At 42.9% G+C, this 72,089-nt stretch overlaps 1 protein-coding gene across 2 annotated transcripts; it reads left to right on the plus strand.

Moving 5' to 3' along the window:
• Positions 1-1,650: 1,650 nt before the first annotated feature.
• Positions 1,651-41,823, plus strand: si:ch211-137a8.2 (uncharacterized protein LOC777613 homolog). Of its 2 annotated transcripts, XM_056441780.1 has the most exons (13): positions 1,651-1,837; positions 15,503-15,745; positions 19,784-19,934; positions 20,507-20,689; positions 20,821-20,955; positions 21,076-21,270; positions 22,439-22,562; positions 22,672-22,830; positions 22,992-23,089; positions 31,228-31,467; positions 39,021-39,164; positions 39,480-39,535; positions 40,724-41,823. In XM_056441780.1, exons 2-13 carry the CDS (start codon positions 15,525-15,527, stop codon positions 40,893-40,895), a joined length of 1,878 nt encoding a protein of 625 aa, XP_056297755.1. In that variant the 5' UTR covers positions 1,651-1,837; positions 15,503-15,524; the 3' UTR covers positions 40,896-41,823. The 2 variants fall into 2 exon arrangements, with proteins under 2 accessions (XP_056297755.1, XP_056297756.1); XM_056441781.1 differs by lacking the exon at positions 1,651-1,837 and having other exon boundaries at positions 15,686-15,762.
• The last annotated feature ends 30,266 nt before the right edge of the window (positions 41,824-72,089 follow it).

Below are 72,089 nucleotides of genomic sequence, written 5' to 3' on the forward strand. Positions count from 1 at the left end.
GAATGTGACGGTGGGCAGACGGGACCATGACATCGGATACGTGATCCCTGAGTTGACGTGGATTGGAAGTACGTGTGATTTCACTGAATTCTAAAGTTCCCCCCGGTGGCTCTAACGGCTCACCGACGGAAACCATTGGTGACTTCCAAATGAAGGGATGAACTCGACAGCCGCCAACGTAAATCAACCCGCTCCTTGGCTGGTGCTCGCTGTAAAGTTCCCATTTGCACGGAGCCATAAATACAGCACAGTGTCTTTGTGCGATCGTCTCGGCACGGCGGCGAGTAACGTGGCCGTAAATAGCCTCGCAATCAGAACGTTCATCATCATTTTGCTGCTCAACCTCTTTTTAAAAATACGGCGCTTACGTCACTGGCTCACAACGCAGCAACTCATTTACATGAGCGCCAATCCGCAGCAAAGTGTGTGTGAACTCATGAACATCATCAAGTGTGTACACACACGCTTGCAACCGTGTGTGTGTGTGTGTGTGTGCATATGGAGTCAGTTATTAGAAATGTCGTGCTCATTTTGAAATCGATATTTAAAAAATGCTGCATGTAAAAAAATAATAATTTACAAATGGTTATTTCGGCTACCGTGTTTGGCCTCTCCTCCCTCTCGCCGACAGGTCCCACATGCCGTCTACTGCACCACGTTTCCTGCCACCGCCACGACGGTTTCGTTAGCCGACTCGACGGGGACCATGTAGCACCGTGGTGGTTTCACAATGTTTTAAGTTTTGATTCCGATGTTCAACCGTTTCCAGACAGAGTCCAGATGGAGCATCCAGGTCCTGCACCACGGCGAGTGTGTTTGAATTTTTTGAAGAACACGTCTGCTGACCAACAGAAGTCATCATCTGGCTTTCTGGTACGACAGAGAAGCACGGAACTAATCGTTCAAAGGTTGTGAGTTTGCGGCGACCACCACAGTCAACCTTTAAATGTTCTCAGAGAGATTGAGGCTGATGCCCCAGACGATGAGCATCTCTAAGTAGACCTGCGCTGAAGTTGGAAACACCGCATGTTCCATGAGCTGAGAGCTCTATCTACGACCTCTCTAGAGGTCACTCCTTTGACTCACTGCATTGTGACCTGATGCCAAATCCTGATGCATTTTCATCAAAAAACCATACTTGAGTAAAAGTAATAACACCTTACTGGAAGAATACTCCAGTAAAAGTTACCTATGAGAATACTACTTGAGTAAAATGATCTGATAATTACTGTACTTAAGTAAAAAAAGTAACTTTCTGATATTAAATGTACTGAAGTATTGAAAGTAAAAGTAAATGATGTTAATAAAAAAGCAAATAGTCAATGTTGTGTTGAAAATAAATACTTAAGTACAGTTTACAAAGTAAGTTACATCCTACAGGACAAACTCAGATCATTGAGTGACAGATAATGTATATATTAAATAATTAAATGACATTCAAGTAATTGTCGGATGTGAACGACCACTTTATCCTGCGTAAGGAGGGGAACTAGGACACGTCAGAGACAACAACACAAAACAAAACAGCTTCCCCAGAAGCGCCGAGCTACAGGCACGTCACGTGATGCAGCTGAGCAGCTGCAGGTGCGCGCGTGAGGACAGGTTCAGAGGGGGCGTGGCTTGTGAATGACCTGCAGCAGGTAGGTTCGGGTTACCTGGCCGTCTTTAGTGTTTTGTGTTTTCCTGCCGCAGTCTGCAGATGAGTTGAGTCACTCGGCTCCTCTCCGCCGACTACACGTAAACCTCACCTGGATCACCGGAAGTGGTTCTGAGCGGCTGTTCCCCCGCCGGGTTTCTACTCCTTCTTCCCTGAAACGAGCTCCTCCGCCAGCAGCTGGTGAGTTCACCGTCACAGGACGTTCATCAGATCACGTTCACACGTCACACACCGCGTCAACTGGCTGCGAGTTGTTCAAGTGTTTTATCTGCAGACCAACCGAAACTCCCGTCACCGGGTTTGAGATGTTGATCGCCTGCTGTTGGGAAGGTGATGGGAGGGTGGTCAATAAAAGTACTTTACTGTTCATACATGTAGGTGTGTGTGTGTGTATATATATATATATGTGTGTATATATATGTGTATATATATATATATGTGTATATATATGTGTGTATATATATGTGTGTATATGTGTATATATATATATGTGTGTATATATGTGTGTATATATATGTGTGTGTATATATATATGTGTGTATATATATATGTGTATATATACATACACACACACATATATATATATATATATACACGTGTGTGTGTGAGGGCTGTCAGGAGTGTATCGTGTCCTGTCAGCGTGCCCTCGGGGAAAGGCGTTTGCACAGTTGTGTGTTTGGTGTGCATGTGCCCCTCTGTTGCCATGGTTACACAGACGGGTATCTTGCATGCTGGAGTGGAGGAGGCCTCCTTTTTTATTTTTTTACGGTGTAAGTTCCTGAACAGGGACAATGTACAAAGAACGATGACCTTAAAACAAAGAGGGATTTAATGCACTGGGTTTTTATTTCTCAAAAATGCGATATTCACTTAGTTCCTGTTAGCTGAAACAATAGAATGTTAAGAATAATTTGATACCTACTATAAGGATACCATCTTACAGATAAAGAGTACCTAATAATACCATTACAGTTCTAAAGGACTTTGAAAATCACGTTTAAATTTCAAGTTAAATAAACGACATGATGCTGTTTGTGATGTTTATCTCCAATAATAAGTGGCTTCATGAAGTTGCAATACATGTTATGTACAGTAATAACTCTCAGGTCTTTAGCCAGCTTATCTATAGCCACCGCATATTCAAAACACACACGCCCTCCTCGGCCACACCTGAACTGAAGAAACCATTCGGCTTGCGTCAGAGTTCCTGGCGGACTCTGATCGAGGTGTCTCCAGCAAATCCTCTAACAAACCCGCTGATCCCTGCGAGCGTGTTCAGGGCTTTGTCTTCCCCGGCGCTGCAGATGTTCTCTTGTACTTCCCTTTATCCGAGCATGTGTGGGTTGCGTCTGAAATCCAGTCCTTTGACCTGAGAGCGCTCGGTTGACAGCAAATTATTTGACAACAATACAGATATATTAATGCTCCGCTTCTCTAATGCTCTGATTAGCATATATTATTTATTTGTGTCGCTCGGAAGACTTGTTTTGGGACAACATCACATTGCAAAACAAGAGTTGTGGGAAGACATCATGTCTGGTCAAAAAATAACCAACAAAACCAACATTAGGCAACAGGAACACGACACGTGTGGTTGAGTGTCCCGTGTTTGATCCTAATAGACTTTGTATTGGATTTGCATACAAAAATAAAAACCAGACACTTTCATGTCCGTGTACAGGAAACGGTTCCATTGTTTTCGTGGCTATTTAATAAGCTGCCATGATACCGGGCTGCATTGTAACAGTGATTTGGGGTTTCTGGCTGTTGGTGGGACAAAACCAGATGTTGTGATACATATTTCAATGTTCTCAGATTGTTATAGCCTCGTAGCCGTGCATGAAATCTTGTATAAATACCCTTATAATAATGTTTTCAGACGATGTTACGTTACATTGTGTGTGTGTGTGTGTGTGTGTGTGTGTGTGTGTGTGTGTGTGTGTGTGTGTGTGTGTGTGTGTGTGTGTGTGTGTGTGTGTGTGTGTGTGTGTGTGTGTGTGTGTGTGTGTGTGTGTGTGTGTGTGTGTGTGTGTGTGTGTGTGTGGCATATCCTATGACTGCCGTGGCTACAGTTTCACTTCAGGGACCTGTGCTGAATCTTTAGTCTCGAATGAGAGGCTGAGTGTTTGCCCTCATTCACCACCGAAACTACGATCGTGATCCTTAAAATGATTCTCACGTTTTACAGCCACAGTATTGGTGTGTGTGTGTAGTCGGCATGGAACTATTATGTTTTTTTAACTTATTGATGATTCTGCATGTTATTTTGTTTAATGAACTGATTCAATGTGTGATCGATAGTCGGATCCCAATCACACGTCCAGAAACCCAAAAGGCCTCGTATCCCTCTTGAAGTTAAAGATATTCAGTTTAATATCTTCTCCTATACATTTAACCCTTGTATTTTTAGTTAGTTTTTTTTTGAAATATTACACCTCCCCCGCTTTAGGATTAATTGACCCATTTCATGTTTTTTAATGTGTCGGTTCTTCTCTAGTCAACAAACAAACATAAGGTGCCTCACACTTAAACTTGGAAAACAATATTAATTCTAATAATTTTCTGGAGGTTTTAATTGCTGGCGTAAATTGAACCCAAAGGGTAAAATATGTTAAATAATATAAAGGTAACAGGAGGGGTTGAATCGGTCAAAAATGAAAAAAGGGGCGGGAGGGGGGAGGGATTGATTTTGAAATGACAAATGACCAGGTTAAGAAGCTGGAACCAGCAAATTTTTCCTTCAGCATAACAAATATTTTTTCACCTTTCCAACACTTCTGAATACCTGGAGCCGAGTGAAGTCAGTAATGTCACAACATTTGTCCTTTTAAACACACACACCAAATGGAATATTTGTTTGACTTGCAGAGGCCAAAATGAAAAGCAAAAAAAAAAAAGTCAACTTTTGGGGACCGAAAAAAGGGACTGTTGTCGAAAGCTAGTGCTGCATCTTACTTCTAGAAATGTAATTATCTTTCTCCTGAGGATGGTGCCGACTTCCTGTCGCCGTGAGAGGTTCTGCAGAAACAACATAAAAATAACAACAAGTGTTGGTCTCGCCTGTCAAACATTAACAACATTTTCCTCCTTATCAGAGTCTGAACTAACCGCCACTCGGTGTCTGTGATCCTCAAACACTTTCTCTTTCCAGTCCGTTTAATTCGCCGCACTGTGTGACGCCACTTCAAGCTTAGTTAGTTTAACATTCAAATCTGCAGAGAAACGTTGCTGTATTTGGGTCATGAGATTAGGATCTGTTGAGTGAAACGGCTCCCGACACCTTTTGAGAAGTTTCAAAGTCCCGTTCAGCTTGAAACTAAATTTGACATAATCACTGAGCTTTACTTTCTTACTGATTTACTTTTATAAGCCAGAACTTTATAATAACTTTATAATGCTTTTGGTGTTCGAAGAATACTTTAGTGTCTAACCATCTTAGAGAGGGAAGTAGAGAGCATGTTGTTGTATTTAAAACCTCCAGAGTGTCTTTACAATAATACAGTTTGGTTTGGAGTGACATAAATCCATCAAGTTAACAATTAAAAGGTGTGTACTTAGGACCTGTGAGGGGCAAGTATGCACCGAGTGTGTGTTCAGTCTACGTGTCAGTCTTGGTTTGGTTAAGGAAAAAGTATGTCTTTCTTAATGTAGTTGCAATGTACGTGATGTAGCATCAGCCCTGGTTATATACAGGTATATACCCCCCCCCCCCCCACCCCCACCAATAGTGATATTAGGCTATACAAATACATTTAATTGACTTGCGTACATCATTTAAGATAAATCTGTCATTTTAAATTAGTAGTTGATCAATGCTCGTACAATCTTTTACAAATTCTTACGCAATCTTTTATTTTCTGATCATTTAGTTTGCTAAAATGAAAAGGAAAGAGAGCGTGACAAACATACTGGCATGCAGTCTGCAACATTAAGCTGGATTCATATCCAGACCAAGTCAAAACTTGACGTGAAAAGGCAAGAACCATCTCTACGTATGTCCTTAAATGCTCTTTGTGCCTTCGGTGGATGAAACGGACTCTCGTTGTATTGTTTCTCACACAGTAGCAAGCGGTGCGTTGCTTTTTCTCCGCTTAATCTGGTCGAAATGTAACTCGACGTGAGAGGCGGACAGAGTGGTTGGTTTCGGTTTCGGTCACTTTGTGGGTTTTGTTGTCGACGACAAAAAAGGAGGAGGAAAAAACGAATATCAACAATGGGTATACAAAGTATTATGTCTCTCCCTGTGGCTCTATGACTCTATTTTCTTTCTGTCAGTTATTTTAAGGATGATTTGTAAACTTATACAGCCTCCAGATATTCTCACCGTCTCCTTTTCCCCAATTTCTCTGTGTAATTAGATAGTTGAAATCAGGTGTATTTCACAGCCCCCCCGGCCATTCCGCTCTCTCTGACTGCCAGTCTCTGAGGAGGACAGAAAGGCTGTTTGTTCTCTGCCTGCTTTGGAGGAGGATGATGAAGAAGAAGAAGAAGGAGTGAGGGAGGGAGGAGGAGATTTGGCATTTTTACTCTACACAAAGGTTGGGATGCGTACCGGAACTCTATATTAAACGGGCCCCAGTGCTAATTTCTGAAAGGCCGGAGTATTGATTATCCCGGATGTTTTTAATTAGTACTTCTAGTTTGGGTCTATAGTGTTGCAACGCTGCAGCACACATCTCCTCTGCTCTGAGCTCCTCCACACACACACAAGTCAGCGTTTAGCGATGAAGAAACTGACGGGGCGATGACTCGATGACTACTATACGCTCGTTACTGCATTTATAACAGTTGCGAGTAAAATGATGACGGCTTATCTATACGTCTGTTCAACAAACGCAGACATGGGATGGTACGATGCTAGACATTTAGTAAGTGATACAAATACCAGTGAAATTCAACAATTCTCGATACTGACTACAGCTTGGATGCATCACAATGTAAATACAACCTCCTGCTAATGTTAACCGTTAGCTCTGTTAGCTCCGTTAGCAGAACTGTGCTTCCCACCGGCTGCTCCAGCTAACGTTAACTAGCTCGCCTCCTACTGATTTCAACATGGATTTGTAATTCACAAGTTGTGAACATTTTCTTAAAGAATCTTTAAGCCCAGGTTTTTTTTTTGCGCCCCACAACTATTATACATGTTGCTCTTTATTATTTCATAATTGGTTTGCTTTAGTGCGAAGTCTTTGTCTTTTTTTGACCTGATGAATTTCATCTCCTTTAATATAATCTCACTTCATGTGCCCTGAATAGTCTCACGCTAGTTTCAGGTTTCCAACTGTCCACAGAGACACGTTTACTGACTACATTCCGCCTTCTGTATTGATCCCTTTGTGATTTTTAATCTACATGTTCCAAACTCAAAGTGGTTGAGGGGATGAAACAATTAGGATCATCAGTATAACCCAAATTGTGTTAAATGTGGTCGCACAGTAAGCTCAGGCTTGTGTTTGTTGATGAGCAGATGATCGACTTTGTCTCAGGACACAGGCGTTATTTTAATCCGCCTTGGTCCTAATAGTCTTAACTTCCTTCGACCTTCATCGCCTCCTCAGCTGAATATCATTTCCCCTCCCTGATGGGAACCATTCATCCCATTTCTCCACTGCTGAAAGTTCAGAGTGCTGCATTTCAGTGCTTCGTTCCTACATTTCCCAAACTGTACTTAAACTGCGGTGATTCTTTTTCTTTAACCACACGTGTCAGTTTGAGTGGAGTTATACAAACGTTAAGGTCACAACCAGATGAACGTGTTGCCCATTATAATACAGACATGGAGTACTTTATGATTCCTGGTGAGAAATGTAACTGTTAAAGCCGCCGTAAGCAAAAAAATTAGTGCTGTGAAAAATAACGCGTTAACTCAGTTCATTCAATTACAGGTTTAACTAGTTTTTTTTAAAAACTCATTTAACGCATGCGCAGAAGGAGCTTCCAATCCGTCTGTTGTTGGTCGTCGGGACGAAAAAAAAGTCACTTGCAAAATGAGCTTCCAATACACCACTTCAATCTGAACTCTGTCCGCTCTCATGCAGACGGTCTGTTCATCGGTAATGATCCTTCCGCAGGTTCACCTCCGGAAACCTTGTTACGACTTCTACTTCCTGTAGATCAGGGTCTCAACACGTCGATCGCGACCTGCCAGTCGATCGCGCGTAGTGTCGGTAGATCGCATGACATTAAAAGATTGGCCCGCCCCTGACATGTTCTCTATAGCACGTCTTTGTTCTTTTATTAAACTAAACGTCTGTTGTTGATCGTATCTCCACAGCAGCATGTCATTTCTGTCTCTTCGCGTTGCGTTAACACTTATCGATCTCCGTCTGGCGCGCCACAGAGCTCCGTGCGCGCGCATCGGGACCGAGCAAAAATAAAGTCACTTGTCAATCTGTCCACCTGTCCGGGCCGGTGAGGTTTCAGCTTTGCAGCGGTGTCCCCGCCGTCCCTTTCATCACGGCCCAGTTCATGAAGAAAACCCACACAGTCAGTTTGCCTCAGCAGCTGCTAGAGGAAGACTAGAGGCCTTTAGATTGTATCATGGTGGAGTTAATGGTTGACAAACAAGAGAAAAAAATTATGTTTAAACATTCTGTTTAGGATGAAGATGTATTAATGTTCCATATGGAAGAAAACTGCTAAATAACTGCTGAGTTGCAGCACCATTGTATAAATGTATATATCCGTCTTTTGTCATAAATCTCTATGTTCTCACAAAATATACCGAGAATATCGGTAATATGTGATTAATCATGATTAATCCACAAAAACCTGTGATTTACCCGATTAAAATTTTTAATCATTTCACAGCCCTAAAAAAATACAAAGATAATGAGCAAAACCAAAAATACAATTCTAATCAACATTTATTCTAATAAGCAGGATCATCTTTTTCTCTCCATATATGTGAAATGGATATAGTGCAACAAATAATACAAATACAAAAAATGTAAATTAGAAAAATGTTGACGGTAAAAACACAATGTGTTAAAGGCTAAAGCGCAGTTTTATCTTTAATGATACTAGGGGCAACTTTGAATTTTGACAGGAAACTAGTGCAAAGTTTGTCATGTTTTTGTTTTGTCTTGTTTTTTTCTCTCGTTTTCATCTTATGTTAAAAAAAACAACCATCATCCTTGTGTGGTGGTTTCGACAAGGTTATACATTTGTATATTTTCTTTTTGTAAAATAATATTTTCAGCATAACAAACTGTAAATGCTATTTCACTACAAATATTCTGTAATTTTTTTGTTTTGTTAATAAAAACAGAAAATCTTAAAAATAATAGGAAACTAGTGCAGCATGTAATCCAGTGTTACCGTTCGTAATCAGATCTGATTGATATCGGCCTCTCTGTGGTGGATGGGGGGGGGGGGGGGCGTCCTTCAAAACAAAGGATTGACGGTTTGATCTCTGTGTCTTTGGGCCTATACACTTGACCCTGAAATATAAATGATTAGTTATGGCACCTTGCATGGTAGCCCCTGCCGTCAGTGTATGAATGGCTGAATGATGTGTTAAAAAGCTTTGAGCTGACAGAAGACAAGAAAAGATGTAAATGTATAACCCTGCTGCTTCAGATGAGAGGCATTCAACTGGCAAACCACAGGGTGACTTTTATTGTGAAGCAGTGACAGGAAGTGCATTGTGTTTGTCCCTTTTGCTGTGCCCTGCTGTTGCCTGGGGAACTGCTGGCTGTGCCACAGGACATCAGATGGTGGCTGCTCACGGCATTTTGCAGAAAGGCGACAATGGGCGAATACCTTCTTTTATGAGGGTCGCATGAATATGTTGGGCTGCACTGTAAAGAGGCCGCCGCGGGTTGCTGTGGAGTTAAGCCACAATCCACCTGGATTGAAATCTCAAAGATCGGGACTTCAATTGGTTTTAAAAATGCCACCACCCTCGTCCGTCCCTCCAACCATGAGTATACTCCTCACATTCACTTTGAAGACGCTGAATGAACTTTGTCTCGGGACCCGGGGCACGGTGGGAAGACGGTCACGCTGTGAACATGCCTTCCTTTCACCTTCACAGCTGAACGCCATCCAGTTCATGCTGCAGGCCTCGCCACCTCATACCTCTTGTTACCTTCGCATTGAAAATGCGGAAGGTAATGTTTTGATCGCCGTGTATTTATTACCTTCGCATTGAAAATGCCGGAAGGTTATGTTTTGATCGCCGTGTATTTATTTATTTATTTATTTGTATGCGTGTTATTCGCAAAACTCAAAAAGTATTGAACCGAATCGCATGAAATTTGGTGGGATGATTGTTTATTATCCGGGGACCAGTTGATTAGATTTTGGGATCGATCGGGTCAAAGGTCAAGGTCAAAGGTCATGAACAGGTCAAAATCTTTCGCAGAACTCAAAAAGTATTGAACCGAATCGCATGAAATTTGGTGGGATGATTGTTTATTATCCGGGGACCAGTTGATTAGATTTTGGGATCGATTGGGTCAAAGGTCAAGGTCAAAGGTCATGAACAGGTCAAATCTTCATGAATCACATGGAATTTGGTGGGATGATTGGTTATTATCCGGGGACCATTTGATTAGATTTTGGGATCAATCGGGTCAAAGGTCAAGGTCATGGAAAGGTCAAAATCTTTTTTTTACCATAGCACGATACATTTTTGTCCAATTGGCATGCAACTAATGCCAAAATGTTCATAATTCAATGCCCAATCTTGTGATATGCGAATGTATGCGCTCTACCGAGTGCCCGTTCTAGTTTATTTATTTATTTGTATGCGTGTTATTCGCATAAGTAAAAAAGTATTGAATCGCATTAAATTTGGTGGGATGATTGGTTATTATCCGGGGACCATTTGATTAGATTTTGGGATCGATCGGGTCAAAGGTCATGGTCAAGGTCATGAAAAGGTCAACATCTTCTTTTTACCATAGCACGGTCAATTTATATCCAATTGGCATGCAACTAATGCCAAAATGTTCATAATTCAATGCCCAATCTTGTGATATGCGAAGGTATGCGCTCTACCGATTGCCCATTCTAGTTATTGAACTGCTACTTTCAGATGTTCTGTCTCGGCACTCAGACTTTATGTAAATGACGGTGAGCTATAAGTCTCCAGAGTCTTTGCCTCTCACCTCGATCTCCTCCTCGGCTCTTTATCCCCATCAGGTCTGACAAAAGCCAATCTGCTAATCTTAATAACATGAGTTCAATTCCTGTCCCGGTACAATGTGCAGAGGAGGTGGTATCCTCATCAGCTCAGCAGGGAGGAGTCTTTAATGGTGAAGATGAGCTGCTTCCTCAATTCCCCACATGCTGGTCGGATTGGCTCCTTCTGCTTTGCTGCAAGCAGAACAGCAATGTTCACTGCAAAAAGAAGAGACATATCTTCATGTAATCTCGAGAAATCTTTTGGTATCGAAGAGAAACATCTGGCAACAGGGTAACACTAAACGTACAGCGTTAAAATCAGCCCACTACCAAACACTATATGACCGTATAGGTAGTACTAAAAGGACTGATGTAAGCAGTGGAACTTCAGAAATTCCAGATTACGGTTCATCAAACAAGATTGTCTTTTTAATTCATTCACTTAAAGCGGAGGTAGAGAGGAGGCTGATGAACACGGTACCAGCCCTGCATGTGATCAATGTATTCACCTTGAAACAAGTTTAAGAATTGAATACAAATTGTACTTAACAGGAGTTTTTTTTAAATCTTCGATAAGAGAAATACAGAATTAGATGTCGGTTTTTAAGATTTGCACTTCCTGTTTAAAAAAAGATGTTGAGGCCGTGCCTGTAACATGAGCCCCTGTTCTACTGTATCAGACTAAAGGACACTAAACAACCAGATGGCAAGGAAAGGACAAAAGAGATTGTTAGGAAGGCGGCGATGATCATGAACGTGTTATTAAGAGTGAAGTTTTGTGTTACTCAAAATATCTGTTTAAAAAAAAAAAGTTTCCCAAGGGATAATTAGTTTTTAATCCCTGGCCTTGATAGACAAAGACTTAGTCCTGTGTGTACCGGAGGAGGAACCTTTGGCCTCGCATGTTCCCATGGATGGTGGTGTCCCTGCCACGCACTGCTACCATTGTTGTTATTAGTCGTATGCTTTTATTATTTATATCCATACATACTATTATATATATATATATAAATAAAATATTTTCCCATTATTCTTTCTGCTAGTGATACTACTGCTATTACTGCTCTCTATATGACTCATTTCTGGCCTATGCATTAAACGTTATAACTCTGTTGTGTTCATTCTTGTCACATGACAAGGTTTCCTTTTCCCCCTCGTTCAAGGGTTTTCTTTGGAGAGTTTTTCCTTTTCAAACGCAAAGGTCCATAGAGAGGAGGTTGCGTGTGTTCCAGATTGTAAAGCCCTCTGAGACAAAATAGTTTTGTGTTATTGGGCTATACAAATATCATTGCGTTACGGTTTGGTTAGCTTAAACACGACTTGGTCGGGGAAAGATCACTGTTTGAGCTCAAATACAGAACAATTGTGGTCATGCCTAAAAGAAACCAAAGTTGACTGTCAAGACCAGTGGTCCCCAAACTAAGGCCGGATACATTTGGCCCGGCCCCCTGAACAATACCAGAGACGCATTATGATTTATTTTTTTACAGTCTGGCCAAGCTAAACTAAGCTAAACATTTACCTGTTAATGTTCAATCAACTTTTTTTCTGTGAAGAACCCAGAGAGGGTTATTTGGTTATTATTTATTTCATAAATAGTGTTATTTATTTCCTAATTTTTTTTCTGTGAAGATCCCGGAAAAGGGTTATTAATATCTGGTTATGTGTCGCTTTCTGTAAAACAATAAATGTTTACTTTTAGGCACACCTGCGATCGAGAACGGTTATGTGGCCCTCACAGGAAAAAGTTTGGGGACCCCTGGTTAAGACAATTGAAACGAGTTAAAAGTATGAGGAACTACAGCGGAGTGCAATACCTTGTATGCAATGGTATTAGCCCCCAAAGATGGCAAATGCAACCTAAAAGACGTCCCTTTCCAGACCCCTGTACATTAGCAAGATAGCCAATATTTAGTGGCCAGATACAGACTTGTATTTGTTGGAGAAACCCAGCGAGTGACGTATGGCCAGCGAAAAAAGACTAATGTTTAATAGCTTGTAGCGTAATATCAATTCCGACATTTTGCTGCTTGTTTTAATTCAAAGTTTAAATCTTTTCCAACTCTGTGCCGAAACGCCATTTCTGTTGCCGATATGTGCACGCATATTTTAGCTGTCTGCTGTAGAAGGTTCGATGCACGCAAAGTCATAAATTAAGTTATATAATATTCCTGTAGTGGAAATTGGCTTTACAACCACCCTCTGCGGTCTCTACCCGACCCAATGTTCAGGTCATTGAACAGCGCCCTCTTCCTGTTTGTGCCTTGAAGCAGTCCTGCAGATCTCCCCTCACATATGGACCAAATCAATGTTCTGATCACACCCGGCGGTTCCAACGACGCACAGCAGCATTAATACAAGAACAATACACGAATATCGGAGAAGATGGAAATGTGTTTCAGATCCTTTTTTACCAGTCGGCTGCTTTGCTGTTGAGGAGAAACGAGATAAGAGGAGCAATTGATGCGACACTGAGACTCAGCCGGCTGTTGGTCCCACCACACACACACACACACACACACACACACACACCGAAAGGTGATGTCACAAGAATAATGTAATAATGTCATATATTTGGTGACAAAGGTTATCAGTGAAGTCTGATTTGGTGTGTGTGTGTGAAATGTAGTTGTAATAACGGTGTGCGATCTGTATTCAGAGTTAGTCTTTAATGGGAGGTTTTATTCATTGCATTCTTGGACATCTGTTAGGACGTGATAAGTTTCTCTGTTTTCAGATCATTAAATGAACAAATGTAACTTATGTTCCCCGTGTCAGGTCTGCACTGGTACACACTGCAGCCTGTGAACTCGGTCCGTCTGAACATCTCCCATACAAACCATAACAACCATCTGTTTGATGCTTCTGGCTGATAGATTAGTTAACGTCACAGACTCGCTCGCTAGACTTTGGGGATTCCTGCTGCATGTGGAGTTGGGAGAGATTGTAACTTCCAAAATACCCACATGTTGATGGATCGTTGTCTAATTGAAGTTTTCACCTTTTTTATGTGGTGAGTTTAATTTTTTGGGGAAGGCTAATGAGACATTAATTGTCTCCATTTGCACTTGGTTCACACACGGCTTGTTAGCGTGCCCTGAGGTCTTGTGACTTATGACGTTCAAACAGCAGAATGTTGTTTAGCTTGCAGCTGGTGACTCATCAAAAGATACAGATTCTCTTTCTCTGGTAAATCAACATAGAGCTCCATTCACACTTTCAGCAGTTTGAGGAAAAGGGAAGTGAGTGTTCACCTGTCCGGCCCCTAGAGATGCTGCTATAGGCTTATAGCTGCTGGGGGACGTTTAGGATACACTGAGCTCCTCTCTTCTCTCTCCTTATGGATGAATTTTCATCTCTCCATTGCACATTATTAACCTGATTCAGCCCCAACTATAAGACTATCAAAGAGGAGAGTCTTGAGTCTACTCTTAAAGGAGGTGACTGTCTGCCTCCCGGACTGAAGGTGGAAGCTGGTTCCATAAAAGAGGAGCTTGATAACTGAAGGCTCTGGCTCCCATCCTACTTTTTAAGACTCTAGGAACCACAAGTAGCAGCTCTCTAGTGGGGTGATATGGTTCTACATACGGACAATATGGACCTGGCTGGGTCTGATGCCATGGCCCTGCTGATTTCATCTCATCTCCTTCAAGTTTGCCTTGTGATGTTTGCATGGGTACAGATTAATGGAGCTAGTTTTTTCTTATTTTTCCCAATCGGGGTCTTAAGTTTTAAAATACTTTGTACACACAATTGGTGTTTCTTGTGTTATTTCTTGACATTTTAGACACAAAAACATTGTGAAACCACGCATCTGTTTTCTTATTGTTGTAAGCCCTGAAACACCCTCACATACAACAAGAAAATAGCGAAATATCTATTTTTCTCTGTCCATCTCTTTCCAAGCCGACCTGTCTCTCTCGGCGTGTGTCTGGTCATACTCTTTCTGGCCTCACGTCACGATGTAATGACCGATGAGTCGTCCAAACTGTAAAAGCATCAAATACATGCTGATGACACCAGCGTTACTTTAAAAATGAGCTTCTGCAGAGGGCGTTGGAGAAGACGGGGAGTTGTCTTCTCAACTCTAAAGCCGTTAAGGATTTTCTTTCTTCAGAAGTTATTCTGGATCTGCCGTTTTGGATTCACAGCTGTTGGCCGGACGGCCGAGGAGATGCGTTTCCAACCTGAGCCGGCTTCGGAGATGGATCCTGCGGGTCGTTAGTCCCAGTCAGTCGATTGCGTGATCAGCGGCCGCGCCTTTTTAAATCGGAAGATAATTACTCGACTAAATGAAAGGCGCTGCGCAAAGTCTTTGTTCTTTTGCAGGCCCCCAGGGTTATTGCTCGCTCTCTTTTGTCTTGTTATTCAGTTCTGGCGCCACCTCAACCAACTCTGCGTGTGTCAGTCGTACTCTTTGCTGCTCCAGGAATGTGGACTCAAACTCGTTAGGATTATTAAATGTCTACCAGAGCCGGTTTTCACAAACAAGAAATGTTCCTAGTGTTGTCAGAGAAAAGTAATACACCTTCTCTGTCACCCGTGTCTATAATATTTTATCAATACACTTATTATTATTGACTTGTACCACTGGATTATATGTCTGTATGGTTATAAGCACTAATAAACGCCCATAATGCTTTACAACAAAATAATCATTGCGCTTGTAATAATAAATCTCGACTTTAAAAAGTCTAATTCATCTCTCAACAGGTAGCGGTCACGTGATGTCAGGATGCCTGAATTCCCACCAGACCCGCCCCCTTCAGAGCGCCATGGTGATGCCATCCCCGCCACTGAGGGAAGTGGACAGGAAGTGAGGGATATGGAGCGTTCCCTGGATCTGTCGGAGTCTCCTTATGGTCCTGCCTCCTATCCAGTGGAGCTGAATGGGGAGGAAACCCAGCAAGCGGCGTGCAGCTGGAGGCGAGATGAAGAACCTCAGGGATGTGGACAGTGAGCGTCCTCCATTGGTACCAGCGGCCGTTGTCCTGACTCCAGTTTCACAGACGTCTCTTCTTGTGTTATGGAGCTTCTTGGGGGAACTGGCTCTGTGGTTTAATGCAACTATCCATGTGTGAAGTTGAATGAGTCGACGACTGCTCATCACTTTAAATTTGAATTTAAACCTTTTATGATTTTCACGGGAGTGAATCTGGGCTAACAAAAAGCTATAGCGCCAATGAAAATGTGTGCGACAGCGCACATATTTACATAATCATAGGTTGCATATTCATAATGTCCAGGCACGCTCTCTTCTGTCAACCTTCCAACCACGTAGCTTTAATCTCTGCCGCCTCCCAAAGTGCGCTCCTTTCTTTCTCGACATATGTGGACGAACCACACGCTGTCTAAACTGAATGTTTTAGGGCTTATGGGAAACGGTGTTTGTTCAAGGCCTTTAAAAACAGAACTATTGCAGATAGGACACTACATAATTTAGAGAAAAGGAAAAAAAACTACCATCCCCGTCTAGACGAATGTAATGAATGTGTGTCGTGACTGATTTCTGTCCTCGGACACTCTGCTGGGTGCGGGAGAAGATCCTGTTCCTTACTCACTTTAACGAAGAGATTACAGGCCGTTTGTATCGTTGGGTGAGGTTCCCGTTTAACTTTCCTCACTGACAATACAACATATATATATATATGTGTGTGTGTGTGTGTATATATATATGTATGTATATGTGTATATATACACTACCGTTCAAAAGTTTGGGATCACTTAGAAATGACTTTATTTTTCAAAGAAAAGCACTGTTTTTTCAATGAAGATAACATTAAATTAATCAGAAATACACTCTCTACATTGTTAATGTGGTAAATGACTATTCTAGGTGGAAACGTCTGGTTTCTAATGAAATATCTCCATAGGTGTATAGAGGCCCATTTCCATCAACTATCACTCCAGTGTTCTAATGGTACATTGTGTTTGCTAATCGCCTTAGAAGACTAATGTCTGATTAGAAAACCCGTGCAATTATGTTAGCACAGCTGAAAACAGTTATGCTGGTGATATAAGCTATACAACTGGCCTTCCTTTGAGCTTGAAGTTTGAAGAACAAAATTAATACTTCAAATATTAATCATTATTTCTAACCTTGTCAATGTCTTGACTATATTTTATATTCATTTGATAAATAAGTGTGATTTTTCATGGAAGACACAAAATTGTCTGGGTGATCCCAAACTTTTGAACGGTAGTGTATATATATATACCCTTCCTCCACCGTTATCCTTTCTTCCTCCTCACGTCTAACCTTCTCTGCCTTAATCCGTTTCCTCTTCGCCTCGACCAATCTCCCATAGTCTTCCATTCCCCTCATATTCCCACCTTTTGATGTCTCATCTCGTACGGATGTTGCCTTTTGAGACTGGGATCGTTTCCTGTGTAAATGTTTCTCGGAGCTCAAAGAATTGATTATCATCCAATCTTGACACCTCCAGTCCTGTCAGTATTTGGCATTCCACAACTTTTTCTTGGCCCATCGTGCGTAACATACTGTTGGTCTTTGTACCCTGTAGATTGAGCTTCTTCATGAAACGGTTGGTGCAGAAGGTTGCTGTACTCCCAGGGTCCAGGAAGGCATAGGTCGGCAGCACCTTGCCTCCTTTCTTAGATTTCAACTGCACTAGCCCAATGGAGAGCGTGCAGCCTTGGTCTCCCTGTACAACCCGAGAGATACTTCGACAGAAAGTTAACCATATCTGGGAACGGGGCCCTGTGGCCCTGCCAGCACCTGCTTAGAAACAGTGCAAATGCCTGCAGTGTGTGAACATTACCAGTCTTAACAGGCCATCCAGATGCTGTGTCCATATCGGCCGTTGCTATTTGGTGTTCATTGCCAAAGTGTTCTTTCAAAAGCCCTTTTTGTTTTTTGATCCCCTTGTTGCGGTGTCGTATGTGGGCAGCTTCATAGCAGCTCTCTAGGCTGTCCCCTGGTGTGTTGCTCAAGATAATACACACGCTCTCGATAACGGCTGGTTCTTTCTTCAATGCAGTGTTCTAATGAAGGAAATATACTTCAATGCATCACTGCTAAATATGATATAAATGTCTCTGGTAAAGAAGCAGACATTTGCTGATGCACCAGCCTTGTGGTCATTTCCTTCTGCCTTTGCATGACTTCATGAATGGCGTCCTGGTCGACTGCATTTGGCGCCGGTGAAGTGCTCTGTGCAGATTGTAGATTGTGTTCTTGTGTCGCTACCGTCCTCAGTGATGCAGCTGTGGAAGCTGAAAGAGTATCCAAAGAGTCTGGCAGAAGCTCTGTGTTTGTGGAAGAAGTCTCAACACCAGGGATGCATTTTAAGAGTATTTGTTGTAACTTTAACATTCCTGGTTGCTGCTACAGCCCAGCTGTTGGCCATCGTTCCGACGTCTCTTCGTACCTTCAGCCCACAGTCTTCCTCCAACAGTTTGTCGACCTCCGATACTCAGACAGCCAATCTAACGTCTCTCAAATTGTAGCCTGGGAGCGATGTTTTTAGTTTGAGGTTTCACGCCGTTGTACTCGGTCCTGTAAATCTCTTTGTGTGTTTACTTTTGTTCGCACAACACGTGGAGATGAAAAAGGTGGCGCTGTTGAGCCTTCATCTGAGGTCGGCGTGTTTATTGCCTTTGTGTCTAATTCAAGTCTTTGCTCTTTAAGTCCTTTGCTCACATAGGAACTCATTCCATCTGAATGGGCCTTCCCTCCAACGCCACTGCCTTCCAACACAAAGTTTTGCAGCATCGACGGCTATCCGCCTATCAAGCTCCAGTTGTTCCTTCATTTTCCTCAGCTTGTCTTTTTCCAGTTGCAGTTTCTCCTCTTCCGCCTCGAGGTCATGTCTTTTTTGCAGAGCAGCAATTTGCTCCATAAAGCTGCTTTCTCTGCCTTTCTATATGTGCAGATGAAATACTTGAAACGGATGATTTACATCGACTTCTTCTGCTTGACACATTAAACACACCGTCTCCAGGCCTCATGTCCTCTTGGCACATTTTCATAATCATCATCCATTTTAGACAAATCTTTCACTGAAAGGCTCTTTTTGTTGAGGACATGACACACGACACACTCGTGATCACATGACGGGTAGCGCAATAATCCTTTCCTTTGATGTGCGTTGTTACGTCCCCTTCTTGGTCTCGGGGATAAGTGTGGAGGAGGAGGAGGAGGAGGAGGAGGTTCAAATATTTATTATTACACAATAACAAAACTAGGCCTGGCTAACTACCTCAATGAAAAGAAACAAACAAAATGGCTTCCCCTGCTTCTCTAACACAGTTCTTGTCAAAACAATACAGAGGCAGCACCAACCAATAGTCTAATGTTTCGAGACACAAAGTACCTACACGAGTGCACAAATGTACAGGGCACCCCAAACTTACCTACTGTCCTCAACCTCTCACCTAGCAGTGTCAGTGTCAACATTACACAAGCCAAAAGCAGCCCTGAACTCGTCAAGCTTCCTCCTTTTCAAAACCGAGCCCACTCAGCCCATTGGCTAGCATGCTTTCTGGAACCCAGGTGCAGTCGGATTGGCCTGTATACAGGCGGTGATTGATGACACCTGAAGGGAAAACATCATAGAAAGTCCACACAACCGATATCGACTTCCTGGTCTCCCTCTGGTGTGTCTTGCTTGCGGTTAAAAACTGTCACCCATCCATCATTCCCTCCGTCAGTTACCCCTGTGCCCCATATATAAACTACCTGCCATCCGTGGTCAACCTGAGAGGCTGCAAATAATAAGCCGAAACAAACATGATATGACCATTAGTCAATGAAAGACGATACTTTTTCAATCAGATTCAGCTTTATAAATGAATAGTTTGGGGACACAGACTACCATTTAGAGTGTCCAAAGAGTATGTGATCTGTTAATAAATAACACCTATTTGGCAGTTTGCTGCAACGTTTAAAAAAAAAGTGTTTTTGTTATCGATCTCGCTGCCAGAATGGAGAAGGGTATCTTTCTCGTGGTTTGACTTCCTCTTTCCTTCCAGGTTGGAGAGGAGGTGGTTCCTCTGGCACCAGTTTATGAATGAACACGCCCAACTGGACACCTGGCTGCGATTGGCCGAGCAGGCTGTCGGTTCCCCTCACCCCGCCCACCTTACCTATGTCACTGCCAAGGAAGAAATGAGGAAGTTTGAGGTGAGAAGAAATTTAAACTAAAGTTAAAATGTAACCGGGCAGGATAGGCCAACGGAAGCTAACAGTGCTCCTGCAGGCTGTGCCTCCAGTCTATGAATGAGTGGGTGTGAATGATTAATCCTGATGGGCAATTGGAACCTTGAAGAAAGATCCTGCCGTCGTTGTGTGAAAGGGAACTTTTGGGGCGGCTTTAGCTCAGTGGGGTAAGAGGGCGCAAACTGCAGGGCGCAGGGTTGTGGGTTCGATCCCCATTAGTTAGTTGCTTCGGAGTCGAAAGCACTTTGCAACCCTCAACTGGGTCAAGGGAGCAAGTGGAGGAGTTTAGCCGCTGTGTCGCATCTTCAAGATAATTTTGTCTGACGGCTAAAAAATGATGTATTGATTGTTCCGACTTTGGTGTGACGATGTCAGGGCAGAGAAAGACCACACCCATTACTGTGTCACATTTTAAGCTTTTTTTCCTTCTAATATCTGGGACTTTTTCCTGGAAGAAGATGGCAAATTGAAGTCCTGTAAGGAAGTCTGAGTGAGCTCATGTCTTTGTTACCTCAACTTTGTGTGTGTGTGTGCAGAGGCTGCGGTGCGAGGCCGGGCCTCGGCTCGTCCAGCTGGACAGTCTGACCCAGAGGAACCGAGCACTGGCTCGGCTGTTTCAGGGTGTCATGCGGGCTCGGCTTCTGGCCTTGGCGAGGGACTGCGGACAACGATGGGACGACGCGAACGCCAAACTGGAATCCATCACCGAGCGGTTGAAGGTCCGAGTTCCTCCTAAAAAAATTACAACATTTTAATTGAAGAAATTGGAAAGAAATATTTAAGTGTCTCCAAACTGTCTGAACAAGAGTTATTTGAAGATGGAGAACCCCTCCTTTATTTGCTCCATCAGCTCTTTGTCTCAGAGTGGGAGGGGTTTGAGGCAGAGAGGGAGGAGCTTGCTCTCTGGTTGGCTGAGCTGGACGTCCGCTTGACCGAGGTGGATCACCTGGCGGGAAACACCTGCGAAAAGTTGAAGCGACTACAGGTGTGTGTCGTGTGTGTGATAACGACATACATGTTTCCTTTCTGCCGACCTCGTGTATATTGCAATATGTCTGTGTGTGTGTGTGTGTGTGTGTGTGTGTGTGTGTGTGTGTGTGTGTAGTCCTTCCAGCAGAGTGTGTGTGTGAACTCGGGCCGTGTGAACGTCCTGCTGCAGCGCGGCGAGGCCTTGATCCAGCGCAGCGAACCGGCTGATGCTCGGCGTGTGGAGAGTCGCCTGCTGGAGCTGCTGCGAAGCTGCAGCCTCGTCTACAGCAACATCGCACGGACGCACACGCGGCTGCTGAGCATGAGACTGGTACGCACACGCACACACACACACACACACACACACTGTGTCAAAACACACTGATGCAAATATACAGGCAGATGGGTGTACAGAGTTTTTTTTACAAATGTATAAATACACATTCACTCTGCAGCCGCGTTCATACACACATGAGGATGGAGGCTTTGAACCCAATAACCTTTAAAGATTCAAGGTCAGAGCATATCTCGAAGTTCGTCCGATAAGGGGCAACCTCCTAATTTAATAATGCACACATTTTAATGAACAACTATCCCGACTTTCAATCCCTGGATCATTCTTCACGTCATTCTACAATTCCCATGATGCAACTCAAAAGCATCTTTTCTGATACCGTCTCTGCATCTGAACCCCAAGCATCACATCTAACTCGCTGTGGCCTCGTTTGTCACTGAAATATATCAGTGAGAAATGTATTTTGCACATTATCCAAGTTAAAATAGCAAAATAAAAAAAACGTTTGTGAAATTATTTTACAAAAATGGGAAAACAATGGAATCTCTACATATACAACCTTTTCCCCTCAAGTATTACCAATTTTAGAAAGAAAGTCGAGGCTTCCCAATCTGAGCTTGCAGCCTCTCTGCTGTGTGGAAACGGCCTGCAGGTCAGTCTCAGTGTCCAATCAGGTGACTGTCTCTGAGTCTCATTCATGGCTTCCCAGTTTTACCCGATCTTGTTGGAACAAACCTTCTTTTTGTAGAATAAAGGGATTTTGATTAAAAATCTAACAAAGTCCTCTCTCCATTGGTGGCATGCTCTTTAAAAAAAAAAAATCTTCACTCGTAGTACTTATGAATATTTAATAAACTACAACTCGTTTGAAAAAGGAGCTTTGAGCTCGTCAGGGGATTCTATTTGTATTCATATTTAGTGTTGTGGAGGACGGAAGTAGCACCGTGGCCTCTTTCCTCACATTGATTTTACTCAAATCAATGTGTTTTTATTATTGAACGCCTTTTATTATTGTGCAAACAAATGAAAAAGAGGAGCTGAAAAGTGGTGCCTTAACTTTCCAAATGACCTTTTTACCAAAAGTACGTAAATTGTGTCAATAGTACGTCTGTACTTTTTATTTTAGTATATGTTTAAGTGTAGTAGATCATGCTATTACTATTCTTTAAATAAAGAAATTAAATACTTTCTCCTCCTCCTCCAGGTGTTTGAGGATGACTGGATTCTGCCTCAGGCTACAGACTCTGGTTGCCCTTCAGAGACTTTATTAGAAGAAGAGGTGGATTCAACCCACCAGGACATCCCTGTCATTCCAAAACATTCCAAAGGTAAGTCATACGTAATAAACGTTTAAATAAAGGTAGAAACTCAATCTTATATGTACATTATTTAGTTCTCACGGTTTCTCCATCTTTTCTCTCGATGCCATCCGATCAGCTTACCCCACCTTGGCCTGCTCCTCACCCGTTGACCTCCCTCCATCCTCAGTCTCCCCTGCCCATGAGCACCAGGGGCTGGAGTGGGACCCCTCCGTTGATATTGGACGCTCCGTCTCCCACGACGACGCTGACTCATTGTATTTCAGTGCCAGCACAGGTAGGAAGTGACAGAACATTTTCCAAAAAATTGATGTCTTTTTGTATTTTTGTGTTGGCCTCTTGACTTGTTGTTTCTCTATTGATTCTCAGTAGCTTCACATCTATCTAACTGTGTGTGTCCGTCTGTGTGTGTGTGTGTGTGTGTGTGTGTGTGTGTAGGTCTTTGTCACAGAGATGGTGTGAAGGGGCTGAGCTACTTCAGCTCACTCAGCTCTCAGACTGATAGCAATGACATCACCAATCAGGAAGCTGATCTGGTGAGTTCCAACAAACTGATTTTAGTTTTTCTGATTCAAGGTAAAGACAATAAATAAATCCATTAAATATGGTTTGGATGGAAAAAAAGAGATGGACATTAAAAATTACGAAATTAATCAAACAGCACACGTTTCTTGTTCTTTTAATGTCCTTTATGCACAACAGTTCATTGGCTCTCTCCAACAGTGATCATACAATATGTATGTAAGAATAAAAGGAAATCTTCAGGTAAAGATCTAATTATAGTGAATATGAGTTTTCAATGCATTCACTATTTACGTTTAATTCCAAACCCAGAAGAAGAAGCCGCATCTGACCGGAATATGAACCGAAAACCAAAGCACGTGGTGTTTTTCTTCTAATTTCTGTTGTTCTGCTCTGACCCAGATGCTACATGGCCCAGAGCCAGAGAGACAGACAGACAGACAGCACATGTTCTCCCTCGCTGTGTCGGCATTACAACACTACACCTCCTCTCCTGTTGATTTATTGATGACACCTGCAGTATTTTTAAGCTTTATTTATGTGTGTGTGTGTGTGTGTGAGAGGGAAACTGGAAAACAGACAAAAAGAAGAAGAAAAGACAGCATTCATTCACTCTGCTCGCCTGTAGCTCCCATCTCTCTCTCTGTCTCTGTCTGTCTCTCTCTGTCTCTCTCTCTGTCTCTGTCTGTCTCTCTCTATGTCTCTCTCTGTCTCTCTCTATATCTCTCTCTCTCTCTCTCTCTCTCTCTCTGTCTCTGTCTGTCTCTCTCTATATCTCTCTCTCTCTCTGTCTGTCTCTCTCTATGTCTCTCTCTCTGTCTCTGTCTGTCTCTCTCTATGTCTCTCTCTCTCTCTCTCTCTCTCTGTCTCTCTCGCTCTGTCTCTGTCTGTCTCTCTCTATGTCTGTCTCTTTCTGTCTCTCTCTATGTCTCTCTTTCTGTCTCTCTCTCTGTCTCTCTCTCTCTCTCTGTCTCTCAGTTCACGCTGAGCGTCAGAGCGACAGGGTGTGTGTTTGGGAGCTGCGGAGCGTTGTCTGTGTGTTTCTCTCTTTTCTGTTCTTTCATAGTTGTGTGTATTTAGTTTATGTGGTTTATTAGTTGGTTTCACAGTAGTTTAAATTGTTTGGTGATTAGTTGGGTTTTTCTCTGGGTGTCTTCCCGCTGCGGTGCCTCACCGGGCTCGGGGCGAGGCGGAAATGTTTGCCCCGATTCCCCCCCCGCTGCTCACGAGGAGACACGGTATGAAGATTGCCGGTGACTCCTCGTGCAGCGTGGAGGAATTGGCTCGGGCAGTCGGAAGAAAGTCGGGTTCAGCAGCGTGAAGTCCGCCGCCAAGATGAACGGCTCGGTCGTGATCTTCCTGGATCAGGTGGGGAAGGTAAGCCGCGTGGTAGAGGAGGGTCTCTCGGTGGGAGATTTGTTTGTACAGGTGTTTCCGCTGGACCAGCCGTCCACCAGAGTCCTCGTTTCAAACGTCCCTCCGCTCATCTCCGATGAGTTTCTCAGCAGAGAGCTCTCCCGCACGGAAAGCTGGTCTCCCGATGAGAGAGATCTCATCGGGTTCAAGGAGAGCTCGATGAAGCATATCATGAGTTACCGTAGATCGGTTTATATGATACTCAACGACCGGAGCGCGGAGTTAAACCTGCGCTTCAGCGTCAGAGTAGATGATGTTAATTATAACGTCTACGCGTCTTCATCGGCGATGAAGTGCTTTCATTGCGGGGAGGAGGGCACACCGCGAGGGCCTGCTCGGCGGGCGACCCTGCGCCAGCTGGTCCGGGCGGCTCGGGTCCGTCCGGCGCGTCACGACGCGCTACACCAGCGTGGGGAACAGCAGGTGAGGCGGCTGCCGCTGCGGGGCTCGCGGCGACGGCGCCGCCGATTCCAACGGAGAGCGCGGCGAGCGGCGTCACTGCTGCTGCACCCGACACACATGTGGTGGGTATGAATGAGGGAGTGAGTGATGGGGGTGATGCGGGCAAGGGTGGTGAGGGTGGGGATGAGGGTGGGGATGCTGGACAGGGCAGTGAAAGGCAGGCTGTGGGTGGAGTCGGGAGCGGTGAGAGGAAAGGAAAAGAAGGAAAAGCGGACCAAAAAATGGAGGGGATGTGGGATCTGCCAAGAGCAGTGGGGTAGAGGCTGTGGGTGAGGTGGGAAGTGGGGAGGAGGAAAGAAAACAAGAAAAAGAAGGGGGGGGGAAACAAAAAAAGATTAAAAAAACAAAAAATAATATTGGTGATGGTTGTGATGGCACGGGCTTAGAGGTGGAAGTGGGAAGTGGGGTGGAGAATAATGAGGAAAGTGAGAAAGAGGAGGAAAGGGAAAAAAAAGACGAGGACAGGGGGGCAGAGAAGCCCTTTGAGGGGGTAGGACGGGTGGGGGGAGGCGAAGAGGTGGAGGAGGACGGTGCAGGGAGGAGGGGCGGAGCAGGTGGAGATGGACGAGGTGGTTGCAGGTGCGCAGAAAGGAGCCTCACAGAGCATAAAGAGTGGCCAGAGCGCTGGCAGCGAGGCCAAGGCCAGCAGGGTGGAAGTGAGGAGGAGGAGTCAGGGGGCGGGGCCGGTGGAGGACAGTAGTGACGAGGAGGGGTCAGAGGACAGCGACTCTCCTCTGTTTTTAACAAATAGTCAGACGCAAAAGCTGTACACAGATGATGAGATCAGGCTGTTTCTGCACAAAAAAAAAGGAAAAAAAAAAGTAGAGGTCAAGGATCACTTCCTGACCTCGTGGCCTTTGTACACTCGTGCCATTTCCACATGAGGGGAAAAAATTAGACAAACAAGAGGTTTTAGGATCAAAAAGTTTTTGCCCAAAGTAAAGGAGTGCATCCAGCAGGGGGAGGTGGAGAGCTCCAATGTGTGTTTTATTTGATTTGTTGGTTTTAAGTTTTATTTGTTTTTTAAACTCTTTTCTTTTAATGAACACATTCAGAGTCGGAGTTTTAAACGTAAATGGAGCGAGGGACAGTAAGAAGAGAACATCAATTTATGAATTTAACAAGATGAAGGCCAACGATGTTCTCTTCTTACAAGAGACGCACAGCGACAGCACCAACGAGGCGGACTGGAGGAGGGAGTGGGGGGGGGAAGTCCTCCTGAGCCACAACACCAACCTCAGCGGAGGAGTGGGCTTCCTCTTCTCCAGGGCCTTCAGCCCTCGGTCACTGGAGGTCAAACACATCGTGGAGGGGAGGCTGTTCTTTGTGAAAGCACGGTTCGACCTTTTTAACGTGGTTTTTATAAATATCTATGCTCCAACAACTGGGACAGAGAGGCAGCTGTTTTTATCCAAAGTTAATGATGTTTTAAATGACTGTGCCTCGGAGGATTTTTATTCTTGGGGGGGGATTTTAACTGCACAGAGGATGATTTTAATGACAGAAACCACACAGAGCCACATCCAGCTTCACAGCAGGTGCTGAGGAGGCTGGTCCATTCTCATGGTCTGGTGGACGTGTGGAGAAGGATGCATCCGGACTGCCGACAGTACACATGGTCCCACGTTAGGGAGGGAAGGATCTCCTCAGCCAGGTTAGACCGTATTTATGTTTTAAGCACCATTTTAATATTTTTAAAATGTGCAGCATTGTTCGCTGGTTTTACTGATCACTCTTTGGTTTTATGTCATGTTTTATTAGGAATTTTTACCTAGGAGCGCATATTGGCATTTTAATACAGTTTTAACTTTCGATAGGAATTTTAGAGAGGTGTTGTTTTATTTTGGGGCATTTTTAGGCTGAGGAAGAGTGATTTTAATAATCTTAGGCAGTGGTGGGACCGTGGTAAGGTAGAAATTAAGCTCCTTTGTCAGCAGCACACTTTCAACGTCACTAGAGACGTCACCAGATCTATGAAGGACCTGGAGACTGAGATAGTGGACCTAGAAAGTTTAAGCGAGTCCACAGGAGATCGAGGACATATTGAAGTCCTCAAAGTAAAAGGCGGCTCTCGCCGACCTGTTCAAGTAAAAGTGCAAGGCGCACTGGTCAGGTCCCGATTCCAGACCATCGCGGAGATGGACACTCCCTCTAGCTTCTTCTTCGGCCTGGAGAAGAGGAGTGGGCAGGGCGAGTGATCCACTCACTGCTGACGGACGCAGGGCAGTCGGTTGTGGAGCCAAGCCAGATCCGGAAGCGGCGGTGGGGTTTACTCCTCCCTTTATGCCACTGAGTATAGGGAGGAGGGAGAGTCGACGGAGGGGCTCTGTGGGAGCTGCCTCAGGTCTCCGAGGAGACTAATGAGGAGCTCGACAGACCCATAACCCCCAAGAGCTGAAAGCTGCCCTGCAGGAATGCAGGAGGCGCGCCCGAATCGACGGCCTCCCGCTGAATTTTACAAAAATACTGGGATGTCCTCGGAGGGACATCCTAGACGTCTTCAATGAGAGTCTGGCCTCTGGTTCCATGCCGATGTCCTGCGGAGGGCAGTGCTGACGCTACTGCCAAAAAGGAAACCCGCAGGACATCGGTAACTGGCGCCCTGTGTCTCTGCTGTGTGTGGATTATAAGCTTCTGTCCAGGGTCCTGGCCTCCAGGCTGAGGGGAGCTATGGAGCAGGTCCTCCATCGGGACCAGACCTACTGTGTGCCCGGCAGGTCCATGGTGGACAACGTCCACCTCATTCGGGACGTTTTGGAGGTCTCCAGCTCGTTGGGTATGGATACTGGTCTGATTTCTCTCAGGAAAAGGCTTTTGACCGCGTTGAACACGGCTTCTTCTGGAAAGTTCTGGGGAAGTTTGGGTTCAGCGCTGGTTTCATAGCTAAGATCAAGGTGTTGTACAGTAATGTTGAGAGTGTGCTGAAGATAAACGGCAGGCTGTGTGCTCCTTTTAGAGTGAGTAGAGGGGTCCGGCAGGGCTGTGCTCTGTCCGGGATGCTCTACGACTCTCCTCGAGCCCTCCTCATTAAAATACGCTCTAGCCTACATGGTTTGGTTTTACCTGGTTTTAGTAAAGGAATGATTTTATCGGCATATGCCGACGACGTTGTTGTTTTTATCAAGAATCAAAATGATGTAAACCTTTTAAATCAAATAGTACATGATTTTAGCACGGCATCATCAGCGAGGGTGAACTGGAAGAAAAGCGAAGCCCTCGTTGTGGGGAGTGGCGTGGCGCCTCGGTTCTTCCACAAAAGCTCATATGGAAAAGGACGGTTTTAAATATTTAGGAATATACCTGGGAAACCGAGCATGGTCCAGAAGAACTGGGAGGGCGTCACAGAGAAGATAGAGGAAACTTTCCAAATGGAAGTGGCTGCTCCCCCAGATGTCTTTTAAGGGTAGAGTACTGGTTTTAAACAATCTTATTGCATCCCAACTGTGGCACAGGTTGACCGTGTTAGACCCTCCCTCTGGCTTCTTAGCTAACATACAAAAGAAGATGGTGGATTTCTTTTGGGAGGGTCTACACTGGGTGCCACAGGGGGTGCTGTTTTTAGCCAGAGAGGAGGGGACAGGGCCTCGTCCACCTGGCCAGCCGGACGGCCACTTTTAGATTACAGTTTGTTCAGAAGTTTTTAACGAGTCCGGGGTTTTTAGTGTGGCGAGACGTGGCCAGCTGCATCCTCAGACGTGCTGACAACCTAGGGCTGGATACTGCTCTGTTTTTAATAGACTCCAGCATTTTAAAACTAAGTGGGCTGCCTCCTTTTTATCAGGGTGTTTTAAGTCGTGGGCCCTTTTAAGCACGAATGGTGCCCACAGTCTGACTCTCTGTTCTGGTTGTTGAGAGAACCATTAATTTATAATGCACGACTGGACATTAGCAGCAGCGTCACCCCTGGACTAACGGGGGCGCTGCTGCGAACAAAGACCCTTTCTCTGCAGCAGTTGGTGGATGCAGTGGGGCCGACGCTGAGCGACCCCGGCCCTGGGCTCCTGCTGGGGATGCATTCCGACCGGGTGGCGAGGAGGCTCCTGGAGCTGTGGAGGCAGAGGCTGACCGGGTTGGAGAGGAGCCTCCTCAACGACTACAGCCAGCAGAGAGCAGAGCCGGACCCTGCAGACCCTTCCCAGACATCTCCCTCAGCCCGGGCTAGGGGACTTACTGCCCCTGCTAAGAACGAGCCACCCAGAAAACTGCACACTGAACAAAGCAGACAAGAAGACTTTGTATTTTAACCTCGTGAAGAGCATCAACAGGTCCAGACTGTGCAACAGACCGCCCACTGTGTGGTCAGAGAGACTTGGGCATGGAGGCCCTGGCCCGCAGTGGGGGGTCCTATACAAGCCTCCCCTAAAGAAAAGGACCGCTGACCTCCAGTGGCGGATTTTACACGGTGCTGTCGCGTCCAACGCTTTTATTTCGGTAATCAATCCCGCTGTCCTGAGCCAGTGCCCCTTCTGTGACCTCCGGGAGACTATTTACCATGTTTTTAACGAGTGTAAGAGACTTTTGAGTTTCTTCGCTCTTTTAACAGTGGTTTTTAGTCTTTTTAATGTGGTTTTTACAGAGAAGGTTTTTATCATGGGAGCTGCCTACAAAAAAACAGAAAAGAAAAGTGGCAGCTCATAAATTTTTATCCGTGAAGCCAAAATGGCAATTTATTTAACTAGGAAGTCCCGGGTGGAAAACAGAGAGGGGCAGGAGGCCAAGGCAGTGTGGCTCTGTAACATCAGAGCCAGACTCTGGCTGGAGTTCAGGTTTTACAAGCACATTGGAGACCTGGATGCTTTTAAACAACGCTGGTGTTTTAAAGATATTGTTTGTTCTGTGGTAGAGGAGGAGCTGGAGTTTGCACCACTTTTTATTCGGTAAAACATGTTTTCTTTTTTAATGTTTTTAATGTTTTGTTTGTTTGCTTTTATTTTAAATAACCTGATTTTTAAAACACTTTATTTGTAGAAAAACGTTGTGATGGAAAAAATGTAAATAAAGTGTTTTTCAAAAATCAAAAAAAAAATCTCTCTGTCTCTGTCTGTCTCTCTATATGTCTCTCTCTCTCTCTGCCTGTCTCTCACTCTGTCTCTCTCTATGTCTCTCTGTCTCTCTCTCTCTGTCTGTCTGTCTGTCTGTCTATGTCTCTCTCTCTCTCTGTCTGTCTCTCTCTATGTCTCTCTCGCTCTGTCTCTGTCTGTCTCTCTCTCTCTCTGTCTGTCTATGTCTCTCTCTCTGTCTGTCTGTCTGTCTGTCTCTCTCTCTCTCTGTCTCTGTCTGTCTCTCTCTATGTCTCTCTCGCTCTGTCTCTGTCTGTCTCTCTCTCTCTCTGTCTGTCTATGTCTCTCTCTCTCTCTGTCTGTCTGTCTGTCTGTCTCTCTCTCTCTCTGTCTCTGTCTGTCTCTCTCTATGTCTCTCTCTCTGTCTGTCTGTCTCTCTCTCTCTGTGTTTCCCACACACCGTTGCCCTGTCGATGACCCCGAAGCCCAACGGAAAGAGAGCAGAACGTACAGCTGAGCTGCAGCGTCCCAACAAAGACATTGTGTGCGCTCACTTGTGTCGTCTTTCTGCGTTCAGTTTTTTTCTTAACACCCAAATATCGATTGTGTGAAGGCTGCACGCATTCTGGATGCAACTAAAAGAATTACCGGGCGAGGACTAACTGGTTTTTGCTGTGCAGTCCTCACCTTGATGCAGGGCAACCGTGCAGGCTGATTGTATACATACTTCTTCTTCGTCTTACTTTTATATATTAAGGGAAAACAACATTTAATGCATCCAAACAATGATTATTGACAAAGTATGCACGGTGTTGGATGTTTATATTGTAAATGGTAAATAGACTTGTATGGCACTTTTCTCGACCACTCGAAACACTTTTTACACTCCATGTTATTCACCCACTCACATTGTATTGCTCTCATGGGAGGAGCTACCATGCAGGGTGGCCCCTGCCCATCAGCACTAATATCAGGTTAAGCGTCTTGCCCAAGGACACATCGACAGGGCCTAGCGGAGCCGGGCATCGAGCCTCCGATCTTCTAATTGATTGTGTAATAAAAAGAACCAAAGCTGGGGTAGCTCGGAAAACAAGAAGTCTGAGTTCTCACTCGAACGCTCGCTGTCTGATTCAGGAAGTTTGTTAATTTCCACATAAAAATGCCAACAAAATAAAAGAATACATGTTTATGGGCTGGATCATCAGGAGACGACCTCAGCAAAACGATATATTTTCAAAATTAATTAATAATGACATTTTCTGTTATCTGTCCAGCAATTGGAGGACTGGCTTGACCACGCCCAGCTCGATGTCCCCTCACCAGTAGCAACCCAGGGGGGCAGGACTCGGCCAAAAGGACAACGGTGGGCGACCTCGACTCCTGACCGACAGGACGACGAGCCGGTCTGCTTTGATGGCAGGCGCGTGAGGGCGTGGCTTGGTGTCCAAGGACCCGCCCCTCTGGAGAGGACGACTTCCTGTTCCAAGGCTGTGCAGACTGCCGGGCAGATCGAGGTGGGTCACAGTACCTGTATTCACACTTATGCAATACATTTCCCTTCTCAAATGTATTTTTTTAAATTTATGTTAACTTTTTATATCACAGTGCATATTGATGAGTAAAACATAACATTTAGCCATATTTGTGACCAACCAGCTAGTCTGATTAGGTCCTGATTATAACCGACCCGGTATGGTGTCCACCTGTCAGAGCATCTGATACCCGCAGGTCACATCAAAACTACATGTTTCTCACCTTTGCTCTCCCACCACAATTTTGCAAAATTAAAGATTACTAATCTTGAAATGGAATTAAAATATAAATGTAGTACTGCCAAATGAATTATAGTTCAAGGACAAATATAGTTATCTTCTACTTTTTTATGATTATGTGTGCATCAAAGCCCGAGAGTCTTCCACTGGACCACGTGAAAACACTTCAATGAGCCACCCTGTTGCCCTGGGCAACACCTTCCTTCATTGCCATGAACTCGCACACATTGACTTTTGTTTGATTAAAGCTACAGTAACCAGCTGATTCAGGAAATATCTGACTATAAATGTGTTTCTCTAAAGATTTTTGTCTACAGCTGATAGGAAGTCAGACATTGTTGAGTATCGGATGAACACATTGGTGGTTTGAGTTTATTTGTGAGATGTGTGGGAAATAACAAAAGTATAACGCATCTTGTGATGAGATCCCGCCACCGCCAAATCGAACCAGGGCTGTGAAGTTGGAGGGGGGGGGGGCAATGTTCTCATATCCACTGTGTACCTCCTGCTGCAGTACGTGTCCAGAGAACCACTTTTTGCTTGATGACACACAGACTCACAAGGTGAGGACGATACCAGCGTCTCTATCCTGGCTGGTAAACCTAGAATAACGCTAGCTTTATTTTTCTCGTCAATCTGTACTTGTTTTCCTTCAACATTAAAATTCAGTACATGGCATCACATGAACATAATCTGATTCTGCATGTGTGAAAACTCCTGACCTGACTCCTGAAACACACGCTCACGTCCTCCTCACACTCGTCACACCACAGAGTCAAAGGCTTGGCTCATGGGGACCGGTTCACACGCGGTACAGGCTGCAAGTCGGACTTGTTCAGGTTCAGATATGAGCGAGCAGAATCAGTTTTCAGTGTGCCATACCCATCGTAATAATTCATCTTGTCCAGCGTGTTCTTCGGTCTGCTCTCAAGTCGTTTGGAGTACTTGACATTGCAGGATGGGAACAATATGTTGATGCTATATGTGAAAGAAAATGTGAGGAATCCGTCTAGGAGTGGTCTGGAAACTAAACTATTTACTTAAAATTGATAACTCCGTGATGCCAATTGGAAAAACAAGTTAATTTGCCATCATATGAAATGTGTTGAAATGTCACAGATTACAGTAAAGTTACTGGAAACGGTTTAGAGCTCAATATCCGAACTAGTCCAAACAGATTGAGGCCATGAAATGTGGATTAAACATTCACGTTCCCTTTCCAATGACTCGTAATAACGTTTGTGATCTTCTAACTTTTGATCCCGAGCCGTCACCGTGCTGCCGTGTCCAACCCTTTGGTTTGGTGCCACATGCCTGCAGAACTAATGACATTCCCCAGCTGTACTTTGTGTTCACTGATGATGAGCTCATGTTTGCAGACGGTGAAACATGATACACATTATTCCTGCTAAACATCGGTGTGGCGGCATTGGCACCGGAACCATTTCAGTATGTTAAAGCCAAAGCACCATGTAGTGCATTTTCTACCTGTGAGGCGAGACTACTGACTACTTGGATCCTGCTAAGTATCTTCTTTAAACTAGTTTTATCTGCTAAAGTTACTGTTGTATTTGTTGTTTAAAGCTGCTAGATTGTTAGTCTGTCCTGTTTTAAGGAGTTGTTTTGGTAGAGAGGTGTGTCCTGTGTTCCGACACCTGAATCTTCACTGATTGGACGAGCGATCGTCACCTGGTTTCTATTGAGTGTCATTTGAATACCAAAAGCCAAGCTGGAGGTAATTGGCACTAACTTGGGCTCATAACCGGGTGGGTTTTTCGTCAGCTGTAACGTCAGCGTGACTCATCGGACGAAGACTGGAGGACAAAGACATAGGAGTCTTCCGTTGGAGTCTTCGGGGTGGCTGAGTATTTCCCATTTTTAAATATGTGTGTCTTTTCCATACCTGTATCTCTACTCAGGTTACTATAGGACTCGTTCATTCATGTACCGGAACCCTCCTCTGTTATCCTTCCTACCCGCTCTACTCACACCCAGCACCTGGTCACAGGAGGCCTCTGAACTGTCAGTCAGCCAACCGCAAGGCCGACTTCATCTCTGGCTTTGCTGTGGAGCAGTCGCTTGACTTCCTGGCTCTCACTGAGACCTGGATCACAGCAGACAACACGTCTACCCGGCTGCTCTCTCCTCTGCCTTCTCCTTTAGCCACACACCCAGACCCTCTGATCGTGGTGGAGGTACAGGTTTACTCATCTCACCCACATGGTGTTTCTGTCCCTACCCGCTTCCACTCTTTATCCCACTGACTTTTGAGTTTCATGCGGTGACCGTTACTCATCCGGTTCAACTACACATTGTTGTTCTCTACCGTCCCCCTGGTTCTTTGGGAGATTTCTTGGACGAGCTAGACGTCCTCCTATCGAACTTCGCGGAACACGGCCCCCCGCTCATCCTTCTGGGTGACTTTAACATCCAGACAGAGAAGTCATGTGATCTCTTACTCTTATTGTCTTCCTTTAACCTCTCACTCAGTCCCTCCCCTCCTACTCACAAAGCCGGCAACCACCTTGACTACATTTTCACAAGAAACTGCTCTACCTCTAACCTCACTGTGACTCCTCTCCATGTCTCTGACCACTTCTTCATCTCTTACTCTCTCTCTGGTACTGACAACCCACCCATATCTACAGACCCTGCACCTGTACGCCGCAACATTCGCACCCTCTGCCCCTCCTCTCTGGCCTCCTCTGTCCTATCTGCTCTCCCTCAACTGACTGCTTCTCACCATGCATCCTAACTCTGCCGCAGACACTCTCCTCTCTTCCCTGTCTTCATCTCTTGATTCTCTTTGTCCTCTCCGGCTCCGTGGTTGTCGGACTCGGTGCGCGCCGAGAGAGCCACCCTGCCTCTGACAGGAAAGAAAATGAATCAAGCGGAAGACTTGCTCTTCTATCAATCTCTCCTCTCCTCCTTCTCTTCCTCTATCTCTGCAGCCAAAAGCTCTTTCTACCTGACCAAAATTCAGTCTTCCTTCTCTAACCCCAAAAAACTCTTCTCTATCTTTTCCAACCTCCTTGATCCCTGTCCCTCCTCCTTCCACCCTTTTGCCGAGCCACTTTGTCGACTACTTTACAAACAAGATAGACGACATACACTCCTCCTTTACAAATCCATCTTCTATCACCTCACCAACACTAACTTCTTCATCCCCTCTCTTCCTCTTTCACCCCTTGTCTCCCAATCAAGTTCTTAGCTTGGTGACCTCCGCCCGACCGACCACCTGCGCCCCTGACCCCGTCCGTCTCCCATTCTCCAGGCTATTGCACCTGACCTTCTGACCTTCCCCACCCAACTGATTAACAGCTCCCTCTCAACTGGCTGTTTCCCAACTCTCTGAAGGAGGCGAGAGTCAACCCTCTCCTGAAGAAACCCACGACCCGTCTGAAGTCAGCAACTACAGACCGGTCTCTCTTCTTCCTTTTCTCTCCAAAACTCTGGAGCGAGCTATCTTGAGCCAAGTGTCCTCCTATCTCCACAGTAACAACCTTCTTGACCCTCACCAGTCTGGATTCAAGGCCGGCCACTCGACAGAGACGGCCCTCCTTGCTGTCTCTGAGCAGCTTCACACTGCTAGAGCAGCCTCTCTCCTCTGTCCTTATCCTTCTCGACCTTTCTGCAGCATTTGACACCGTGAACCACCAGATCCTGATCTCTTCTCTTCAGGACCTGGGGATCTCAGGCACTTTTCTCTTCCTACCTTAAAGACCGCACCTACGGGTAACTTGGAGAGGATCTGTGTCTGATCCTTGTCCTCTCACTACTGGGGTTCCTCAAGGCTCCGTCCTGGGTCCCTCCTCTTCTCTCTGTACACAAATTCTCTCGGCTCTGTCATTCGTTCGCATGGCTTCTCCTACCATAGCTATGCTGATGACACCCAACTGATCTTCTCGTTTCCACCGGCCAAACACGGTGGCGGCACGAATCTCTGCCTGTCTGACTGACATCTCTCAGTGGATGTCTGCTCACCACCTGAAGATCAACCCTGACAAGACTGAGCTACTATTCCTTCCAGGAAAGGCTCCCCACCCACGACCTGACTATCACCTTCAACAGCTCTGTGTTGGCCCCTACCGGACTGCCAGGAACCTCGGGTGACACTCGACAGTCAACTCTCCCTGACGGCCAACATCGCTGCGGAGTGGGTCCTGTAGGTACATGCTGCACAACATCAGGAGAATACGTCCTCTTCTTACTCAGAAGGCGGCAGGTTCTGATCCAGGCTCTGGTCATTTCACCGACTACTGCAACTCCCTCCTGGCTGGTCTACCTGCAAGGCCATCCGACCTCTGCAGCTCATCCAGAATGCAGCAGCTCGACTGGTCTTCAGCCTCCCGAAATTCACCCACACCACTCCGCTCCTCCGCTCTCTCCACTGGTTACCGGTGGCTGCTCGCATCCGCTTCAAAACACTGGTCCTGGCGTATCGTGGACGGATCGGGCCCGTCAACATCCGGGATATGGTCACACCGTACACCCAGGCACGTTCGCTCCGCTCTGCAACAGCCAATCGACTTGTGACTACTGCACCTCGAGCTAATCACTCTACATCCAGACTGTTTGCTGTCCTGGCTCCTCAGTGGTGGAACGCTCCCCACTGACATCAGGACAGCAGAAAGTCTCTACATCTTCCGTCGGAGACTGAAAACACACCTTTTCCGACTATATCTGGATTAAAACACAGATTAGCACTTCAGTGGCACTTAGATAGCACTTACTTATGGTACTTTTGTAGTTCGACTATGTTGAGGAAATGTTACTTCCTGTATTCTTGTTGTTCTTAGTTTGTACTCTAGGTTGAAATGCACTTATTGTAAGTCGCTTTGGATAAAAGCGTCTGCTAAATGACATGTAATGTAATGTAATGTAGATTGAAGGGGTTCAATCGACGTATTATTCTTTACACGGCGACGTAAAACACATGAAATACTCGGCTGAGAATATATTGCATCCAAATTATTCATAGCAGCAGCGATGCAGTGTGAATACATTCACGTGACGACCGGGAGCGGCATCTGGCAGCCTGTCCGAGGTGAATGGTTGGACAGCCTGAGCTCCTGAGTGAATTTGAGCACCCTCTGTGTAAATGTCGGGGACTTTTATTGTGAAAAGTAAAAACGGAAGGGGTGGATCTGCTGTCCACTGCCTTTTTCAAGGTTGAAAGGAGGAATTGAGTTTGCTGTCTCGGTTTGGACTCCGACGCCTTCATGTTGTTGGACAATATATGTCAACTTTTTGAATGTCTGGACCACAAATGATTGGTTGATGCTCATTAGGCTCATTTTAATTGACACATTTCTGAAAAACTTCGTTTTTTTTGGCGCCGTAATATTCAAGCTCTTTGTTAAAGCCGTCATGAAAAAACATTTACAAATAATCTGCGAATTAATTAGTCTCACGCACGCAAACACACACACACATACACACCCCTAGGACAGGAATCCTTAATACGGGTTTAATTAAAGACCTTAATACAATGTCCCTAATACATGTGGTTATCATATACATACACACAGACACACATATACACCCCATATCCCCCCTCCCCACACACCACACTGTCTTTCTCAGTTTAACTTTAGTTAGGGTTCCTTTTTTATCTTTCCATCTTTTGCAAAGACTGAATCCACAAGAATTGTCTTCTATCACCCCCCCTCCCCCCTCTGTGTTCTCTCTTTTCTGCCTCTCGTTCGTGTTTCTCTCTCCATCCGACTTCATTTTCTCACCCTCTTCTCATTACCGGTGAAAGCAGCGCCTATTTATTCTCCTCTTCCTCTTCATAGTCCATCGGTGTATGCATCGAGTCTGGCTGGACTTTGACCGTCGCCATGACTGGCGAGCAGATAACTGTCGGTGTTCAGGAAAGAGAGATAAACAGACGAAGAGAAAGGAAGAAAAGTTTGTTGAGTTTTCAGGATCAAATCTGATAACTCTGTGTGTTATTGTAATTAGAGCGATCTCGTGCACATTCATTTGCAACGTGCAGGTTTGATCGAATGTGTTGGTGCTTAATAGCATTGGAACTTTCTAATGGCGGTTCATTACGGCCAAAACTATCGAGCGAGCACAAAACAAATTGGGAGCAGAAATCCACCTGCGAGCCCAGATTTGGGAGCAGCGGCGCAGAGAATCTGGAGCTTAATCGATGTTTTGGGGCAGCTTGTCTGCAAACACAGACTGAGAGCAGAACAAACTCCGATTAATTTGACGCATCATTATCCTCCTCCTCGACGGGCTCCGTCAGCTTTTGGGTGAAGTTATTCTGCTTTAAAGGATCCTCGCAGAGCTAGACCACGTGTCAGAAGCTCAGTTTTTGCTAAAAGGGAAGTCTGCAAAAAACATGACTTTAAACTCATGAGATTAGCCAACTCTTTGGGGCTGCAACTATATATATATATATTTCTTTTTTATTTATATACATTTCTTTTTATTGATATATTTATTAATATACATTTCCATTTTATTTATACATTTATTTATATACATTTCTTTTTATATATATATATATTTCTTTTTTATTTATATACATTTCTTTTTTATTTATATATTTATTTATATACATTTCTATTTTATTTGTACATTTATTTATACACATTTCTTTTTATATATAATATATATATATGATGAGTGGTTTCTCCCCAAAAGTTCTTACAGACGACGCAGTGTTCTCCCTAAATACCACAAACTTATGTCTCCTATCTCTGACAGTCGTCATTCAATGTATCTTCATACAACCGTTCATGTGATATCTTAAGAATGAGTTTCAGAATTTTCTTTACGCCTTTGTTAAAGAACTATAAATGTTGTGTCTAATTTCTACTTGTTAGCAGAGCCTTTTCAAAGTAAACTTCCATCTTCACAGGAAACAGTTTAGGCTGAGGCATCTGGTAGTATATTTTTTCACAAGTGTTTATGTATCTAGTGGGACGAAGTAAAAACATTGAAAGTACTAAAGTCACTCTTAACACAGCTTTTAAAGAACATTGATCAGATATTGGGCCATTTTACAAGAAAGACCTGAATCCTGACTTCACTTGAACTCGACTCATAATATCTAAAATTGGCTGAAGCAACTAATTTGACAGATTGTGCTTGGATGTCCTTCAAAGGATTTACAAACTGTTCAAACTGCTGGAGAAGTTAGTGGTGTTGTAAAACTTGAGCATGTTCACAGATTTTGAACTGCAGACTCCCCGTCAGAACGCCCTCTAATGAGATCGGATGACCTTTCACACACTAACCGACCTCATCTAATCGTCTTTAACTGGTCTGTGTCACAGTGTCGCCACAGAGTCGCACCCGACCAGCTGCCTCCTCACCTCAACGACACACAACAGCCTCTTCCTGGCCCCGCCCCTCGTTTGTCACGTGACCTAAAGGCCTCCTCCGATTGGGCGACGCACCAATATGGATCCACTCTCCAGGTGAGTTGATCTGGGTCAGTCGGTTATCTCGACTCTTGGTGTGATGGAGCCGATGAACCCGAGATGTTTGTGGTTTCACTTCTCCTGGTTATCTCCACACATACGACACGGTGTGAAGACCGCCAGAGGAGTTCATCACATCAGTGTTAACAATGAATGTGTTATGGATTTGTTGATGGAAAACAATACACCCTGTACCCTTTAAATAAGTAGTATACATAATATCCAAATCGATCACATTAGTTCAGGAGTGTTTGTTTCATGTCAACGTTTCCTAAAACCACTGTGAATTTAAAGACGCTCTCTGTTTCGCAGGCGGAGGAAGAGCAGTCCTGTCGTGAGGAAGCTGAGGGTCTTCTCTCCGAACGAAGGTCAGAAAGAAGTTGTGATCGGAGCAATAAAAGACGCAGACGGGCTGTAAAATGTGGGATGTTTCTAAACCTCAGAGATAAGCAGAACAGGGTGCTCTGTGTTCGTGAGGAGAAAAGCACGAGAAGGTTGGCGGCCGACCAACACGTCTTTGATCTGGCAATTAACAGGAAGAGCGTTCAGCGCCGGTCCTTACTGGCGAGGTTTGGGCTCGACCTGCTTCGGTTTCATACTCGAGCAACTCGAGAGTGAGTTAAGGTTGGCCGGCATCAAAGTGCTCTGGAGCCATGTAGAAGTATAAATATATATATATATATATATATATGTGTATATTTACACTACCGTTCAAAAGTTTGGGGTCACTTAGAAATGTCTTTGTTTTTCAAAGAAAAGCACTGTTTTTTCAATAAAGATAACATTAATCAAAAATACACACTATACATTGTTAATGTGGTAAATGACTATTCTAGGTGGAAACGTCTGGTTTCTAATGAAATATCTCCAGAGGTGTATAGAGGCCCATTTCCATCAACGATCACTCCAGTGTTCTAATGGTACATTGTGTTTGCTAATCGCCTTAGAAGACTAATGTCTGATTAGAAAAGCTGAAAACAGTTATGCTGGTGATATAAGCTATACAACTGGCCTTTCTTTGAGCTTGAAGTTTGAAGAACAAAATTAATACTTCAAATATTAATCATTATTTCTAACCTTGTCAATGTCTTGACTACATTTTATATTCATTTGATAAATAAAAGTGTGATTTTTCATGGAAGACACGAAATTGTCTGGGTGACCCCAAACTTTTGAACGGTAGTGTATATATGTGTGTGTATATATAGATATACACACATATATTTATTTATATATATATATATATATACACACACATATATATACACACATATATATATATTTATTTATTTAGAACTGAAGAAAAGGAACAACGGATGGTGGCTCCAAGAAAAACTCTTTTAAAACACTGTTATAGAGAATTTTAATCTTAAAGGGTTAATTTTACTTCCTCGAATATGGAAATCCGCGGGAACTTGAGAGTTCTTAGTTTCATGAAGAATTATTTAAGGTTTAATGACCGGCTTGTTTATTAGACTGAGGAGATGGATGGACTTTGAATGCTGCCCTAGTTAAAGATGACATTACCAGTATACCTCCACCTCTTCCTCCTCCAGTGGGACCTCCAGCAGCAGGCCTCCTTCCTGTCCGCTCTCCCCAGCCCTCCTCTTCCTCTTCCTGGCTGCAGCTCTCACCCTCCTGGCCGGTCTGATCTGGGTCGTCCTGGTTCCGCCGGGTCGCTGCTTCCACCCAACACTGAGCTACGTCAACGGACCACCGCCTACATGAAGACCACCCAGAGGCCCTCGGGAACACCGGGCTTGTACGGACGATTATGAACATGTAAAAATAATGTTAAAAAATTCTGATTAACGCTGTAGAAATGCAGCTTTAGCGCTGTGGGGAGATGAAGTAAACGTCTATGTTGATATCCAGAAAACCATCGTGCCTCACATGACTCCGTGAACAGATTGAATGAAGCGGAAGCTAACGGTTGAGGTGTTGGGAGATGGGTTGATACGCTTACATAATGACATCATTTAAACTGCCATGCGTGTCGAAATGATGAAGTATGTCGTACTTGATATTAATCACAAACTGCCTTGTTGCACTGCGACGGCATTTATATTTATAATTAATGAAGAATGTTTTCAAGATGACGAAAGAAAATGCTCTAAAGTTAAGGTCTGTTTACTTTTAGCCCATTACATGTTTGTACATTACTGCTCGCTTTTTCTTTTCCCAAAACAATCAAACGTGTGTATGAATGTGTTTCCCCTGTGTTTCCAGGCAGCTTTTGGTTTTAGAAAATTGTTCTCAAAATCAGCTTTTCAGAGACTTAAAAAACCTTCTGCAGAGAAATCCTCCATCCCAGTGAAAAGCCAAAGTTGTGTTGTGTCCTTCTTCTGCCAAGACCAGTTATCTCACTACGATCAAAACGCAAGCAGGATGGAATATTATTCTCACACAGAAACAACTGCGTTCTCAGGTTTCATTTAAAGGGGATCACATTTTTGTCAGAACTTGTGTTTTTAGCCTTTTTAAGCTGTTTGACAAAATCATAGAGGGGAGAACTTCATAAATCAACGGTGATCTAAAACATTTTACTTTTTGTTTGTTATTGTTTCAAAAACTGATATTGCATCCAATCAAATGTTTATGCTTCTGTATCTGCGTTTGAATACAACAAATGAACTGCATTAAATATTTAGCGGCGCTTGTTTGGTCTGAATGTTTAAGTATAACAGGAATGTATTTTAGGTGAAGTCCAGACAGAGGTTAGTGTTTAATCTCATGCATAATATTTAATATTCTATATTTTATCCTTGAAGAAATGGGATTTAATACATCCATGCGATTATTAATGGTTGGCTTTAAAAAAAAAAGACATCCACAATCTATACCTGAACCTAATATACGGTGTATTAAAAAAAACATTTGACACCTTACGTTAAAACATGACATTATCATTTAGCAGAATTGACCTCTAGTCTGGAGATCAGCTCACAAACAATGTGGTGGAAAAAATACTTTGATGGAAAATATATTTTTACTTTATTTTAGACCAAATTTAGTTTTAAAGTATTTTTATTTATACTACCCCACTACATCTATACTAACTATATTTCACTTTTTAAATATTTCACTTTTTACAGCACTACATTTTTTTACACCGTTTAGCTATTTCACAGATTATGAAAATATGAATAATTTATTAATGATTATATATTCAGATGAAACTACCCAGCAGCGTTTAAAGTCAGTTGAATGAGCACCACCTTTACCAGCAGCGAAATTAAGGTCAACACATTATTGCATCAATAGTTATAATCCACTTACATTATATTATTCTGCATGAGAGTACTTTTGGTACTATATATTTTCCCGATTACACTTTTTCACTTTAGTAATATTTTTAACTTTAATATATGATAGAACATATGATTGTGCTCAAGAGAAATAATTTCGATCGGAGCTACAAGTGAAGTGATAATAATACGTAATTTAAATTTGGGGATTAAAAGATCAAAGGAAACCATAAACACCTCAGCTGTGTGTGTTGGTCGGTGCGTTGGACCCAACCACCACTTCAAACCCGTCACAGGAAGTCCTCCATCTCTGGGATGTTTCATTGGTCACAAACAAAAACACATTTGCTTTTCTTATTTCCTGTTTTTTAAAACAATTTCTTTATGAATGTACTAGTCATCAGGCCACAAATTAGCAAGGTGGCGAAATAAAATGGGTCAAATTTAAACCGAATGCTTAATCCTCGAGGAAAAAACCTCGCAGCAGTTGAGTCGTACAAAGAGAAACCTTATGAGCAATAATCACATGTCCTCCCCGTGACTTCATGGACACTTCATGGACTTCATGGACACTTCATAGACTTCATGGACACGTCATAGACTTCATGGACACGTCATAGACTTCATGGACACTTCATAGACTTCATGGACACTTCATGGACACTTCATAGACTTCATGGACACTTCATGGACTTCATGGACACTTCATGGACTTCATGGACACGTCATAGACTTCATGGACACGTCATAGACTTCATGGACACTTCATGGACTTCATGGACACTTCATGGACAGTTCATGGACACTTCATAGACTTCATGGATATGTCATAGACTTCATAGACACGTCATAGACTTCATGGACACTTCATGGACACTTCATAGACTTCATGGACACTTCATAGACTTCATGGACACTTCATAGACTTCATGGATACGTCATAGACTTCATGGACACGTCATAGACTTCATGGACACTTCATGGACACTTCATAGACTTCATGGACACTTCATGGACTTCATGGACACTTCATAGACTTCATGGACACTTCATGGACACTTCATAGACTTCATGGACACTTCATGGACTTCATGGACACTTCATAGACTTCATGGACACTTCATGGACACTTCATAGACTTCATGGACACGTCATAGACTTCATGGACACGTCATAGACTTCATGGACACTTCATGGACTTCATGGACACTTCATAGACTTCATGGACACTTCATGGACTTCATGGACACTCCATAGACTTCATGGACACTTCATGGACACTTCATAGACTTCATGGACACTTCATGGACACTTCATAGACTTCATGGACTTCATGGACACTTCATAGACTTCATGGACACTTCATAGACTTCATGGACACGTCATAGACTTCATGGACACGTCATAGACTTCATGGACATTTCATGGACTTCATGGACACTTCATAGACTTCATGGACACTTCATAGACTTCATGGACTTCATGGACATTTCATAGACTTCATGGACATTTCATGGACTTCATGGACACTTCATAGACTTCATGGACACTTCATAGACACTTCATAGACTTCATGGACACTTCATGGACTTCATGGACACTTCATGGACTTCATGGACATTTCATAGACTTCATGGACTTCATGGACATTTCATAGACTTCATGGACACTTCATAGACTTCATGGACACTTCATGGACTTCATGGACATTTCATAGACTTCATGGACACTTCATAGACTTCATGGACACTTCATAGACTTCATGGACATTTCATGGACTTCATGGACACTTCATGGACTTCATGGACACTTCATGGACTTCATGGACACTTCATAGACTTCATGGACATTTTATGGACATTTCATGGACTTTATGGACATTTCATGGACTTCATGGACACTTCATGGACTTTATGGACACTTCATAGACTTCATGGACACTTCATAGACTTCATGGACATTTCATGGACTTCATGGACACTTCATGGACTTCATGGACACTTCATGGACTGTTTTGCCTTTGTGAAAACAAACCAGAACTGTTGGAAAAAAATAACTTCTGTATCGATCTCCCCATTGGTTGGTTTAAGGACCTGGATCTTTCGGTGTGGACTTGCCCTGACATACATTACTCCATACAAAAAGCAGGATTATAATTGAAATCAGAAACTACGTCACAGAAAACAAAACTCAGAGCAAGTAATTCATTTTACACTCGATGCAGCTCTCAGTTCTGAGGGCTAAGGCAGTGCTAAGTAATAGCATATGTGTGTGTGTGCGTTTTACAATCTGCTCTAGGTGAGGTGTAAGATGTGTGTGTGTGTGTGTGTGTGTCTGTGTTGAGTGTAGCAGTCATTATCAATGACTGTAAACTGTAAGTGTGTGAACACACTGTTTGTGACGTGCAACTGACACGTCAGGTTTGTGTTTCTCCGCCTGTGATCTCTCTGCACTGCTGTGTGTGTGTGTGTGTGTGTGTGTGTGTATGTGTGTGTGTTACTGTATTATTGTGTTCATTTGTCTGTTTTTACTCTGCATGTTAATATTTCGAGAGAGTTCTTCAGAGAGTACATTTTTCTGTCATGTGTGAGGAGCGGCGTGGTTTCTGGTGAAAGACTCGACTGCGAATATTCATTCATTTGTGTGACACTGCAGCCTTTCTCCTCCTGTGTGTGTGCGAGTGTGTGAGTGAGTATGTGTGTGAGTGTGTGTGTGTGCGCGTGTGTGTTCTCCGCTGGTGATCAAGTTAATGAAAGCGCTCCATCTGTCCGGAGTGTCGGCAGGCCTGCAGCTGGGGATGAAGGCGATGATGATATCTGGTCATTAAAAAGTAAGAAAACAGATGAAAATGTGAAACTTACTTGTCAGGAATTTTTTGGGATTATAATTTAACCAAAAAAAAACGTGAACACCACTCATCTGGTGTCACTCCGCTCCTGTCCCACTGTATATCACTGCACAATGGGACCCCCAGCACAATCATGGGACACACACACACACACACACACACACACACACAACCGCCCCCCACCCCACACACACACACACACACACACACACACAGGCTACAGCTTCACAGGTAAATACAACTAAAACGAGAATGTAGCATTGTGTCAATAAAATGGAGAGGACACGTGCACGTGTTGACCAATAAGAGGACACGTGCATGTTTTGACCAATAAGAGGACAGTGCGCGTGTTGACCAATAAGAGGACACGTGCGCGTGTTGTCTGGAGGAATGAGGCTTGTTTTCCAGTCTGCAGGCGTAATCAGGAGGAAGAGAGCGTCCGGCCCATGAATGGACAATATTGTTTCCCCACAGACGACTGCAATTCAGTTAGAATAGAATAATTCTGTGTTCGTGGAGGAATTTGCAAGCGGACGTCGTGAGAAAGTGAGAGATGTCGGAGAGATAGACAGGAAGTCCAGATCCACCACAGAGGGGAGGACTGAACGCTTCATATTACAGTTTTTTTCAGGCGCTACCAAGCGTTTGTCCAAACAGTGGTCACATTTTCAAAACTCTAAACACAATTAGCACAGCATCGGTCTTTTGTGGCCGTACCATTCACACATTTGATGTCGTTTTCAAACAATATGCAGTCAGTGAACACATTTCCATCATGCTTACATTTTCTTAATGGTAATGAAATTAAGAAAGGCTAAGGCAGATTTCTTCATGACTGTAATAGAAAAAGCGAGAGGTAAAACTAAAATGGTCTGGGATCAGTTACACAAGCTAATGGGACATCCCAACAAAGTAAGGAAGCTGCAAGAACTTAACATTAATGGTAAACTGTCAAATAATCCAGTTGAAATAGCAAAAGCTTTCAATCACTATTTCATTGATTCTGTTGCCACCATTGCTAAATGTTTCTCCCCTGAGATTAGACCTGTCTGTACAGTAAATACATTGGAGCCAACTTTCATCATAAGAAGTGTCACTCACTCAGACGTCACAAGAATAATCAGTTTTCTTAAACCATCCAAAACTAAAGATACATTTGGTATGGATGCCGTTATGCTCAAAACTCTTACCAAAACACTAATAAATCCCATCAGCAATATCATCAACCTCTCAATCTCTCAGAACATGTTTGCTGTTATTCCAGTATTTAAAGAAGGAGATCGCCTTTCTCCTCTAATTACAGACCAATCAGTATCCTGCCTACAATATCAAAAGTTGCAGAGAAGTTGGTAGCTGAGCAAATGATCTGCCATTTGAAAACAGTCCCTTTGCCCTTCATCCAATGCAATTGCTTTAGAGCCAATTATTCCACTGAGACGGCCACCTGTTTCTTTACCGAAAAATAAAATTTCTACTGGACAAAGGGGTGTTGTTGGAGCTGTGTATCTTGATCTCAAGAAGGCATTTGACACTGTAAATCATAGTATTCTTTTGTCCAAATTGCACAGTTACAACTTCTCCTCAGGTACACTTAAATGGATGGAATCATATTTGCTTAATAGGTCACAGTCTGTCCAAATTCAAACCATCAATCCGCTGCCCTCCGCTTGTCCACAGGTGTCCCACAAGGATCTGTCCTGGGCCCATTATTATTTTCCTTATATATTAATGATCTGCCATCAGTTTGTCCTCATTCCAATATTCAAATGTATGCCGATGACACATTTATCTGCATGGCAGCAATTTGGGAGATGTAGCAAAAGAACTCACTACATCCATGGCTAATGTGACTACTTGGTTAACGCAATGTTGTTTACAACTCAATATATCCAAAACTGTGTGTATGTTTTTTCCAAAAGAAACTCTGATAGTGTAGAACCGGATGTTTTTGTATCTGGGAGAGGCTAAAGGTTGTATCTGAATACAAGTACCTGGGAGTACTTTTGATTCAAATCTGTCTTTCAAATCACAGGTGAAAAAGTTTGTAATCGGGTAAAATTCAATCTATCCAATTTCCGATTCTCGCAACTACATGTCAACAGAGGCAGCTAAAACATTCATGCATTCAATGGTTATTTCCCATATCACCTACTGTTTAACAACCTGGTCACATGCTAGTGCCACTACGCTCAAACCATTACAGTCATTGTCAAAACTCTTGATAAAAAAAGTTCTGTCTCATCACTGTCCTATTCTAAAAAATACAACTTGCTTAGTTGGGATAACTTGATTAAATATGTGCATCTGTCTGATGTACAAAATCATACATGGATTGACCTCTCCTCCTCTCAAACAATTTGTCACCACACGAACTGGATATCGGCTCACAAGAGGTGCAGCAAGAGGGGATTGTATCCCTCTCAGGAAAAGTGTTAGTCATGCTGCTTTCTCAGTACAAGCAGCAGTTCACTGGAACTACATTCCAGGATCTATCAGAGAGCTACAATCATTCAACTCTTTTAAAGCAGAAACAAAGAAATGGTACATTACTACCCAGCTCTGTCAGCACTAGACTGTAACTACCTCCTCCATCTGTCCAGGTTGGACTTTCATTTTGTCTGTCTGTCAGTTGTTGTCTGTCTGTTGTCCGGTCTCTGTATGTCTTGACTTGCTGGTGTCTTCTCTTGTCGTTCACCTGTTTGCAGTTGTATGTCACATTTAGTCTGTAAGCTTTTATGTTGTATCTCTGACATTATGTTTTTATTCTGTCCATTTTAACATTGTTCTCCCCTATTTTATTTGCTTTATCTGTAGATTGTATTTGCAATCTTATGTTTTTAGGTTTGTTCTTAAACATCAGCAACATTGGGACTACAGATGAAAAATAGCCTCTTGGCTAACTCTGGCACATTTACTGCAATGTTTTTATCAATGTGCACTGTCCCTTATTAAATAAACCATTTAAATAAAAAATAAAAACAATTAACAGACAAGTTATACCTCCCAACAAAACGATGGATTGTTTTTGGATTATTTACGAATGTTAACACACAACATCCCACAATGGCAAACACAATATTCCAAACCTTAGATACAGTCTAAAAACCTCTTCTGCAATGATATCAGTTATAAAACAATATATCTCAGCTGATAAAAAACAAACAATTGATTCCCCATCTCCTGATGGTAGGTCAGAGTTTGGAATGTTTTTGGGAAATATGTTTTAGCAAGTTTTGGATTAGAATTTACATTTTGATTATGACACACAGACACCGCCTACATTGACTAACCGAATGTTGTTCAATCATCTATTGCAGCCGTTGCCCCAAAACATAGTTTATTTGTAAAAAAAAAAAAAAAAAAATAGTTGCTGTAACTTTTTTAAAGGAACAATAGTTCCCCCCCTTTTTATCTGGGCTTGTTGCCGTTGTGTTTTTGTTCAGAATGCTCTTGTGTGTTTCTTGGATATTTTGTTCACTGTAAGCAATACTGTAAAACTTTTTCTGTTTCATCAAACTGTAAACAGTATTTATATTGTACCTCCTGTAGTAAACAGTAAAGGAGAAAAAAACTGATTCGTTTTTTACTGGAATGCTTTTGAATGTGAACATTACATGTGGACATACAGTTCCTAACCAAGAAACGTAATGTAAAAACAGTGGATTACATGTTTTGCATGCAAATACCTGAGAAACTGAAACATAAAAGTCTATGCACTTTTTGTAATGTCATCAACAGCCAGTGTTTTGAAACCTGGTGGACTTTGATTGACTGGAAGGAGCTCGTGAAGTGAAAACAAGAGTTATTCTTTGACAGAATAATTTCATTTTGAGTCAGATTTCCAGTGTTTTGGTAAAGTTAGTGTCTGCAGAAAAAGATGTGTTCTATTTTGAAATGAAGAGTTAGTATATATTTAACAAAATGTGCTTTTGACAAGAAAAGTATCTATTTGGCCAATTGTGCTTTGTAGGTGTGAGTCTGTGTTAAGAGTTTAGAAAAAGTATCTGAAGTATGGGTAAGCGCTTGTTAGCGATTGAAAAAAACTGTAATAGCCTCGTAAGAGAAAACTCATTCACCTCGAAAAGAGTTTGTTTTTCCATCTGCGGTGTGGATCATCAGATGGAAGCTGAAGCAGTTTCTCTCCGGTCAGGTCACACTTAATGCTTCATTTGGAGGCATTCCTCCTTCTCTCTCTCTCTCTCTCTCTCTCTCTCTCTGGTGACAGTTTGTTCTGCTTTTCAAAGATTTTGCCGTCGCCATGTTTTTTGTGTGCAAATAATAAATGCAAGTCACCATATTTGGAATTTGCAGGAGTGACAAAGAGACGCCAATCACAGTAAGCATACCCTGCTTTATGCTCTGCTTGACTTATTGGATCAAAATTTCCTGAATGAATTGTATTGAAGAAGACTTGAAACTCAAAAAGATCAAATTTACACTCAGTGAACAACTCAATGAATCCTTTGAAGAGACCTGGCAGCCTTTTATGAACTATTAGAACAATCCAACAGGAGAACTCGTGAACTAGGAGACCCCTCCCCATCCCGTCTTCCTAATTTTGTATTTTATTTTTATCTTGTTTGTTTGTATGTATCTAATTATGCATGTTTCCACGTCTTCCTTCATACTCTATTTAAATGTACTTTAAGTTGCTGTTATCGTGGTTGTTTGTTCACTGTATTCAACATCTTTGTATACATAGTGACAGTTACACAACCTCCAAACAACTGCGTGTAAAGTTCTGTATACGCTATACTTTGCAGCTTTGCTTAATAAGATGTAAAGAAGAAAATCAACGGCAAACTCAATTATTGATTTAATTTAAAACTAGCAGCAGCAAGCCGTGGCTAATCAGATTTAAAACATACACAAAGGCTATAGTGAAATTAGAAGGAAAATGATGTCAGATACAACCGTGCTATTGATTGAATTAAGATGTAACAGAGTTAATCTATTTACTGGTTAAAATATACAGACAAATGCAGTTTTGTCCATCTGCATTGATGAGCGTATAGGGGTTGTGTGTATTTGTGAGGCGAGTGTGTTCACTGTGTGTGTGTGTATGTGTCTCACTGTGTGTGGCTCCAGGTTGGACACACACTCCCTGATCTCTAAAACTAATGAACCGTCCAAATTGTCAGTCTCATTCTGGAGGTTTCAGTGTCTTTAAAAAACCTCTTTTTTTTGTCCCAAACACATTTTCTGCATTTCAGTGTTCCAAATGATAACACACACACACTCTGAACATTCTAAACACATTCAAACCACATACTGAACATTCTCAACACATTCTAAACACACACTGAATATTCTAAACGCATTCTAAACATAATCTGAACATTCTATACACACACTGAACATTCTAAACACACTCTGAACAACACACTTACATTTCCATACACATTTCTACAAAACAAATTGAGACATATTTGATATCTCTGGACACATTTCCACAGAGGCACAGAGAGACCGCCAGACCTCGCCTGAGAGTTTGAACAGAGAGATACAAAAACACCAAGTCAGAGTGTGAAATTGAAAACATCCAGGCAGAGAGATTTCTGAGGATGTGGGATGACATCACTCAGGACACATCCACAGGTGGTACAGGACACAAGTCATGCCATGTCATTCAATTCGATTCAATTCAGTTTATTTTGTATAGCCTGATATCACAAATTACAAATTTGCCTCAGAGGGCTTTACAATCTGTACACATACGACATCCCTGACCTTTGACCTCACATTGGATCAGGAAAAACTCCCAAGAAATAGAAAAAACCCTAACCCAAGAAACCTTCAGGAGAGCAACAGAGGAGGATCCCTCTCCAGGATGGACAGAACAATAGATCAGAATCAGAAACAGTTTTATTGCCAGGAATGTTTACACAAACGAGGAATTTTTTTTGGCGGAAGGTGCAACATTTGGACATGACAAACAAACAACAATCAACACGACAGAAGGACAACAGATGTCATGTGACCACAAGGAAACATTACAGAGTTACAACACATTCAATGAGTATGAGTGGATGAATAGTTGGTAGTAGTCATGGACCACGATCCAGACCTCCATGATCCATCAGGCAGATGGAGGTAGAGAGGAGGAGTGGGCGGGGCATCAGCAGGGCCATGGCAGGGGGCACCAGACAAAGCCAGGTCCAATGGACCCTATGAGACGTGAAGTCACAAAGACTCCAGGGAGGAAGCAGAGTTAGTCATTTGCAATGGAGAAATGAAACTTCTTGGTTGACAAAAAAGAGACAGGAAGGCGTTAACACAACTGGGAGAGTGGTCTTCATTCAACTCCCTTGGGTGAAACGTCAAGCCTGCTTTCGAACCTCGGTAGATTAGGACTGACCGACTCACTGCTCCCTCGGGCCGAGTCACTCAGTCTGAAGGAAACCTGTGACCCTCGGTCCTCCCTGTGGAGACGAGAGCCCACAGATACTTCACTCGGGTGGATTGACAGTCGTCCACCTCAGCAGGTCTCCAGTGTCCACTCCCACTGGGCTGATCTTTTAGCTGATCCATTGAATGTCAACAATTAATTGAAATGTTGATGGTTTGAAGTCAAAACTTCACAACATTCTGAATATAATAATGATTGCCAATACCAAACAACACACATGCCCACATGTGAATAAGGGGAGTGCTGGCATTTATTTCTTCAAGCACTGCCTAGAACCAGTCCAGGTCAAATAGTCAGTTCACAATGCGGTAAAGACCATGAGTGGTCAGTCCATACACAGGAAGGATGGCACCAAGAACGTTGAATGTAGGAATGGACACGGCTCCATCCTGTCTGGTCTTCCACTTATCCTCACTGGATATTATAATACAGCTTTGGCTGCTTACAGGTCTGTCTTATCAACATTTTAATACATTTTTTTTTTGGTCTTTGTCGTTGGATGAGAACATGAACAGAATAGTCACATGTGAAGTAGCATACTCAAAATTATGTATTATGTATTTGGAAACTGTGCAAATCCATGAATATGTTCCTCTCCATGACTCTCGTCCCGAGTGTCCACTCAGTACACCGGTCAGACTGCAATGAGCTCACTCAACCGCCAGTCCCCTGGGGCATTATGGGTAAAGTCACAACATTATGTTCTCTATTGACTCGTGGAGTGCACTCCAAGGACAATGGACACCAAGCAATTACTCAGAAACACACACATTATACAGAACACAACACTGGAGCAAAGGTCATATGTACACACACGGCACTTTAGGAGTTTGATCATTCAAACACACACACACACACACACACACATACATGGGTGGTCACAGGAAAACAATCTCACACAAGGGACTAACACACACAGTGTAGACACCAGGCTAGTCTGAGATGAGCTGTGACCCGCCTCAGAAGAGTTGCCGATAGTGGGAGGTGTTAGAAGACAGCCTAGTCTTCTAAAAATGATATTTCAATACAACAAAAACTGCATTGTCAATTACATGATGTAGTAAAGGTATTTTCTATTTCATCATCATCCATGGATGGACAGGTCAAACAAACACAAGACTATCACTCAGGAAAAACGCTGTCCGTGTCCTGTGTGAAACTAAGAGTCAATGTTGAATGCACTTCTGTAACTTACAACAAACATATTAAACATACTTAAGTCAAACTATAATGGTTGACCAAACCAAACCTTTTAGGTAACCAAGTCATTGTTTTATGTTTAGTTATTTTTCTTTTGAATAAACAACATTTACTACATTAACCATTACAACTGTGACTGTAATCCTTGCGAAAATATGTTCGCAAGTTGCTTTGACTTGACTTGCAAAGATGGCGGTTACCGTGGAAGCGGCGGCGTAAGAATCCCTCTGTTATTTTGTGGAGATGGTAGACATCATCCATGGCAGTATCAGGATAAGGTGTGTCTGCAACAACTACTGCTACATGGTGTCATTGAATGATTATAATTACAACGATACATTTAATTTAATTAATTACACCAATGAAGATATTTATATTTTATCGGTGTAACACAAAATGTAGGAATACTTTCATCAATTGGATTTATTGAGGTTAGATGGTGTACATATCAATGCAAAATAAATGTGTTTAATTGCGGACTACCCTTTGCACATGTGCCAGATTTCGCGCTCTCAGTCATCTTTCCGCCTTTTCTCCTGACTGTGACCAGATGCAGCAAGATTAACGCGCACTCATACCAACTAAATTACTTGGTTAGTAACTGTATTTGTTTGTAATAGTAGTTTAGAATGAACCTCACTACTGTATTATTTTGTTCCCCTTATTTTTATTACTTTATTGATTTGTATAACTGTTTTACTTTTTACAACATTTTTACTTTTTATTGCTTTTTACCTTTTTTATTACTGATTTACTTTTTTGTAACTTTTTACCTTTGAATTACTTTTTTCATAAAATTGTTATTACTTTTTTACTTTTGACTACGTAATTACTTTTGAATTACTTTTGTACTTGTTATTAATTTTGTACTTTTTAAATACTTTTGTACTTTCATTACCTTTTAACTTTGTTATAACTTTTTTACTTGTTATAACTTTTGTATTCCTTTTGTATAACATTTTTACTTTCAATTATCTTTTACTTTTTTATTGCTTTTGTACTTTTTATTACTTTTGCACTTTTTATTACTTTTTTCATTTGTAAATACCAACTAAATGTATTGGTTCGTAACTGTATTTATTTTTCATAATAGTTTAGAATGAACCTCGCAACTGTATTACTTTCTCACCTTCTTTTTATTACTTTATTGATTTGTATTACTTTTTTATTTTTTATACTTCTTAACTTTTTATTACTTTTTAACTTTTCATTGCTTTATTAATTTTGATAACTCTTTAAAACTTTTAATTATTGTTGTACTTTTTTTTGCTTTATTAATTTGTATTACTTTTTTTACTTTTTAAAAATGTGTTATTACTTCTTTATAACTTTTTAACTTTGTATTACTTTTTTATTGAATTTGTATTACTGTTTTACTTTTGATTACTTTATTACTTTTTAATTACTTTTTTATTTTGGATTACTTTTTAATTACTTTTGTATTTTTTATTACCTAATAACTTTTTATTACGTTTGTACTTATTTATTACTTTTGTACTTTTTTATTACTTTTGTACTTTTAAATTACTCTTGCACTCTCATTCCTTTTTTCTTTTTGTATTACTTTTTAACTTTTTCATTACTTTTTAACTTTCAATTACTTTTTAACTTCTTTTCTTCTTTTTATTCCTTTATTATTTTGTATTACTTTATATATTTGTATTACTTTACAGTGATATTGATCCAATAACAGGGATATTGTTCCAGTTACATCACTCAAACAACAATTCAAGCCCTTCTTTGAGTTGACACATTTAAGCAGCAGACAAACCCTCAGCATTCGGTAAATAGACTTTACTTATATCATGCTTTTCTAGTTTTAAAGAGATATATGTCATCATTCACCCATTACCACCCATTCATACACTGCAACTAAATGACTTGGTGAGTAACTGTATTTGGAAATCAGTGTTAAGTGTCTTGCCCAAGGACACATCAACATGGACTAGCGGAGCTGGGGATCAAACCGTCGTTCCTTCAATTGAAGGACGAATCCGCTCCATCACTGACCCACAATCGTTAGAGACCAAAAACCGAGTTTCGATTGTAAAGTGGACCGTGTAATTGCTGGATATGGAAATGGAGATCTGTTGGATTGCAAGTTCACAATATCAATTTAAAAGGTAATCTATCAATATTGTGTTCACATACACGAGTTATGGCAGATCTAACAAATTTAATTCCTCAGTTGTCGGATTCTGTCTTGGTGTTTGGCCTCTTTATCCTTTTCATCTGCCATTTAGCTTGAGAAAAAACATTTGATACATTTTGAAAATGTATATATCGACACAGTGCCAACGCACAGACAATGTTTTGTCCATTTCCAATGGTTTTAACCTTGACTGACATTGATTTGAGGATGGGCTTGCTGCAGAACATTCAGTTTAATTGTGAAATTGTTTTCATTCCGGCCTGCTGCTTTGGCATTCAGGTTACTGATGCCCCAAGAACACGTTTACGTTCCAGTGTATAGATGGGCCGACCAACCCACGCTGCCCAGCTGCTCGCGATGAATGTGTTTGGAACAGATGGAGGAAAAACGTCGTGTTGGTGCTTCATGTGGTGACGTTTCATCGATTTGACTGCGATTCAAATTCCCTGTGACCAAATCCTAACCTTCCAACTGCCACTGGAAATGCAGACTCAGGATGTCATTTCACCAACATACTCCCTTCATATACATATTTATATCAATGGATATTGTCAAAATGACTTATGCAAAAATTGTCTCATCTCACGTGAAAGCGAAACAAAAAATGTCTGCACCAAAATGCCTTTAAAATGGCTAAACGTTGGCGTTATGAACCCCAAAGCGATATGTCTGTGTGTACACACACACACACAGTCACATCATGCACACGCACACATGTCAGGTCACACGGCTCCGCTTTGGGAGATGAACAGAAAAGAGATCTGTGAAGAGAGAGAAAACCGTGTTTTTAGGCCAGTCTAGTTAGATGAGAGCTGTGTGTGTGTGTGTGTGTCGACTGGCGTGAGCACACCTGCGAGCAATTGTATTATTTTCATAATTTTTGTGTGACTTTGTGCCGTAACAGTCGCAAAAAGTGTCAAACAGTTCAAACTAAAAGGGAACGGAGAGAACAGAGTGTCTGAAATTGTCATATTAGCTGTGTCACATCATCCATTTTGATATATAAGCTGTTAGGTTGTAATCGTTTATTTTGATAACATCTGCAGAGGTCTTATGTTTTAAATTAATACATAGAGAAAGATATTATAATAGAAAATATTAGGGAGAATATTGATATTGTTATTAATGTATTATGAAGCATAGGGGTAATGTTTACTCGATGCAAATGTAAATGGAAAGAATTAATGTATGTTGCATGAGAGTGACTGTATGTTAGTATTATAGATTGACGAGGCCGGTTGAATTCCGTCAAGTGACTTACAATAACAGACTTTTATTGTGAAAGTGACTTTAATGAGGACAATAACAAGACAGGACTCTTATTGTGAAAATACTTGTTTTGCGACTTGGCCGGAAGTGACGTTTTGACCGGGCCGGTGACATTGAGAATGAAACTCCGTGGATTAGAGAAATCGGGTTTCTTCCACAGGTATCCCCGAGGCCGCAAGGCTGAGACGGCGGAGGAGCCGGGAGCCGAGGAAGAGCGCCTTGAATGTTTGTTTTACAGTTCCTGCCACTAAATGTTGAGAACTTAATTCACGCGCATCCGGAAACCTGTTTTCCATCATCTGCGAAGTGCCCAGTTTCAGAACTACTTTACAAAGCCGATGGTGAATATGAGCTGTGTTATTTTCACCTTCATTAAAAATGGTGTATTTGAATATTTCTCAACTAAATGTGGATCCAATGACCGCAATAGTGTGATGATTAAAGTCCCCGTAATAGCCATTTCACATAGTGGGTCCATTCTTTTGTTCTTCTCTGTACTCGTGTTCTCGTGGACTTGTGACACGTCATCAGTCACAGCCCGAGTTCATGCTCCAATTCATAGTCCGCTTCCCGCCAAGCACGGTCAAAATGCCCGGATGTGTCTTGATCCTCCCACTTTCCCAAGGATTCAATTCAATTCAGTTAATTTTCTATAGCCCAACATCACAAATTACAAACTTTTGACCAAAAAACTTTTGACTTTTCTTACCAAACTATCATATTTAATCCAGACATATGACGAAGAAAACTTGACACACTGCTGAGCTGAACTGCATCGCAACATTATTCTGCAGGTTCCCAGCCTTCAGATGACGTCTAACACTTCCATGTTGTTTATATGGCTGACCGGCTTTCTGTCCCGCCTTCATTCATTGACAAAGTACAAAGACCAGGTCAGAAGATCATTTGCATTTTGTGCACATTTCTATTTGTGCTTTCTGTAACTGGAGGCGGACTCATTTGCTGTAAACTACTGTTCTTCCAGCAGGGAATACACTTGGAACACAGAATCTCTCTCAAATCAGTGTCCTTCTTCTAAAGACATCTTGGTGGATTTAAACGACTACAAATATAAACAGGGTATATGTGGACGTCTCGGTGGCGGGTAGTGCCGGAACTTGAACACGTGATCATGTAGGAGTTAGCGTGCCTGTGCAGTGCGTTAGAGGAGCGTCCCACTTAACCACGTTTTGCATCGGCCATCACACTGGAGGTCAGTCAAGAGGTCATCGTTCTGCTGCTGTGTGACAAATTCCAACGTCCGATGACCCAATCGGTGCTCTTGTACGTAAAGAGTAGTTTTGCCGGACGTCTCGCGCTCGATGGAAATCGGGACCGGAATGCGATGGATCAAGTTTAACAATATTTAATGGCAAGAAGTTTAACAAACATTCAAAGCTCACGATGGTGGGTTGGTGGTGATCCAGGCTCCACAAGTACACGCTGAAGCAAGCGGGTGTTGCTGTCTAACACGGGTCAAGAACAAAAGAGCGATTAGTCGTCAGCAGCCAATCACCTATTAGAAGTTAGTCCTTTGTTATTCAGTCATGCACCTTCTCGTTGGCTAAAAGTCCGCTATCAAAATGGAGGGGTCAAAGGTCACGACCCTGGATCACAACGTCACTTCCGGCCAGACTACTAAAAAAGTCCCTTCAGAATAAAAGTCTAGTGTGTTACTTTCCGGATTAAAGTAACGTCACGGGCTTCGAGCGACTTCGACATTTCTGAAATACTAACTAACATTCCTTCTTGTATATATCAATATCTTTCATCCCTGTTTTTTATCTTTTGTTTTATATTTTATTTTTTATTCTTGTGTGTTTAGTTTATTGGTGCTGCTACTGTTACGACAAATTTCCCCTTGGGGATGAATAAAGTATATATCTATCTATCTATCTATCTATCTATCTTCCCATTTAACATACATATAAAAAGTTCCTCTTGCTATTCACATTTTATCATCACATAGAGTCAATAAAGTAAACAGTGTCTTTCCCTAATGCTTCACAATAAAATCATAATACAGTCATAATAATATTCTCCCTAATATTTCATATTATAATATATTTCTATATGTATTCATTTAACGCATAAGACTTCCTCGATGTATAAAAATCTAAATCAACTATTACAACCTAACAATCATTAACATTGGTCTAAATGTTTATGATTCAATAAACAATTCAGTGCATCTCAGTTTCCGTGTCACAGTTGTGGCTCTCTCTCCACAGAACGTTAACACAAGGTTTTTATTCAGGATCCTTTATTACGTGAGTGGAGTTAGCTGACTTGAATTATCGGCCCGTACTCTGGATAACTGAGTTTAGAACAATATGATGGATCTGATACTGAGTCTTAAATGAGTTAAAGAGAGAGTAGTTGTCAACATTTAAAGATTTCAGCACATATTGCGTTATGTTTCGAAGCTTGTTTGTGAGGAGGAAAGACGGCCTGGTCTAAATATACTCTAAATGTGCTGCATCTTAACGAGAGTGATGTTCTGAGCGGGGGAAGAGTCATCCTGGGCCGTTTGTGGAATTGAGCTTCAATGTCTGTCATTAAAGTAAGACAATATAACAAAGACAATGTTTCCTATCAATGTTATGCTCTTTGAAGAGTTTGAAAAGTCATTGTTACCTTCGCATTGAAAATGCGGAAGGTTATGTTTTGATCGCCGTGTATTTATTTATTTATTTGTATGCGTGTTACTCGCATAACACAAAAAGTTTTAAACCGAATCGCATGAAATTTGGTGGGATGATTGGTTATTATCAGTGGACCATTTAATTGGATTTTGTGATCAATCGGGTGAAAGGTCAAAGGTCAAGCTCATGAAAAAGTCAAAATCTTCTTTTTGCCATAGCACGGTCAATTTTTATCCAATTGGCATGCAACTAATGCCAAAATGTCCATAATTCAATGCTCAATCTTGTGATATGCGACGGTATGCGCTCTACCGAGTGCCCGTTCTAGTTTGATGTGTTTTCCTTCAAAAGGAATACAGTAGTGGCGTCACTCAGTGTGTGACGCCACTACTGTATTCCTTTTGGACATGACAATTGTTTGGGTCGAATAAGTACAGAAGTTAAGTGACAAATAAGTCACCATTTAAATTAAAATAGCAACTCAAGTTACCGGTTTTTGGATCCACCCATCCCCCACGACCGCCTCCCTATACAGAATGTGTTGGTTGTCTTTACCACAACGTCACCTGTCCCGACTCATGACTACATGGATGTCAAACATTTAGTAAAAAGAAGACAAAAATGTCGAATAAAAGTGGAAAGAAAAGGGAACGCAACAGCTGAACAAAAACATGTCTGTGTGTCGCCCCCCCCCCTCCCTAGGCAGCCCTTGGTTTCAGTTGTAGTATTAAACAGTTAGTGTCTAGGCTCAGTGTGGCCCCCAGGGTTGGCTTTAAAAGGAGCCCTGCTTTTAATCCAGGCCTTGTTTACAGCCACCAGATGAGCTCCCAGGGGGCTTTAGTCTGTGCAGGTGACGAGTTGGTAAGCTTACTGACTCATGTGTGTTTAAACCATCCAGAAAATCAACAACAACAAGTTGTCTGCCAACTGGAGTCATGCCGGGTTATTCAGCTTTCTTGAACGGAATTTCTGAGATCTAAAACCTTTTCTCTGTATGTCCCAGAAAGGAATGGAGCCGGAAAATCGCCTGCAGCCAATATTTCTGTATCCAGTGACGTGACAGTGATGGGGTTTGTTCAGCCCTCCAATAAAAAGGACCCAACAAATAAATAAATAAAGTTCATTACCCTTTTCACTCGTTCCATTCTATTTCTTGTCGATTGGTTTGACGCTGAATGAAAAGTCTTGTTCTGAGATGATGCTTCGCGCCCGCATTGATCAAAACACTGAGCTACGTTTTCTCCGACACAACAAGCTCTGAACACCGGCGCTCCTCTCCCCGACTCTCCCTCACGGTTCTACCGTTGCCGTCCGGCAACAAGTCACATGACACAATACCAAACAGCCGGATCAAGTGATCTCCCTCAACACTCGACCAATTTCAAATTGAGTTTTTAAGTCAACTAGACACAAAAACATTGGAAAATATGGTCCAGGCTGGGAATGCAGTTTAGCATGTGAAGCTTGAGAGAAGCGTGAGCTTTACTCCTGTTGTCCACAGCTGTGATGGAAGCACTGTAAACATATCAGCTCTGTCATCCTCAAGCTCTTTAGTGAGCTGAGGAGGTGAGGAGTGAAGGTGATCCTGGATCAGGGACATTATAGGCATGGAGGATAAAGACATGAGAGGACACTAAGTCAGGTTAAACCAAAACCACAGCACAGAAACAAACAGCCACATCTTTGGCTTCATTTCTATCAAAATATACTGAATCTGAATTTTGCCGCCGATCAAAACAATCCAAAATGCATTAAACTTGTTTGTAGTTGTTTTTTGATCAAAGTTATGTGTGAGACTTGAATTACAGTTGTGACACTTCGAGTTTCAAGTTCGTTATTGTCTCATGCCCAACGATTTCAGAGAAGCAATCTTCTTAATCTTATATCTCGGTCTCCTTCGAATAATGCTGAAGACATATGAATAAAAAGAGAAAAAGAATCTGCGCCATGAAATAGTCCATGAGTTAAAAGTTAAAGATATGATTACATATTAAAGAACAATAATATATATTCCTGGGCCCGGCCTCCTGCCTCCCAGAGGCAAATTTGTAATTTGTGATTCTGGGCTGTACAAATAAACTGAATTTAATCACATTTATTTGGTAGACTAATTGCAAAATAAGTAATCAAGGATGGAGGAAATGTGTAAACCCTAATCTGAAGCAAAATTACACAACACATTCAAGTTAGCACGTCAAGTACGGAGAGATACACGATCACCCAGACTGCAGCATGAAGGCAACCTCTCCTGAACACACACGTCGTGCACAGACTCATCCTTGCCGGCCAACATGGTCGCCAGAAGGTGTCCTCCGCCTGCCCATCACCCCCTCCAACCCCCCTCTGCACCTCCCACTGTGGGCGGGGCTCGCCTAACGAGATCACCGCCGGCTAATCAGCACGGAGGATCCCCATTGGTCGAGTGCACGGGGGCAAACCCGTGGCGGGAGGTCGGCATGACAACAACGCCGATTGACACTGACGGGTCATTGCAACACATAATGGGATTATGGGTTGGGAGGGAGACTGGGAGTGGAGGGACGGGTTCAAGCAGACTTGGTCAGAGCGGAGAGAGTGAACAGTGCTCGTGTCACCGCGTGTTGGTTCCACAGCGTATCGTACTGCGGCCATTGTTAGCGTCACGTTGGCGACAACCGCGCTGCTAGCACCACGTCGGTGATAGGAAGAGCTCATGCCAGCACGCCCTGCACACTGGATGAACACACGCCGCCAAAATCTGTTTGGTTGTACATATATATATATATATTATTATTTTTGGACGGTTGTCGCTTTCCAGATTAAGACCTTGCCGCTTTTCCCACTAAAGACAAAAGCCGGTTGTCAGTGGGAGTTCGTGGGGTTTCTAGTCGAGTGGGAAAGTGGCTTCACGCCGTCGCTCTGCTGTCTGTCTTCACATCTCTTTCTCTTTCTCTCTCCGCCTCTCTGTGTTGCTGAATCATGGCCGAGCTGCAGGCGCTGACATGACAGTCGGTCCGGTAGCACTCAGACGCGAGTGTGTGTGTGTGTGTGTGTGTTGTATCTGTGCTGCCATCCTCCTCTTATTTGGGTCGCATTCCCAATTGTCTCCCAATCAAGTTCTTAGCTTGGTGACCTCCGCCCGACCGACCACCTGCGCCCTTGACCCCGTCCCGTCTCCCATTCTCCAGGCTATTGCTCCTGACCTTCTGACCTTTCTCACCCATCTTATTAACAGCTCCCTCTCAACTGGCTGTTTCCCCAACTCTCTGAAGGAGGCGAGAGTCAACCCTCTCCTGAAGAAACCCACGCTCGACCCGTGAAGTCAGCAACTACAGACCGGTCTCTTCTTCCTTTTCTCTCCAAAACTCTGGAGCGAGCTATCTTGAGCCAAGTGTCCTCCTATCTCCACAGTAACAACCTTCTTGACCCTCACCAGTCTGGATTCCAACAGAGACTGCCCTCCTTGCTGTCTCTGAGCAGCTTCACACTGCTAGAGCAGCCTCTCTCCTCTGTCCTTATCCTTCTCTCCTCTGTCCTTATCCTTCTAGACCTTTCTGCAGCATTTGACACCGTGAACCACCAGATCCTTATCTCTTCTCTTCAGGACCTGGGGATCTCAGGCACTGCACTCGCTCTTTCTCTTCCTACCTTAAAGACCGCACCTACTGGTAATGTGGAGAGGATCTGTGTCTGATCCTTGTCCTCTCACTACTGGGGTTCCTCCTGGGTCCCTCCTCTTCTCTCTGTACACAAATTCTCTCGGCTCTGTCATTCGTTCGCATGGCTTCCTCCCATAGCTATGCTGATGACACCCAACTGATCTTCTCGTTTCCACCGCCGAAACACAGGTGGCCTCAGTGGATGTCTGCTCACCACCTGAAGATCAACCCTGACAAGACCCACCCATGACCTGACTACCACCTTCAACAGCTCTGTGTTGGCCCCTACCTGACTGCCAGGAACCTCGGGTGACACTCGACAGTCAACTCTCCCTGACGGCCAACATCACTGCGAACAGCGTCCTGTAGGTACATGCTGCACAACATCAGGAGAATACGCCCTCTTTTTACTCAGAGGCGGCACAGGGTTCCAGGTTCTGGTCCAGGCTCTGGTCATTTCACGCCTTGACTACTAACTCCTCCCTGGCTGGTGCCATCCGACCTCTGCAGCTCATCCAGAATGCAGCAGCTCGACTGGTCTTCAGCCTCCCGAATTCACCACACTACTCCGCCTCCTCCCTCTCCACTGGTTACCGTGGCTGCCCGCATCCGCTTAAAACACTGGTTCTGGCGTACTGTGCTACAGACGGGATCGCCCCCCGCCATCCGGGATATGGTCACACCGCATACCCCGCACGCTCGCCTCCGCGGCGGCAACCAACCTACTTGTGACTCCTGCACCTCGGGCTAATCACTCGAAATCTAGACTGTTTTCCTGGCTCCTCAGTGGTCATCAGGACAGCAGAAAGTCTCTACATCTTCCGGGGAGACTGAAAACACATTCCGACTATATCTGGATTAAACACAAATTAGCACTTCAGTGGCACTTAAATAACTTACTTATGGTACTTTTGTAGTTCGACTATGTTGATGAAATGTTACTTCCTGTATTCTTGTTGTTCTTAGTTTGTACTCTAGGTTGAAATGCACTTATTGTAAGTCGCTTTGGATAAAAGCGTCTGCTAAATGACATGTAATGTAATGTAATTCCAAAACAAATGCCTGCGTGAGGGCAGACCGGGACGGCTCTTGTCATTGGTTCCCGATGAATTATAATATAGGCCTTTTTCTACCGCTCTGTTTGGAGAAATGACCGATGAAAACAAACCTCTGTGAGCGTCACACAGCACTCATAATGAAGCTGACATGTATCGTCCCCGGACTCGGAGACTGTCGTCCTGAGGCTTCTTGGTGGGGGAGTGACGGACTTTGGCTTTAGGTCAGTGAACTGTCCACACCACTTATTTTCAAGGAAACATAAATGCGAACAGCAAAATAATTGCTGTAACTGTGGCCATTAGAGGTCAAATAAAAAGGGACCGAGCGTGTCGATCCTGTTATCAATGTTTTTTTAATCCTTTCTGTCGGGATGAAGAAGAAAAAAACAAGGACAAAGAGGAAACATCGACAGAAATGTCACAACATCCATGATCGCTTGATTCTTCTCTGATTTCTCTTGATGTCGGTCCTGCTTATAACAACCCAGACATGGATGATGGGCATTTTTTGGTGCACCAATAGTGTATAGTTTAAAAAAAATAATAATAATAATAATTTTTGATATTTTATTCAGGTTTTTTTTGCGTAGATACAACCTTCAAAAGTAAGAATTCATCATAATAATAAAACCTTAAAATAAATAAAAAATAAAGTAAAAATTATCCATGCATCTGGCCAAGAAGGGCCATAGGGAAACACAAAAGTAAAAATGTTAAAGCAGGACATTAATTATAAAGTTAATCGTTTTTTAAAAGTATCTACGCTCATGAATGGTCTTGTTGAAAAAATTATTCTGTTCACACAAAAACGCAAGTTCGAGGAGTTTGTCCACATGCCTGAAGGTTGCAGCGACTTTAAACTAATTACACAGATTAATGTGGCTTGAAGAGAGCAGGCACCCAGATGGACTGAAAAAGAGAGAGAGAGGGAAAGCGAGAGACCGACACACTCCAAGTTGTTCAAAACCCTCCTGCTCGTTATCGTTAGACAGGAAGTGTCAAGCACAATACTGTACTGCCCCTGTTTTCTCCTCGTCCAACCCTTGGTCTCTCTCTTCCTCTCTGTCTTTAGCCTCCCCCCCCCTCTCTTTCTCTCCTCAATTCAGTCCAATGAGTTTTAATGAAATAACGTAGAGTTGGGTGTGTTAAGTGGCCGAACACAATAACTATAACACCCTGTTCTGTTTCTCCTGTGTTCCGTGTCTCCCATGTCTCCTCTGTGTCTCCTCTCTTGATTGTTTCATTCCCTGCACCTGCCCTCAGCCACTCTTGTCTTGTTACTGTCTGATGTCGTACACCTGTGTTTCCCCCCCTATATATTGTGTCAGTCTTTCCCTTGTCTCCTGTTGGATTGTCGTCTATAGTTCCGTGTCCTTTTCCCGTCGTCCTGTCCGTGTTCCTGCTTCTGCCTGTTTGACGCTGCCTGCCCTGAACCCTGATTCTCTGCCTGCTCCTTTTTGGACCTTGTTTTTGTTGTTGTAAACTTTTGCCTCATTAAAGAGCGCCTTTTGTCATTCACGTTGAGTCCTGCCTGTTTCTCTGCGCCTGAGCCTCACCAAGTGACAAGAACCTGACAATAACACCCTGTGGAAAAATAGACTCTGAAACAGTCCTGACTTTCAACTAGAAAAAAATTGTGGGAAACTCCTGCCTCTGCAATGTTCACCATCGTTGTATCATCTTTCGCTTGCCAGTCTCCAGACTTTATGTTGACAAGAAGAGCAGCACTAAATCACTGCAGTACTTTTTAGAAATGACCTTTTCTGCATTTTCATACAAATTGCCGGTAGTTGACTGGCCCTGAATATAACTGTGGGCGTCATAAATACATGAGTTGTGATTCTTACACGACTCAGCCACAGGTAGTTCAATCAGGAGAGATAAAGACAATATAAGTGTTTATAATTAACAGATGGTACGTGATGATAAAGTCTTGACAGAGTCTTTGACTCTACAGGGAGATTTATAATTGAGGGCCCTCGGTCAGCTGCGAGATAAATCCCCACGCCCAATATCACAAATTACAAATTAGCCTCAGCGGGCTTTAAATATGTACACATACGACATCCCTGACCTTTGACCTCACATCGGATCAGGAAAAACTCCCAAGAAATAAAAAACAACCCTTTCACAGGGAAAATAAAAGGGAAGAACCCTTCAGGAGAGCAACAGAGGAGGATCCCTCTCCAGGATGGACAGAAGAATAGATGTCATGTGACCAGAAGGAATCATTACAGAGTTACATAAACATTCAAACACTTTCTGGTGAACCTGCACAATTCCACCTGATTTCACGTGGAATCCAACATGGTGGCATCGACACGCATTAACCCTTTGAAGTCGACGCCCGCAGCATTGCGTTTTTCCACTGTTTCCGTTTTTTAAAATATTTATTTTTTATTTTACCTTATTTCTCAGTCCCATTCTTATCATTTTGGTGAATGGTGTGACGGACCACATCATTTCTACTAGAACAACGATAAAACAAAATTTGGTCTTAGATATTTATTTACATGTATCTAGCATTGTATTCAGATATTTCACTGCTTTTGTGAACTTGGACCTTTGGTAAACCAATTTCAAACACCAAAAGAGTTCGTCCACATGAGTAAAGGTGTGTTTTCACAAGAGATGTGAAGAATTTATGAAGAATCGAACATCAATTTTCAGCTTTAGGGCCATATCTTCTCTTTCCACTTGTGCCTGAGGACAATTGGGCCTCATTATATAGAGAGCTGAGAATATTCTGGAATGTTTGATGTATAACACATCTAGAAAAATCTAGAAAATGAGCCCAGATTCCAGAGGGTTAAGAGTAACTGTATAGAAACATGCAATCGAGTATCGGACGCCGTGGGGCACTGACCATGGGTCAGGAGTGGGAACAGGTTGGTTGCCGTGGTGATATCAGCAGGTCAAAATCAGACGTTGTTGGATTTCCCAGATATTTCCTTGTTGAGTGCAAATCTTTAAAAATCAGAAACCAAAGTCTTTGTTTGTGGCGCTCCTCCAGCCGGTTGAGCTGACAACTTTTCATTTCATTCCCTCACCCCTGTGCGTGTGTGTGTGTGTGTGTGTGTGTGTGTGTGTGTGTGTCCAGGCCATTCACTGGAACTAAAGATCGCCACAAAACAAAAGTATGACTAATCACACACACACACACACACACACACACACACACACACACACACACACACACACACAGAGAGAGAGCATTAATTCATGTGAATGGGGGTTGGGGGATCTTCAGGGTTGGATGATGCTGACATGCAGCGGAGCACTGAAAGAAGACTCCTCCTCCTCCTCCTCCCCCCCCCCTCCCTTTCCTTCCGCCTCATCCCCTCTTCTTCTTCCCGCTCTTCCTTCACCTCATCCCTGTGCCTCTCCTATCATTTCCTCCTTCCTCTCCCCCCCCTTCTTCCTCCACTATCTCCAGCCTCTCTCTCTCTCTTCCTCTTCTAAGTCCTTCTATTCTTTATTATTTTCATTTATCTCATTGTTCTCCTCCTTTCCTTCCCCCAGTGCTCATTTTCCTCCTTTTCCTCCTGCTCCTTCTTTTCATTCTTCTTGACATGTCACTTATAATTGTACAGCCCATTATCACAAATCAAGAATTTGTCTCAGGGGGCTTTACAATAAGTAAAGCCCCCTGAGACATCCACCATGTCTTCATTCTGTCCTCCTCATCTGCATGCCACCTTGCTCCTCCTCTTCCTCCTCTCCTCCTCTCACATTTCCTCCCTCTCCCTTGCCCGCCCTGTCTATCTCATCTCCCTGTTTTTACTCCTCATGCCTTTAGTTCATGCTTGACTTCCTTTCACTTTATCGTATCTTTCTTCCGCCTCCATTTACCTTCCTCTAATGCTTACTCCTCTTTCTCCTTCACCTCCATCTCTGTCCGTATGTCTATGTAATCTCTCTCTCCCTGCTTGCCTCCAACATCCTCTTTTCTTTTCTTTCCACTCCTTTGTGCCTTTCCTTCATTTCTTACTCCCACTTTTACCGCTTTTTCATCCTTTCCTTTCCTCCCATCCCTCCTTCTCCTTCTCCATCTCCAGCTCTCTTTCTTTCAGCTTTCTTTTACCCAATCTCGTCTTTTCACACCTTCTGCTCCCCCTCTCCCCCTCTAAAGCACATCGTTTTCATGCTGTTATGTTCCTTCGAGCCTGACTCATTCTTTCTCTGTCACACATTGTTTCGACCACTTGCACATGTGTGTTCCTCCTTTTCTCTGCCTAAAATCATTGTATTCATTTTCTTTCCTCCTTGTTTACTTCTCCTTTTGCCTTTTTCTTTCTCCCCTCCTCCTCACCATGACTCAGTCTCTCCCTCTGTTATTCCACCGGTCAACATTGATTCGATATCGAAGTTAATCCCAGCTAAAGTCCTCCGTTTATGGCCAGCTTGCCTCAACCAATCACAGAGCCGCTTGCTGCCAACAGGGGCATCCTGAACTGGCCTAAGTCCTCTTGAGGTCGGGTCAAACAAACACAGACCTTCATGCAGGAGACCGCTGCTCATGTCCTCTGTGGACCCACGTCAAAGCTGACTTAGTTGTGTTACTTACCTAACCTACGCAGTAAGTTAAGACATAAGTTAGCGTACTTATATTTTGTGACTAACATTTATTTTAACCACAAACCATTATTGTTTCCTGAGCCTTACCATGAAGTTGTGTTCCCTAAAGCCAACCCAGTGAACCAAAGAAATGAAGACACAACGCATGTACATTACATTACATGTCAGTTAGCTGACACTTTTATCCAAAGCGACTTACAATAAGTGCATCAACCACGAGTAAAAATCAGAACGACAAGAATAGAGAAAGTAGCATTTCTTCAAGAAAGCCAAACTATAAAAATACCATAGGTAATACCAAAAATAATATAACTAAGTGCCATTAAGTGCCACTGAAGTGCTAATCTGTTTTTAATCCAGATAGTTGGAAAAGATGTGGTTTTAGTTTCTGGCGGAAGCTGTAGAGACTTCCTGTTGTTTTGATGTCAGTGGGGAGCTCGTTCCACCACTGAGGAGCCGGGACAGCGAAGAGTCTTGATTTTGTCGAGTGATTAGCTGGAACTGATGGAAGCACAAGTCGATTGGCTGTTGCCGAGCGGAGCGAACGTGCTGAGGTGTGCGGTTTGACCAGATCCTGGATGTAGACGGGATCAGATCAGTCGCAGCACGGTACGGAGGAGTAGTGTAGGTGAATTCAGGGAGGTTGAAGACCAGTTGAGCTTGAAGACCAATCGAGTTGGATGAGCTGCAGAGGTCGGATGGCCTTAGCAGGTCGACCTGCCAGGAGGGAGTTACAGTAGTCTAGGCATGAGATGACCAGAAAGCCTGGACCAGAACCTGTGCTGCCTTCAGGGTAAGAAGAGGACGTATTCTCCTGATGTTGTGCAGCATGTACACTACCGTTCAAAAGTTTGGGGTCACCCAGACAATTTCGTGTCTTCCATGAAAACCCACACTTTTATTTATCAAATGAATTGAACATTTCATAGAACATATAGTCAAGACATTGACAAGGTTAGAAATAATGATTAATATTTGAAGTATTAATTTTGTTCTTCAAACTTCAAGCTCAAAGGAAGGCCAGTTGTATAGCTTATATCACCAGCATAACTGTTTTCAGCTGTGCTAGCATAATTGCACGGGTTTTCTAATCAGTCATTAGTCTTCTAAGGCGATTAGCAAACACAATGTACCATTAGAACACTGGAGTGATAGTTGATGGAAATGGGCCTCTATACACCTATGGAGATATTTCATTAGAAACCAGACGTTTCCACCTAGAATAGTCATTTACCACATTAACAATGTATAGAGTGTATTTTTGATTAATTTAATGTTATCTTTATTGAAAAAACAGTGCTTTTCTTTGAAAAATAAAGACATTTCTAAGTGACCCCAAACTTTTGAACGGTAGTGTACCTACAGGAACGCGTTGTCGCAGTGATGGAGAGTTGACTGTCGAGTGTCACCCCGAGGTTCCTGGCAGTCGGGGTCAGGGCTAACACGGAGAGGTTAGAGTGGTAGTCAGGTCGTGGGTGGGAGAGCCTTTCCCTGGATGGAAAAGTAGCTCAGTTTGGTCAGGGTTGATTTTCAGCTGGTGTGCAGACATCCACTGAGAGATGTCCGTCCGACAGGCAGAGATTCATGCCGCTCCCTGTGTTTCAGATGGGGGAAACGAGAGGATCAGTCGGGTGTCATCAGCACAGCTGCGGAAGGAAAATGATCAATCATCATGCTTTTACCTCCAAAAGCCAGACACACGTTTTAATTTCCACTCGTTATATGCATTCAAACTTCCGTCTTCCCAGGAAGACTCAGTTAGCTTTAGGCACCAAAACGACTCAGGAAAAGATTGTGAAATACTCCGTTAGGTTTCGGCAACAGAATCACAAAGTTCGGTTTAGGAACACGCCGCTGAAGCGTCGTAACCAATGATGGAAGTTAAGTGATGTAAACATTAACGTTGACTTCTTTCACATGGGGAACAGACAGCGGCCACCTGGCTGGAGGAAAGATCAGCTGCAACCCCCCTCCCCCAAATACATATGAATACATTTGGAAGACAACATGAACCTGTATTGATGTTTTAGGAATATAATTACATTTGTATAAGTGAAGTGTCTGTGTTTATGAAACAGATAATGAAGTAGTGTGCAGAGACTCTGCAAAGCCAGCTAACACATGCTACATACTCACACACATTCACACCAAGCCCATGAGGTGTTTGCCCTCATGCGTGGTGATTGCATGAGTGGGAGGGAAAGGTTTCTCTGTGTGTGTGTGAGTGTGTGTGTGTGTGTGTGTGTGTGTGTGTCATCCTCCGTCATCCTCTCGGTCCTTCAAACACAATAAACCATTCGCAGAACCATTTTAACAACCCTTAACCCTACATCGCCACCAAGACGATGTCGCTCACCTCAGCGCTAGAAACACCGTTTCTTGTGGTGATAACCCGATGGCATTTAATATGCCAAACACTATTTACCAATGCTATTAAACCAACACTTTTCTCCATGCCTAACACAATTTACAATCCCTACGAACAGTGTTTACTCTGCCCAACACTATTCATCACTCTGTCAATGACCGTTCATGAGCCCTAATACCATTCATATCCCCATTGCCATTTTAAAAGCTCCCTAAACCCCATTTACGATCTCAAAGACCATCACATGCCACCGAGGGTCATTTTTAATTGCTAATTTTCCATTCCTAACTGCATTCCCGATCCCCAAAGCAATTAATCAACAAAACCATTTATTAACCAATTTACTAACCACAACACCATTTACAATCCCCACTCACATTTACTAATTCAGAATACATTTAATACCATTGTGCATTTTCATAAAAATAATCTCAGATACTTTTTCTATTGCACAATTCGCCGGCCCTAACAAAACAACGTTTACTATCCACAACCTCAAAGTCCGACCAATGCCATTAAGGATCCCCACTCACCCAACACATTCACCATTTATAAAACTAGTTTCACTTTTAACTCACTATATCTAATACATCTATTATCCACAGCCATACAAATGCAATACCATTTACTTCTCAACACTACAAACGTTATTGAGTCACCTATCGCAAATGTACCTATTCTGAAAACCCAATTCCCAACTGGTACTGACCATTTGCTAATTGTAGTATCTCTCGATATAATCCTCAGAATATAATAAGATCAACATAATTTACTTCCTACTGCGTCATTCGTCTGTCCTCTTCATGTCCAACAGACACCTTCCACATTCCCGACCAGCACAACACATTTTCCATTTGATATCCCGATATAATTCCTAACAATTTACTGCCTCTAAATCTATTTCAACTAACATTTAACACGCCTCTCAATATGTTATGTTTTAGCCGTAACATCAATCTGCTGAGCTCTCTCTCTCGTCCGTCTGTTTTTCTGGTGTATCCAGTTCTTTTATTCTGTCTGTCTGACATCCAAGTGACGGTTATTTATTACCCAGCAGCCACTGCTTTAGCAGAGCACGCCAAGGCTGGTCGCTCTGTCCTCAGGCAAACTCTGGCTCTGTCATGGCCCCCTCTTCCTCACTCTATCGAGGCCTCCGTCTCTCTCACACTCCTGTGATGCCGCTGTCTGGCACTCTGACTCATTGCTTCCTCCGTCTTGCCTTCTGTCCGTTGCTTTTTTTCCCCGCTGCTCTTCGTCCTCTGCTCGTTTTTTCATCTGTCTGTGTTGTTGTTTACACACACCCACACACACACACAAACATACAGATACACACCTCTACACACACACACCACACACACACACACAAACATACAGATGCACACCTACAGATACACACACACACACACACACACACAAACATACAGATACACACACACACACACACACACACAAACATACAGATGCACACCCCTACAGATACACGCCCCTACACACACACACACACACACA

Source organism: Pseudoliparis swirei, chromosome 20 (assembly GCF_029220125.1).
Source record: "Pseudoliparis swirei isolate HS2019 ecotype Mariana Trench chromosome 20, NWPU_hadal_v1, whole genome shotgun sequence".
NCBI classification, from domain to species: Eukaryota; Metazoa; Chordata; class Actinopteri; order Perciformes; family Liparidae; genus Pseudoliparis; species Pseudoliparis swirei.

Excerpts from the sequence above, each read along its gene's own strand:
- si:ch211-137a8.2 (XM_056441780.1), top strand. The coding sequence starts at position 15,525 with ATGCCTGAATTCCCACCAGACCCGCCCCCTTCAGAGCGCCATGGTGAT. Across the intron at positions 19,935-20,506 it reads AAGAAATGAGGAAGTTTGAG|AGGCTGCGGTGCGAGGCCGG; the intron begins GTGAGAAGAAAT and ends GTGTGTGTGCAG. Across the intron at positions 31,468-39,020 it reads AGACTGCCGGGCAGATCGAG|TGTCGCCACAGAGTCGCACC; the intron begins GTGGGTCACAGT and ends TCTGTGTCACAG.